The sequence below is a fragment of the Cyprinus carpio genome, chromosome A6 (assembly GCF_018340385.1).
Source record: "Cyprinus carpio isolate SPL01 chromosome A6, ASM1834038v1, whole genome shotgun sequence".
NCBI classification, from domain to species: domain Eukaryota; kingdom Metazoa; phylum Chordata; class Actinopteri; order Cypriniformes; family Cyprinidae; genus Cyprinus; species Cyprinus carpio.
The window spans coordinates 25,594,242-25,666,330 of NC_056577.1; the positions used below are offsets into that span (position 1 = coordinate 25,594,242).

The window sequence follows — 72,089 nt, forward strand, 5'->3', positions numbered from 1 at the left end:
CATTGCAGTGAGATTTGTTTGATAGAATATACATGCATCTATTATTCTGTCAGTTTGTCAACAGGCTTCCAGAATGCATTTTGGATTAAAAGAATACACTAACAGTGCTATTTTTAGTGAATCTAGTCATTGGTTTGTGTGTGTGACAGAGGGAGAGAAAAATAGCAGGTGGTGATATATGATCTTTTCCAGTGTTGTGCAAAGATGAAGGCAAAGGTCAAACTTAAGCATCAAATTACAATTATGCAAAAATGTTTTTAGCTGCCATCTTACAAAAGGTCAGTCTGCCCCCAAATATTTCAATAAGAGGATAGTATTACTTTAAATAACAGTATGCTTTACTTTTAAATGTAAAGAAATTGTGCTTGAACAATTTCACAAACATTGTGCTTACTGAAGCAGTACCATTTTTTCTCTCTCTCTCTTTTGGCTATAATGTTGTCAACAATCTGCTGCATTTAAATGTAATGTCATAAACTGCATGCTGACACAAGCAAACAAATGAGATGCAGCAAAACAAATAACAGACAGTAAGACTCATCATGTTTGAAATTAATCCATTTGTATTTCTTGCTATTGTGTATATCCAGCATAATAGATAGTTGGCTAAGTACATGTGCAGATGATAGTGGGATATGTTTTTGCAATATGTGTTTTAGGTGTGGGGAGTGTAGAAAAAAAATTTTGTAGCCAATCATCAGTAAGGGGCGTGTCTACTCACGATGTGATTGTGGATGAGTCAGAGAGCGTTCAGTGCACAGGAATGGCCTTACCCGAGCTGAGCGACAGAAAGATAGAGATTGCAGATAAAAAAAAACAAAAGAGGAAAACGTCTGCAGAACAAAAGAAGGCTTAAAGGGATAGTTCACCCAAAAATGAAAATGTAATGTTTATCTGCTTACCCCCAGGGCATCCAAGATGTAGGTGAATTTGTTTCTTCAGTAGAACACAAATTATGATTTTTAACTCCAGCCGTTGCAGTCTCTCAGCCATATAATGCATGGCAATGGTAACAAAATCTATGAGAGTAAAAAAAAACATGCACAGACAAATCCAAATTAAACCCTTTGGCTCGTGACGATACACTGATGTGTTTAGACAAATGAATATTGGTGTGTGTGAGATGAACTGCCATATTTATATTGTTTTTTTTTTTTTTTACCTCTAATTCGCGCAATGTCCAAACTGTTAGAACTCTTGTGAACGCGCATTAACAGCAGCAGGTGCCTGAGGCATTTTCTTCTTGCTTTATGGCGGATCGCAGACTTATACAGTAAGTGCATTACTGCCACCTATCACTATCTATAGGTGGCGGTAATGCACCTTTAAGTCTGCAATCTGCATGCAATATGCATGTATGAAACATGCATGCATATATATATATATATATATATATATATATATATATATATATATATATATATATATATATATATATATATATATATACATGTAGCTCACTGGTGTCTGTCTTTGTTGTTCATTGGCCTTGACTCCTTTAAACCTATAGCTGAGATTTCCATTGAGCACAAACACATCAACGACTTTAACAGTGTTCACATCATCCATGCTGATTTAGTATGTTTCTATTAAAGGGTTAGTTCACCCTCAAATTAAATTAAGTGATTAATTTATCACCCTCATGTCGTTCCAAACCTGTAAGACCTCCGTTCATCTTCGGAACACAGTTTAAGATATTTTAGATTTAGTCCGAGAGCTTTCTGACCCTCCATTGAAAATGTATGAACAGTATACTGTCCATGTCCAGAAAGGTAATAAAAACATCATCAAAGTAGTCCATCTGACATCAGAGTGTCAGTTAGAATTTATTGAAGCATCAAAAATACATTTTGGTCCAAAAATAACGACTTTATTCAGCATTGTCTTCTCTTCCGGGTCTGTTGTGAGTGCGTTCACAACACTGCAGTGACGCCGCTGATGTACGACGCTGCTGGTGTGTTTTCTGGTGCGCCCAATAACAAAGATAACACATTTTTTTATTATTATTGTTGAAAATATCAAGATTTACAAACAAACATGGCTGCATAAAATCCGTTTCTTCAGAATAGGATACAGAAAAGATATAGTCTGAGGGAGCAGCTCTTAATACAAACAGGAAATATATATATATATATAGTCTCAGTAACATAAATAAAGATGATTTATAAAAGCAAAAAAAAAAAAAAAAAAAAAAGAGATTATAAGATGTATGGGGTGAGAAGCTATGTACGTATAACATTTTCCAATACAAGAGTATTTGTTTGTGAAACTCTGACAATGATATAGGTAATTTATTAACACTAAAGTCCGCTCTAAGAAGGAATTCTAATCCTCCAATTTTCTTGAATAAGGTCTTTGGAATACAATACCAAAAGGAGTTGCTGTGTTTCATCCAAGATTTTAACCAGTTTATTTTTAAGGTTCCATTAAGGCAGTCAAAATCAATAACTTTTAGTCCTCCATCCTTTGTGTCTTTAACCATATTGCTTTTTTTCATATAATGTACAAAGATAACACGTCAGCAGCGTCGTACGTCAGTGGCGTCACTGCAGTGTTGTGTTACTTCTTAACACATTTAATTCACTGTTGCACAACATTATAAAACCAATTTTTTTTTTTTCATATAGAGGACTGTTATTTCTTATACTCATCAAATCAGTCACAGATAATAGGATTATGTGATTTATTGAGCAAGGAGAACATTAAAATAAAGTTTACAAAATAATGGCACTTAACTATTTGCACCTTGAACAATATTTAGAATTTTTTCATAGATGTTTTCTACTGTAAGTAGATTCTACTGTATATGTGAAGTTTACAGCCTGAGTCACAATTTAATCTAGAAGACCTACAGTACCGATTGATGGTCCAGGCAGAGCAAATGGTTAATTCTATTACTTGCACTCCATATCTGCGCTTCCACAGATGTACACACACACACACACACACACACACACACACACACACACACACACACACACAGACACACAGACACACACACCACACACACACACACACACACACACACACACACACACACACACACACACACACACACACACACACACACACACACACACATACACACACACACACACACACACACACACACATACACACACATACACACACACACAAAACACTCATCTTCCAAGGACCCTGATTTGGTTTCTGTGCTTATCACCATGGCAACCTAGCTTTGACGCTGAATATGTTGGATGGCCAACAGAATTCTTTAGAAAATCATGTTGCTGTATCAATTGATTTCAAATTTGTGCAGAAAACATATATTTGCTCTATTGTGAGTTAGGGAAACCAGTAAACCATCACCGCTGGGAATCAAAATGCCAGCTAACTCTCAACACCAGCTGGAAGTGACAAATCACAAGACGAACCAAAATATGTGATAATATATTCAAACACATTTTAAGGAAAATATGTCATGCTGACATTAAATAGAAAAGAAATAGTGGATTTGAGGGTCTGGTGTGAGTGGTGTGCTAAGGTAGTGCTGTAGGAAACAACATAATTAAACATTTAGAGTCTGCAGAGAGACCAGCTACATTTCACAGACGGGACAGAAGCGCTTGAACCGAAAATTCAATGAACACACCATCTCTCAATATCCCTCATATGTTGCTTTCACTCATTCAATAAGCAAGTCCCCCATTCATTCCTTCCTATGATGCAGCTGATTGGCTCTCTCCACAGTCAAAGAGCCATGCCTGAAAATGCATCAATAAAGTTATATTATCAGAAAAACATATCTGATTTAATTTCTGAACTCATAAAATGTTTTATCAGCATACATCTGAAGCTGTTCACATATGATAACTTCACACCACCATGAGTCTGATATGTTTACGCAACATTAACGTTAATATTCAGGTTATGAAATATGTGTCTTCTGCTGTGATGGAGAATGTGCCACTCTTCATGGCACTGGACGTAACTGGGACATCTGTGTTGTGGTAACCATGACAACATGTGAGTTTGTCATCTACAGTGGCAAAGCTCTGAGGGGATTGAGCTCATGATGCGGAGTCTGTACCAAACACCCACCCACATAAACACACACACACATGGCACATGCAACATACTACGGTTCTGGTTTAAGCCACAGTAAAAGCATCTGATTCTTATAGGGTGTTATTTAGAAAGGTTGCAGGTTCAAATCTCACCACATTGTGCACTTAAGTGCCCTTTTTGAAAGAAACTGTGTCACATTGAATAAATGTCTGCTAAATAACTACTTATTTAGCTGACTGTATTTTAAGGTAAACAGTAAACTTTGTTTTCTGATATTATACTCAAATATGCAAAACATTGCAGGGTGGCAGTATGTAATATCAGTTTATTCTTTGCCAAGACCTTCATTTATCAAACAGGCTACTATTTTGCTACTGTAAGGCCACTAATTCTCTCCCACTTTGTTGCAGATGCTTCCCCCTCCCGAAAGAGTTTTATTCACAAAACTGTGAAAGAGACAGTTTGTTCCCAGCAAGCCGAGGCTTGTTAGCTGATACATTTTGCTCTCTCCTCTGCTCTCCGTCATGATGCTTGTAGAAAACGAGACGAGACAATTGTTGTCAAGGTAACCAATCATCTTTAAAGAACTCATAATGCAAATAGCATTTGAAATCTAGGGTCAATAATGTCAGAGTTAGCTGAGACCTGTTTCTAAAAATATTTCTGATTCTGACTGTGCTATTTATAGATGTCATAAAAATATTGGATTGAAATGAATTCAGATACCTGAAAACTAATCGAAAATAAAAACCTAATGGAAAACAAAAAAATGGTAACACTTAATATTAAGGAACACTATTAACTATAGCTGCTTATTAGCATGCATATTACTAGTGTACTGGCTATTTATTAGTACTTATAAAGCACACATTAATGCCTTATTGGTGGTCTTAGCTGGTTTAAACTGGAAGTAGCTGTTTTTAGCTTGTTGGTAAGCTGGTCTCCCAACTGGACCAGCTAAAAAAGTGGTCAAGACCTCTCTAAAACTAGTCTGCAAACCAGTTATGACCAAGCTGGAAGACAAGTTAAAACCAGCTAACCAGCCTCCAGAGAGAGAGCGAGTGAGAAAGAATGACAGAACATCCGGTCAAAAAAAAAAAAGCCAATTAAAAGTAATTAATTTTTATTAGCCAGGGATAAGCTTTTTAAAAGAGTGGGTGGTAATGTTTAAATATTAAACAAAGATATTTAATATTTAAATATAACATATTTTAGATATAAGACCATCGACTCTACCGTGCGACTCCACCATGCAGGGACACTGGCAAGGGATATAAGTATCGCCTCTTTTCTACACCTTCCTTCATTTCTGATTCAGTTTTTATGACCAACTCTTACTATGTGTTTCCATATCCCTACTATTACTACCACTCGCAAACCACCCATCACACACTATAGGCAGCGCAATCCTAACAAACTGCGCACTTTGCCTATGTCTGCTAATACACTACTTTCTTTTTCTATTGGTCTCTGGAATTGTCAGTCTGCAGTATACAAAGCAGATTTCATTACATCTATTACTAGTCATTCAAGACTAAACCTCATGGCCCTGACAGAGACATGGATCAAACCAGAGGACACTGCTACTCCTGCAGCACTCTCCAATAATTTCTCATTTTCCCACACTCCCTGTATGACTGGAAGAGGTGGAGGTACAGGTCTGCTTATCTCTAATGATTGGAAATTTATTAATTTGCCTTCTCTGGGTATTAACTGCTCCTTTGAATCACATTCAGTCACTATGACCCACCCTTTTAAAATCCATTTCATAGCTGTTTATTGATCCCCAGGACCACAAGGTAACTTCTTAGATGAATTAGATGTGCTGCTCTCAACCTTTCCTGAGGATGGTACTCCCCTAGTTATGCTTGGAGACTTCAACATCCACCTAGATAAACCTCAGGCTGCAGACTTCTACACTCTGCTTGCCTCTTTTGATCTTAAGAGAGTGTTAACTACGGCTACTCACAAATCAGGCAACCAACTGGACCTTATTTACACATGACACTGCTCCACTGATAATGAACTGGTTACTCCACTGCACACCTTGGATCACTACTTCCTCATTCTTAACTTCAACATGGTTCCTGATACAACACATACTCTTCCACATGTCATCTTTTGACATGACCTATGCTCACTTTCACCCTCCTGGCTATCTGCTATGGTTTCATCTTCACTTCCTCCCCCTAAACTGTTATCATCTCTTGATGCTAACAGTGCTACTGATACTTTCTGCTCCACTCTTACATCTTGTTTACTGTCTGCCCCTTGTCTTCCAGGTCAGCCCGTACCACCCCTTCTGCCCCTTGGCTGTCTGATGTTCTCCGTGAACATTGTTCTAAGCTCAGGGCTGCTGAAAAGGGATAGCGCCAATCAAAAAATCCTACTGACCTTAATATGTATCAGTCACTACTCTCTTCCTTCTCCGCTAATGTCTCCAATGCTAAAAGGACATACTATCATAACAAAACTGACAATTCTTCTAACTCTCGCATGCTCTTTAAAACATTTTCCTCCCTCATTTGTCCTCCTTCTCCCCCTCCTTATCAACTCTAACAGCTGACGATTTTGCCACATTCTTCATTAATACAATTAAAACCATCAGTGCACAATTTTCCACAGCACAATGTCAAGCACATCTTACCAACAAACATACACTTGTTCACATCCTTCTCTTCACTCTCTGAGGCAGAAGTCTCCAAACTCATCCATTCTAATCATCCTACTACTTGTCCACTTGATCCTATTCTATCTCATCTCCTTCAAGTCATTTCTCCTGCAGTTGTACCTGCACTCCCTCACATCATTAACACATCCCTTCACACTGGTGTTTTTCAATCAACATTTGAACAGACTCGTATACACTACTACTTAAGAAACCCACCCTTAACCCATCTCTTTTTTGAGAACTACAGACCGGTTTCCCTTCTTCCTTTCATTGCAAAAACACTTGAATGAGCTGTGTTCAACCAAGTCTCTGCCTTTCTCATACAGAACAACCTCCTCGATAGCAACCATTCTGGTTTCAGAAGTGGACATTCAACCAAGACTACCTTGCTCTCAGTTGTTGAAGCCCTAAGACTGGCAAGAGCAGATTCCAAATCTTCAATTCTTACCTTGCTGGATCTGTCCGCTGCTTTTGACACTGTTAACCACCAGATCCTCCTGTAAACCCTACTGGCAAAGGGCATCTCAGGAACCGCACTCCAGTGGTTTGAGTCTTACCTCTCAGATAGGTCCTTCAATGTATCTTGGAGAGGTGAGGTGTCCAAATCGCAACATCTAACTACAGGCATGCCTCAGGGCTCAGTTCTTGGACCACTTCTCTTCTCTGTTTACATGGCATCACTAGGTTCTGTCATTCAGAAACATGTCTTTTTATATCACTGCTATGCTCCTTGTTTAAGCTCTTGTTCTGTCCAGGCTGGACTATTGCAATGCTCTCTTGGCAGGTCTTCCAGCTAGTTCTATCAAACCTTTACAAATGAATCCAGAACACGGCAGCAAGATTAATTTTTAATTAGCCGAAAAGAATGCACGTCGTACTGGCTACCAATAGTTGCTCGCATTAAATTCAAGTCATTACTGTTTGAATAAAAAAAAAAAAACACAAGTTGCTGTGATGACCTTTACCTAAATTCATTACTTCAGACTTATGTGCCCTCTAGAAGCTTGCGTTCTGCAAGTGAACATCACTTTTTTGTGCCATCACAAAGAGGCACAAAATCATTTTCACAGACTTTTAAATTAAATGTTCCTTCCTGGTGGACCTGCCCAACACAATCCGAGCAGCTGAGTCCTTATCCATCTTCAAGAATCGGCTAAAAACACATCTCTTCCATCTTTATTTAACCATCTAACTGTAGCACTCTCTATTCTAATTCTATTCTTTAAACAAAAGACTTGCACTCTATTCATTTACTAACAGCTTGTTTTCTTTAAAAAAAAAACTAGCATGCTCTATTCTTTTTCTGTTCTATCTGTTTTCTTTATATTAAAAAACCTTGCTGTGTGTACTGTGTTAAGCTAACTGAGACTTGTTATAGCACTTGCATATCTTTGTTCTTTTGTTGATTTTAATTGCTTCCATTGTCCTCATTTGTAATTCACTTTGGATAAAAGCATCTGCTAAATGACTAAATGTAAATGTAAATATTTAGTTTCATTGTGAGTTTAATGACTGAGTGTGTCTCTCTGTCTCACTTATTCACACACATACAGACACATGGGCGTCTGTGAGGATGACGTCACTAATGGAACCACTTTGGTGTGCCACATCAGAGTCCACCCACGTTGTTGGTATATGGCACAGGTGGCCAGCCCCAACATGCTTTACCAACCAGCTGACTCACAAACACTCTCTCATCGGCTCTCTATCAGTCTCTGGCATAATCAGTTATACCCCGAGGTAAAGATTTATGAATATTTATCAATCCATGATCTTTGACGTTACCAAACCTGAGCATTCACCTATTACAGACTTCCAGCAATTGTCATGAGGTAAAAAATAAATAAATAATAATAAAAAAAAATTAATAATTTAATGCATCCTTGCTGAATAAAATGATTACATTTAGTTATTTAAAATAAATTAATGTTTTTATTTAGCAAGGAAGCACTGAACACAGAAGTAAAAGATGTATCAGTTTCCACAAAAATATAAAGCACCTCAACTGTTGTCAGCACTGACAATAAGAAATATTCCAAGTCAACATATCACAATGATGTCTAATTATGTGTATGGTGTATGTTGTACAAGCTCTGTTAAATATAAAATTTACAAAATGTAATTCTAAAAATGTCAGTGTTGTTATAGATTTACATGACAAAATGTGGGCTAACATTCTTGGATTTAATGGGATGAGATAATTCTCCAAAATAACAGTCTTTAAGACTCATTTATCCAGACCTTTGTCCTTCTCTGTTCTCTCTTTTCTAATGTAAGGATGAATAAAAAAAAAATAACATTAACAATTTCCTTTGTGGATCATTTCAAGATTACATAATGCTCCTTTGAACAGAGGCTGTGTTTTGTTTGGGAGTATATTACAGATTTCAATATAAAAGCATTTGAATATAATCATCAGGCAGATAATGTATAAACCAAACATAAAATGATAACAATTACATATTAGACTTTAAAGATAATGACACAAAATTTACAATTTATATCACAAATATATTAAAAATGACTAAACATATTAATCACAAAGTTGGTATTAAACACTATTAACACATCATCGCAAGTAGTGGTACCACCAAATTTATGAAATAAAGATAAAATAATTCTATAGTGATTATTTTGAAGGCTCCCGTCCTTCAGAGGGTCCCATTACCTTAATATTGAACTGTTATTTACTGTATTAATTACTGTATGTATTAAAGCCATGAGTTTCCACTGCCATTTTGCAAAGTATTGCCAGTTCCACTGCCGTACTAAACGTTCTTCCATGCCATTGCTGATGTATATTGTTATGACCATTGCTTTTGTTCTTCGGACTCATGTCTCTGGATTACTGTTTTGGATTTGTCTGCCATTCGATTGTTTCCCCTGTGTTTTGACTCAGCTGACTTAAGATCTGTGAATATTGTTTGGACTTGAAGCACGGATCCTTGAATAAAGACCCACATATGGAATCCACTCGGCCTACCTCTTCCTTACAGTAACACACGGCTGAAGGTATGACTGGGGGTTTACTGTTTTTCATGGTACACCCACTAAGAACACTGACCAAGATTAGCACACTAATAAGGTATGTGTGAGAAGAGCTACAGTCATACTAAACCAAAAGAGCAGAAACAGAAACAGATGCCACACGCGCCACAATTACACCCATGCAGTACAGTTACAAAGCTTATTTTTAGTTAGTACATGCCTTTATGCAAAAATAACTGTAATTGCAGGAGGCATTGGTGAAATCAAAAAGTGTAGTGCAGCTGCCTCTTTTTGCACATTCCTGTCATGCAGTAGGAGCTCTGTGACTTTATGATTATTCTTGAGTTAAATTAACGGAAGCTTTTCTATAAAAGCATACTTATGACTTTCAGAAATTAAATATCTGGTAAAATTCAAGCCCTTTAACTTCATTAAATATCATAATTCACCTACATAATGGCAAGAAAGTGAAGAGGATGGAAAGTTAGTAGAAAGATCTTTTTTTAGGCTTTTGCCTTTATTTTACATGACAGTATGGTGAGAGACAGGGACTAATTTTGGGACATGTCCGAAGTAGGTCCCAAACTTGCATCCCTAACTATATTTTGTAAGTTTTGTAGTATCATAGCAGTTTCATATACAACAGAGGCTATAATGTCTGTTTCCATATTTAATATTTCCATATTAAAACGGTCACTTCCTGGAAGAAGATGCCATTAAGAAACTGGTTTGTTTTTTATTTATTACTACTAGTCCAATCCAACCAAGTAGTAAACTAATTTCAAATGTATGCCTTTTTTATATGATTTTTTTTAAAATTCTAATTTATTTTTTTAATATGTCATCCAATATTCTTGCTGTTGTCCTCATTTGTAAGTCGCTTTGGATAAAAGCGTCTGCTAAATGTCTAAATATAAATATAACAGGGACAAGAAAATGTACTTTATAACACAGGTGACCCATTAAATGGGAGCTTTTTACTCTAAACATTAACCCCCCAACTGTTTTTGACCATTTTGCTGTTTTGAGGGCGTGTGTGTTCTCATAACTGGCCATAACGCACATCTAAATGTCAATGAGAACGTTAAAACGTTACATTAATTTGATAAACAAAGATTAGAGACACATATTCCCAGACACTGTTCAATAACCAGACGGACGTTTATAGTTGTGTAAAACCTGGCTGAGCAGCATAGAGCAGTTTGAGCTGCAGAAATAGAGCTATACTGCACGTCTACCTGAGAGAAAGAGAGAGAGCGCGCGCTCCAAGTGCAGGTTTCTGGGTTGGCAACAGAACGCGCGAATCGAGCGTGGCACGCGGAATATTGGCCAAAATTACCGCGAACTCAAACATCAGGAGGAGACGCTCAGAGGGAAGCGAGCGAGAACGGTCGACGACGCCTATTTTTCTGACACGCTCAAATTATCCGGTAAGTCTTCGTGTTTACATTAATTACACGCAACTGTTGTCTCTGAATGCGTAGATGTGTTCCCCTGACGACTTTACCGAACGCTTTCATATAGAACGTGTTAGTTTTGTTTAAGAGACTCCGCTGCTATTTTTGCTTTCTTTAGCAAATTCACCTGTGATTTAACCGTAACCAAAACTAGCGGGTGGCACAAACTCTTTCCACAACTTTAAGAGGTTCCGCGCCACAGTCCAAATGCTTGTATTTACATTTGTTTTTGCATGCTTGGACTTCCGTCAGGTGAATTCGGTCAGTTAGTTAAGTGTAAATAGTAACGTTATGTCAAATATGTTTACATCAAACCCAAATCACTGAGTGTGCTGCGCGCAAGTGGACACTGCAGTTTCTGTCGTTCGTTATCTCTTGACAGCAAAACCTGTCCTTTTCAGGCAAGTTGTGTTCAGTTGATTTCCTGAACGTTAATTATAAGTGCAGTGGTCTGTCCTTTTTGTTTGATAACAAAAGCGCAGTGTTGAATTATGTGTTTGGTAGTGGTCAGCAGTACGCATGTCATTTGTTAAAACCGGTAAATCCTTGCTGCATTGACATTGCATGGATGCTCACAGACCTGGTTATTAGATTAGAAATGTACTTTGTGTTGTATTTTTGCAGTCTATGACATCATGTACCACTAGCCCAGTGCTGTCACATAATGACATTTTAAGGGTTTTGTTTCAGCATCTGCAACTGAGTGGTGTTTTGTTTTGTATAACTAAAAACATTGATATGATATTCTAATATTTATGTTTATCAGATTTAAGTGGTTTATAAATCTAATAATTATACCTAAATTGTGTAAGTTAGTGTCTAATACAAAGAATGCTGCTGTAACAACCTAACACATGGTGGGTTCTAACACTAATAAAAAAAGATAAATGATAAATGTATAAGGTCGCCAGGAAATTTAGATAAACAAACAGGAAACATTTTAATAATATAGACCAAATACTAGCAACTCTAAAAACCTAACAGACAGTGCATGTCTGTATATGTAGCTATATGTGGTGTGTGCACCCAATATGCTTTTTCATGCAATCTGAAATGGAACACACAGTGGAAGGTTCTACAACCCTCTCCATCTTGTGAGGCATGATAATTTTTTTTAAACATGTAGATGAAAAGCTTGTGTAGATGTCATCTATTAAATTAAACCAGATATTTTGCTTATTCAAATTATACTACTTTAACATTAACATGACCACAAATCAAATTGAAGACTTCAGATGCAAATTATCTTTTTTTTTTTTGTTTCAGGCTCCTATATTTATGTTCAGTTATTTCACTTTAATGGCATAGAAAAGGACCTATACATTTCCTTTAAAAGTAAAATTACTGAACCTAAACATAGGAGCCTGATAAAAAAGATAATTTTAGATGAAAATTTCAGACGGCATTTACAGGCTTTTGCATTTGAAGTCTTCTATTATAAACTATTATTTTCTATTATAAATTTGTCATGTAGCTCATTTTTGCATATCATATGCACACCAAAGTTATTTTCTGTGTATAAATAGTAGGCCTGGGATGATAAATCGATGCAGAATCGATTTGTGGATCGATTCTTAGATTTTTAGAATGCATCGCAATTCCTCTGGAATCGATTCTGAGCTTAGATTTTAACAGCAGATGGCACTCTAATCTAGTTTTTATCTGCAAACTCAAATGCTCATGAGTCAAGTAATTTCACCTCAGCTTAGAATGCTTTTATGATGCGAGATTAATGTAAACACAGCCCACTGTGAACACTTTTGTAATTCGCTTCAACCTTTTCGAATTTTATGAATTATTATTTTAGGTTCAAGTGTGTATAAGGATTTGGAAACAAGCAGAGTACGGCTGTTTCTAAAGGATGCAGTGCCATCTCCTGTTCAAAACTAAGCTCAGAATTGATTCAAGAAAGAATGGCGATGCATTCGGAAAATCTCAGAATCGATCCTGAATCATTTCTCGATTCGTGATGCATCGATTTATTTTCCCAGCCCTAATATTTATTGTTCGATTTATTTTTAGAGACTTGTTGTATTTGTATGTGATTTTTTTAGGTTGGATTAAAAAATTTACATTTTATGACTTGCATGTAATGCCTTTTTTCCTGATTGTTTTGAGTTCACATCTTTTGTTATTTTGATGTAATAAACAGACGATGCACATCAAAGTTTTTGTGAAAAGTCAGTCCTCATCTCTGCCGAACAGCAGCATTGACGGTGCTGTGCCCAATTCTGACCCCCACCAGATTATTACCCCCCAGTATTGGTAGGTTTAGGAGTAGGTGTTGGGGAGTGATTAGGCAATCAGGTAGCGATTTGAATGAGGGGGGTAATAATTTGGCAGGGGGTCAGCTCCAGTTGTAGCAAAGATCGAAAATGACGATGTGCAGAGTAAAAATGCAGAAAAGCAGCATCTATTTCGTACGCAACTTAAACAAACTATAACAGGTAAAGCTGTCAGCTGTGTGGACATTTACAATATCGTTAACAATTCGTGTTTAAAATTGATACTAAGATGGCTTGTTATTAGGATCTTTAGTGTTGTCAATGTGCAAACTTCAAGTTCATATTATTTGTAGCGCACTTGCCATCCAATAAAAACAAGAAGCTTTGTGCTCTGTTACCTTTTAATATAAAAAGTATCAGCTTTAAAAATCTGCCAAATTCATAACGAAATTTAAACAATAAATGCTTTAATGCTTTAAATTCATTCAACTTGAAGCTACGCATTGATCATTGTAAGTGAAAAAAGTGACGAAACCAAAGTATGAAACCAAAGTACCGCGAGAGCGATTTGAAAGCATAAAGAGCCGCCTGCTCTGCTCTCTATAGCTCTTGTGAAATAATGTCATACAACGATCGATCGTCACAGTGCTAACAGGCAAAACCTGGATATTTTTTAGGCAATATAGAAATCCTGGCAAGGGTGTGTCCCATAAAAATGGCCTGTATGGTCAATTAACCTGTTGTCTACATAAGAAATGATGAGAGAATGCAAGGAGGTTAAGGTTAAATTTAAAAACTTCTTTTGTAAATGTATTTTAATGTTGATGATGAAGAGAATGTGTTTGTGGAATGCATATGACAACATTTATAGGATGCATTGTAGAGAAGCCCAAACTACACTCAAAGGCCAAGTGATGCTGGCATAATTATGGTTCGCCATATTGGCACAGAATATGTGTGTTAAAAAATTCTTTGTGACTGTATAGTTCTCAAGTTGGAAAAGACGTTTTGTTCACACATTAAGTGAACCTTAGTTCCCAGGACATCTACAGGATGGATTAAAATGTTGATGCTGTAAAAGGAGGGGAGACATAAATACATAACTGACTGAAATGTTAAGGTGTTTCAAAAAAAAAAAAAAAAAAAGAAAGAAATAAAACACGTTTATTCTGTGGCACTTAAAAAATTATTTGGCACTAATTTTTGTTTTTTATAGGAGTCAATGGCTCCTTAAGTGATTTAAAAAAAATTTTTTTTTGTCTGGAGCCCTACACACACACACACACACACACACACACACACACACACACACACACACACACACACGCACACGCACACGTGTTTTGCACTTGTCCTATAGACTTCTATTGTGAGTACATAATTGTCAACATTTTTATGTTTTCAAGGGTTTTTCTGTGGTAGTGGAGCTTAACTTGTATTTAACCTATGAATTTCCTTTAAATGCTCTCAACCTTTAATTTAGTGGTCACAGTATTGTTTGAGAGGCCATTATTTCTTATGTAACAGTCAATGATTGTTGCGCTAGTTTATAACAACACATTTTGTTGTTTAGTTGTTGCATTCTATGTTATTTTTTACTCATGAAAGAGAAGAAGTCTTTGTTGTCAGATTTGGCCAGTTTGTATTGCGTGTCCACTTCATAATTTAGTTTTAATTAACATCCCATTGTGTTTAAAGGAGTCCATCTACTTTTTTAAAGTTGTTGATGATGTTATGGCATCAAGACAGAATATAACAGAACTGACCTTGCTCTCTAGGGCTCCCATAGAAGACGAGCACAAAGAAGCCCGGACACTGTGTTTGTGTCAGTGTCTCTACAGTATGTGTGTGTGTGAATTCAACCCACAGGCTAAAACACCACCCACCACCTCTGTTGAAAACAGCATCCTGTTCTCCAGAGCTCTTAGCAGGGCCCGTCATCCCTTTATATAACATAACACCTGGCCCACCTCCACCCCCAGCCAACACCGGCACTGCACCAGAGGTGATAAACAAGAGCACCCCCCCCCACTGCAGATTTCCTAAAACTAAATCAAAACAATGCACTTCTGTAATGGCGGACCACTGGCTGCAGTAGTTGGAGGTGTCAGATCTAGCCAGATCTTTCTATTATTACTCAACAACCTGTTGATCAGGTGTGGTTCAAATGGAGGCTGCTTATAAAAATGTAACCAAACCAATTATAATCCAGTGATTAGCTGTTAAGAGTTCATTTCACTATGCTCCTTTCCACTTTTTTTCACATACCATTTAAAAGATTTTAGTTCAGAAGAAATTTATAAGTTTATTAACATATTAAGGATGCATTAAGTTAATCAAAAGTAGGGGTTGCAAAGACTAATCGACTAGTCGACTTCAATGCTCTGCCATGACGCTTTAAGCTTGAAGTCGACTTCGACTCAACTTTCATCACATAAAAGTCAACTTTAAAAAATAAGAAGTCGTTCAACCCCTAATCAAAAGGGACAAGTAAGACATTCATACCCTGAAAACCCTGAAAAAAAATGTTTATGGAGTTTTCACAAAAATATTAAACAGCACAACTATTTTTTAACATTCATAATATTAAGAAATGTTTCTTGAGCACAAAATCAGAATATTAGAATGATTTCTGAAGCATCATGTGAAACTGAAGCCTGGAGAAATTGCTGCTGAAAACAGAAAATAGTCATATCACGTTACTAATTTAGTCCATCTTTGATCAACTAAAATACAGCCTTGATGAGCATAAACATAAAAACTCACATATGTTCAGTAGGCATGTGTTTGGTTATGTGCAATTTTGTGGAAAACAAAAAATAATTGTTTGTGTTTTATAGTTTTTTTAAGGTGTCCATGTGAATGTGGAACAAGGAGGTATTATATGATTTTTTTTAATTTTAATTTCAGTTTCAAAGCAATTTATTATACATTATATACATTATATATTATATATACAGTACAGGTCAAAAGTTTGGAAACATTACTATTTTTAATGTTTTTGAAAGAAGTCTCTTCTGCTCATCAAGCCTGCATTTATTTGATCAAAAATACAGAAAAAACAGTAATATTGTGAAATATTATTACAACTTAAAATAATAGTTTTCTATTTGAATATACTTTTAAAAAATTTAAAAAAAAAAAATTCTAATAATATATATTCTAATATATTTTCTTTACTATCACTTTTTATCAATTTTAACACATCCTTGCTGAATAAAAGTATTGATTTTATTTAAAAAAAAGAAAGAAAAAAAATTACTGACCCCAAATTACTGACCAGTAGTGTATATTGTTATTTCAAAATATTTATATTTTAAAAAGTTAGCTAATTTTTTTTTTTTTTTTTTTTTTTTTTTTTACTTTTTATTCATTAAAGTATCCTAAAAAAGTATCACATGTTCTGAAAAAATATTAAGCAGCAGAACTGTTTCCAACTTTGATAATGAATCATTATATTAGAATGATTTCTAAAGGATCATGTGATAATGATCCTAAAAATTCAGCTTTGCATCACAGAAATAAATGATCATTTAAAGTAATAATAAATGTAAAAACAATTATTTTAAATTGTAATAATATATCACAATATTACTTTTTTTTCTGTATTTTTGATCAAATAAATGCAGGCTTGATGAGCAGAAGAAACTTCTTTCAAAAACATTAAAAATAGTAATGTTTCCAAACATTTGACCTGTGCTGTATATATATATATATATATATATATTAGTGCTGTCAAACGATTGATCACATCCAAAATAAAAGTGTTTGCATAATATATGTGTACTGTGTTTATTTATTATGTATATATAAATATACACACATTCAGTATATATTTTGAAAATATTTACTTTTATATTATTATATTTTATATTATACATAGATATATTTAATATATAAACATAACATTTTTCTTAAATATATTAATGCATGTGTTTGTATTTTTATATACATAATAAATATATATATGAGGGGCCGTACAAGCCATAATTCATTCTGGCACTTTTATTTTTTTATATTTAATTTTTATATTTTTTATGTATATATATATATATAGAATGTATGTATGTCTGAAGAAAATATGTGTATGTAAGAGAAGAATTTATGTGTGAGAGAGAGTATAGTGGAAACGGAAGGCAGGTTAGGCACGAGGAGGGTCACCGGGACAGGTCTTGATCAGCATGGCTGAAGTAGATGAGGCGGCCGCAGAAGTATTTCAGCCCCTTGAGCGAGTTGTGATTGAGGACGAGGGTTCAGCCTCAGTCGTGTTGCCAGATACACGTATTATAAGCATCTGTTTTTTTTTATTTTTTATTTTTTTTACTTAATTTAGGAAGTGAATAAAATGTGAGGTTGCAAGTTAGGGACAGCGATATCTTTATATTATTTCCATAACTCAAGATTTGGACTCATTGCGGTTTGTTTATTTTTAGATTATTCCTGGCAGGATGCAATTTGGTAACACAAACGTAGATCCTCATCTTTAAGACAGGAATGTTAATTAGCGCAGCGCTGCGTACAGCAATAACTCAGGAAACGCTAGTGTTCTATAAGCGCCACCTGCTGTCAGAGAGTGAATTTGCATTTTCATCAGAATCAGAAAGAGCTTTATTGCCAAGTGTGTTTACACCGAGCGGCAACCTCGCGCTCTCTCTCGTGAAGCCAATAAGGAAGTGACTAAAACTGTAATTCATCGACTGGCCGCTTGAGGCTGGCTGCAAAAGGGAGTCAGTCCCATAGACTCCCCATGTTAAAATGCCCAACTTTACAGCATAAAAAAACATGTTTACAGCCTGGTTCAAAAAATTATTTTTGTCTATATTGCTAATTTTGCCCTTCATGACAACTGTGAAGGGGGGGTGAAATTTTTTTATAACTCATCCGTTTAAATTATATTTAGCCTTAAAGTTCTGCATAATTAAGGGCGTGGCTACTTGAGTGACAGGTGGATTGCCGCTGCTGACAATGCCGTCGCGCTAGGTGGGCGTGGCTTCAGCAACCAGCTCCCGCCTTTTTGCCCATTTTCGATTTTCCGGGAGAGTCGCGCGGTGACGCGCTGCCAAGATGGCGACGGCCCGCTCTGCACACTTTGAGCTTCAAAACCGCTCTTGAGGAGTCTATGGGTGACGTCACGGACACTACGTCCATATTTTTTTACAGTCTATGGTTTACACACAGGAATTCGTCTTGGTGTTCTTCCACTGGAGCTTCCAGTACAGAAAGTACAAACATAGTGCAGACATGCATATAATTAAGGTAATAAAACTAATAATATTAAAGAGTAATAAAAAAAATATTCATTCAGCCCATCTGGTGTTTTTGTTTTGTGCAGTTGCTTCATGTTGCATATATTTATGGTTGTTTGTTTGTTTGTTCAAGGTTAGTTTGGCCAGTAACAGAGCAAAATAAAAATTTAATAAATGAAAAAAAAGTAATAAGAACTAAATAAATTGGCAACGAGTATGGGAATCGGCTCATTTGATTGTAAAATAAATAAATAAAATTGGAAATTGGAATCAGCCACGAAAAATCCTTATCAGTGCATCCATAACTGGAATAGAGTTAGACCTACCTGAAAGACCTGAAAAAGCATGGTTCATTTCAGTTTTATCTTTGAACTATTGTATCTATTTGTGCAAAATGGTTATCATTTATTACAATACAATGTTACAGTCAACAATGAAAACAATAAGTCTTATTTATTGATTGATTAATTGTGGCAAGGAATTGTCTGTGAAAATTTTGCCAGGGCAAGTAAAAAATTTAAACCACTGGCCGGACCGGACCGGACCAGTAGATCAAATACGATCAAAAACAGTGTTATAACACTTGTATACAGATCAGTAGAACACATAGGTAATATAATGATATGTTAAAGTTAAAAATTTAAAATATGTACTTGCAAAGAAAACAGGACGACTTTGAATAGCATCACTGTAAAATTGTGAGGAAGAGCTGAGCAAGTCTTACACATGTATTTCCTGGTCTGAGAATGACTTCCTGCTTAAACAGGAAGTAATGGATACCAAAAAAAGGTAGAAATATATGTATGTAAAAGGGGAATGCATGTTTGTGAAAGCAAAAAATGTATGTATGTGTAAGGAGAATGTATGTGTGTGTGAGAGAGTAGAAATGCATGTCTGTGAATGGAGAATGTACACTAAGTGTGTGACAGTAGAAATGCATGCAAGTGAAAGGAGAATGTATGTGTGTGCGAGTACTAATGTATGTATGTGAAAGGAGAATGTAAGTGTGTGAGAGAGAGTAGAAATGTATGTATGTGAATGGAGAACGTAATTGTTTGAAAGCAAGAATATATGTATGTGAAAGGAGAATGTAAGTGTGTGTGAGTGCCAGAATGAATTATGGCTTGTACGGCCCCTAATACTATTGCCGTAGCTGGGAGAGACAGCTTTCATCATGGGAAAAACATCACTGAGATGCCGCATGCATATGGTTTAGATTATGAGATCTTGTCTTTTTTATTTCTGTCTAAATAGAAACCTCCAGTTAACACCAAATTCCCTGGAGCTGCTTCTAAGCATATAAAATAAGAGGATGAATATCACTACGGCAGTGCGTGTGTGTGAATGAGAGAAGCAGAGAGGCAAATAGAGAGAGACTAGAGTAAAAATTACAGAAGACAAATAATAGGACTGGATCTACAGTATCTGAGTTTATGGAGGGCCTTGTTTAAAAAGAGCATCACACACGACACGTGCCCTCATGACCTAGATTCATGCCCCTGGAGTGTCTCAATCTGGCCTGTCTCCTGACAGAAAAGACACTTATTTAGAAACTGATAACTTTATTTAACATGAATATGAGATGCAATCAACTGATGCAAATGCGTTTAAACTTAAACATTAACTGCTGGACTGTCAGTTTTACATTTACATAATATTTTGTATGAAAAAAAAAACCTACTATAAACTACTGTGAGTTATTTCGCAGTATAACTGTGCTTCAGAGAGATACTGTCTGACCCATGTCAGCTGAAGGGGAATGTAAAATGGAGATGTTAATTAATATTTCACCCACCCACTCATTTCACATAGTCAACATTTCCATCATCATCTGGGGATGCATTAGTCCATGCAGGTATAATGGAGCCGGACTCTGGTTTGTGGATTTGAGTCATTAGCTTCACAAGTTCAAGGGACATGAAAGCACAACAGCTGCGTAATACTTCCAGTAACAGTAGATAAGAGTTCTCTTTGAAAGTCCATTTATTTTTAGTATTAACATTAGCTTGAGTGCAATTTAATTAGATGTTCAGTAGGATTTAATTCATCATAATATCTTTCTTTTTTTATCTAGTGTTGGTCTTCATCCAGTCAAAATTTGAGTCTCTACACTCTTAAAAATAAAGGTGCTTCAAAAGGTTCTTCACAGTGATGCTATAGAACCATTTTTAGTTCCACAAAGAACCATTCAGTCAAAGGTTCTTTAGAGAACCATGTCTTTCTTAACTTTTTATAATCTGAAGAACCTTTTTTTGCCACAAAAAAACCTTTTGTGAAAACGAAAAGGTTCTTCAGATGTTAGAGGTTTTTTAGGGAACTATTTAGACAAAAAAGGTTCTTCTATGACATCATTAAGCACCTTTATTTTTAAGATTGTATCTGTGTAAACCAGGTCTGCTATAGGTTTTTAATTAGGGTTTTGGCTTCAATTATGTCTCTTTGTAGGTACAGATTTATAGCTGCTTGAAAACAAGGGTTTGGTTTAGCTGTGAGAATACGGAAACCAGTGTTGTAATGTGGAAAGCTCGGAGGGAATATGTTTCATCATATTACCAGCAGGAGTTATTGCTTGCTGCTAACATACCCATCAACGATTCCCAAAACTAGCTCTAACTCAGCAAGAGAACAGTCTGATGTAAGACTTCCAAGTTAGAGCTGGAAAATTTGAGACTTCTCTTGAGAAGTGTTGTTGTGGTTCTCTCACAGCAAGCTAATACTTGAAAAGTAAAATAAATAAAATAGAGCAACATCTTTGCTTTTATAGTCTGTTGGAATCCAGAAGCTATTGCTTTTCCCTCCTTTTTTTGTTGCCTGGGAAACGGTGTTATCATGAGGCGGGTGCTTGTTGTTAAGTGATCCACCCTCAATGTTTTTCAGTGGAAGCATGCCCAGAACAGCCAGGAAATGAAGTTAACTGAGCAGTTCTCTTTGTTCAGTGCCATGGCATATCTCATTTCTCTCATGTCTGTGAAAAACATTTTCTGAAAATTATGGGATGCACAGAACTCTAAAAAACCAAATAACTTTCTTTTACTACTGATGAGGCAATTCCTGTTAAATAAGCATTCATTCATTCAATCTTTGCATTGACACAGATTTATTTAGAGGGAATATTGCATTGCTTTATGTGTCTTTTTTTAATTTCTTCAACTAATATTTGCATTATCTTAATTTACTGTATATTTGACACCAAGTTTGCCCTAGGGGTGTACAAAAATATAGGCCGATAATTAATGCGCATCTCGTCAGTACAGCCGGTTCTCTGATCAGCTGTAATTATTGGCCGATATTTATCGTGCACCCCTAGTTTGCCCTTAAGTTTTTTGTCTCCTGCAGTTAAAAAAATGCAATATACAAAAACTATGCCAACACTAAAACTGAGAAAAATGGTTTCAGTTTTTTTGATTGATTTGATATGAGTTTTCACACTGTGTGAGTGTTTTCTCTGAATCTGAGCACAGTTGAGCCAAACCCATCTGTCACAGTACAAATCATAATCAAAGAAACTTGATTTTGGTCATAACTCAGTTTTGACAAAACCTAGAAACTGCAATTTGTCTTTGCACAGCAGATTAATACAGTGGGATTTCTCATACATTGTCAAAAGTCCGGAATCTGGATACTGGAAGTTTTGGTCATATTCCAAGAACACCTTAGAGAGTCTTTAAATGTTGAAGTGTTTACTTGCGTTGTGCAGTGCTGCGCAATGATCAGCTCCCCTCCTCTTGAATCCACCAGCCCAACTACTGCTGGCTGTACTCTAAAGCAACCGCACTGTACTGTACCACTGCATTTATGTATGACTGTAACCAAGGCAACAAACAACATAAGGAACAGAATGGACAGATTAACCGACTGGGTGTGAAGCGAATCTAGGGTTCTTAATACGCACATAATTTCTCCAATTAGCCATTCCTCAGAGACACAACGCAGGTCTTTTTGGGAAGGTTCTGACTGCAGCAGCTTGTGGTGTTGTGGAGGTATTAAACAGGTAAGATAAAATGCACTTCCCTCTTTGAAGCATGTATTGTGCTCTTTGATGTTGTCCATTGCGTCTCAGGAATGTTTTCATGCACACTCCATATTTACACTACAAAAGTACATTTTTGCATTTTAATGTGGATAAAATGTCTTTATATATTGTGTAGTGAGTTCCAGCATTATCATTTGTGTCAGAATTCTCCTTGGTGTAATATCAGAGGGAGTTTTTTATGTGTGCGTCTTGGTGCTGTACTAAGCCATCTGGCACTTACTGTTTCACCACAGCTTGATAAGATTCACCCTTTGAAGAGATCTTTAAATCCTGCTGTCTGTTAGGCCTGTGATGGCCTTCTATAGACCTCTCTCTCCAAAAATGTGGTGTGTTGCATTTTTCGAATTTAGGATATGATATGTTTTTGACAGATTATGAGAAATTCTGTTCAGAGGAGCTTGTGTCCTTTTGATTTTAAAAGTGTCTTCCATGAAGAATGTTATTTTGTTTGATAATTAATTTAGGTTATGTTTAGAGATGCACCGATCGACTGGCCAGGGACTGGTGTTGTGCCTAATTCTTACTCCTTGCCAGATTATTACCCCCTAGTATTGGTAGGTTTAGGATTAGGTGTGGGGTTAGGATTAGGCAATCAGGTAGCGGTTTCAGTGAGGGGGCAATAATTTGACAGGGGGTCGAAATTGGGCACAACACCTGAATTAGATGATTTTCCTCATGATCAGCCGGTCAGCCTGCCAATTCCGAGCCGGTCCGTTTTGACATCACACTTACACTCATATCCGTAATATGTAAACATGTCATTTTGCGCGAGAATGATTCTGATTTTAATTGCATTCATTGTAAACGGTGACTGATAATGTATTTATGTCATGCCAAATAAGGCTCATGCAGCTTGAGTGAAAGTGAGAGAGAGAGACTTAATCAAAACAAATAAGCACAACAGCACACACAAAGTAACTCAAAGAAAGTTACAGATGCATACTGCAGTAGAAAAAAAGATATTTATAAAATATGATTTAGGTAAGCAACACTACATGACCAAGATGTTTCCCGGAATATCAGCATCAACACAGTTGCAATGTGACACTGATTTTATACAATAGTAGTTTAATAAACAAGAAGTTAAAATTAAATGACTTATATTTTACACAATATTGACTGTATTTGCTCTATTTCGCTGACAAAAATCGTTCCAATCGAAGCCACAGCAGTGTGTCTACGAGCAACACAGCAGTGTTTTGTTACTGAATGAATACATGTTTTTGAACAAATCGAGTGAGTCAGTTATTCAGTGGCCCATTCATAAAGACAGCTACATGCCTTCTTTCTGAATGAATCAGCCTTTTGAACAAAACAGTTAAATTAATGACTAAATGACTCACTCATTAAAACAGTAATTTGCCGCCACCTACTGGTGGTTTAGTAATTTAAAAGTATCACTGCATTTTCACATTTATGTGTATGTTTAAAAAATATGTAAAACATTAATCTTATACAATTATTCATGCATTTGAAATGCATTTGTGGTGTAGATGCATTTATGGCACTTAATCAAGTGCTTAATCAAACAGTTTGTGTAAATACATCTAATGCCACTTAAGATGACGCTTCTGTGTTTCCTGCAGTTAAAAAAGTTTGAGTTTGTTGAGACTGATTTCATTTGAATGGTAACAACTCTATAGTTTCTTATTATTCTAACTGAATAAATTGAAACAATGTAAGCATTTGCTGTAAAAAATGACATTTAATGAAGTTGGGGGAAAAAAGACCATTTATAAGCATAGTGTGAAATGACAACTGTATTGTTATAAATAGCAGCTCATTTCTACCTCTTTCTAGTCACAGAGCACTTTATTTTGAGAGTTGTTTAAGTGAGAGAACATCTTTAACTTAGTCCAGATCGGGGGAATTGTAATGTTTAATAATTTATTTTATTATGCAAAATATTTTTTGTATTGAAATTTGTATGCATTTTTGTTTGTATATGCTGTCAATTATAAAAAAATCGGAATCGGCAAAAATCGGTATCGTCAGGTCACACAAAAATCGGAAATCGGAATCGGCCAAGAAGATTGCAATCGGTGCATCTCTAGTTATGTTATCAATATACTTGGCAGAAAATGGATTCATGTTTCTACATTTGGTCAGTTCAGTTGAGTCACATCTTTCTCAGAATATTTGCTTTAAGCTTCATTTACTCACCTTCAGGTTGCTTGATACTTTTTCTTCCTTGAAACACGGGAGGAGATTTATTTTTTTTATTATTAAAATCTCAAAGCTGCTGTCCGTTAAATGAAACTGCATGGTCACCAGCTGTCAATTTCTGCTGTTTCTGGTTTTATGGTTTAAAAGTTAATAATAATATAATTATTATATTTGAAAAAAGTAACTGTGAGTGTGTTATTTTATTTATTTCCTGATTTTCCTGCAGTAAATTAGCAAGCATATTATCATGCATACTTTGTTTACATTGTGATCATAAATGTTTGCTTTGGATCACAAATAAAAACTTTGCTCAGATACACAGATGGGTCAAGGCAGAGATAAAGCTGCATTTTAGCAGGTTCACTTTGAGAATTAAAAGTCCTCATAGAAAAAGTAATAAATGAAAATGATTTTTTTTTTATTTTCTTGGAAGTAAATTTTCCATTTCACTGGACTGATGGTTAATTGTGGAGGAGTGACAGCTCAAAGACATTAACTAAAACCTTGCTTTGTGTTTTTAAAGAGAGGATATTTTTCCTCTTTTTTTCAAACAGTTAAAATTTTTAATGTATTACTTTTTTTTTTTAATTGACATTCTCTCAGAAATGGACAAAAAAGAAAAGACTGACATTCTTATTTTAAAAAATCTGAAAATAATATTTAATATTCAATGCAAAAGCAAGGTGTATTTTTCCTCATTTAAGTCATATTATGAATAGCTTGCATTACTTGGACTGCACATTATGAATCTATATGACTGCATTTCATGTCACAGTATCATTGTGAAGAATATTGTGGATAATGTGGTAAATAACACTAGATTCAAGTGTTTTTGCTGTGTTGGAAATGATAAACAAGTAAATTCGTTGTGAGCTCACTGTAAATGAGTTCTGTGCACTTAATGTAGATTAGCCGGGGGTCATTTAGGATTTATGCAAATTTCATTCCTCCTCCTGATTTATGTAAATCAGTGGGGTATTTATCTAATGTATGATCTGAGTGTTATATCTCATAAATTTTGTAAGCTTAAAGTCTCAGGTCTTCTTCTTCTTCTAAGCCCTGAAGATGGGTTAGTTTAACAATTGGACTCTGGAAAGCACAACAATAGCATTAGTAAGCCTACATCTGACTCTGTTAAGTTTTAACATTAAATGGCTTTTAATATTAAATGCTTCATCCACCATTTGAAAAACTGAACTTAACACATTTCTAAAACTTCTTAAAACCAAGGGGAAAAAATAAAAATAAAGAAGTCACAGACTGTAGATTTCCGTGTTTAGGAACTAGTTTTCTAGGCCATTTAAATGGGTGTTATCAGTCATTTTCTTTTAGACTCAGAAGCTGCATTTAGGTTGCAGTTTTATCTTTTTTTAAAGCATCTGGATGTCTCAGGCTATGAACATGACAAATTTACCCTTGATTAAAAGTTTAATACATATTTAGTCACCTAGCAGTTTTGTGTTATATGGCAAGAGTGTGGAAAGGTCTGTGGCGCATGTAGGGCTGACTGTATGTCATCCCACTTATTACTCGCTAAATAAATAAATATCTGGACATGTGATACTGACTTGAGGTTTTTTTTTTATATATACAATTTAACTGTATATTATATTGAAACTTACACTAAGACAAAAAGGCAAATACAGTGTAAAATACAATTAGTATAGCAACAAGAAAAAAAACTCCTCAGAAGCTCCGTGGTCATTTTCACTACAATCGATAAATGAGATGCGAGATGGTGCCAATAAATATCTGAGTGCTGAATGCCATGATTGTCCAATCAGAATCAGGTATTTCAGAGACCTATGTAAAAAAAAAAAATAAGTGTTTATAATGTCCATGATTATGCATAATCATCTTTTGTCGTATGTTTGGGGACAATTCCCTTGTTTTTAATCAAGCCTCAGCATTCATGGCGAGAGTACATTTACAGCACACAGCCTGATGCTATGATTGTGCCAAATGAGAGACATAACAACATGATGCACCATCAATTAGATTACTAAGTACCCATTTCTAAAAATAAATTCATCCATATGAATGTTTTCATAAATAATGTCTGTCTCTATTTGTTGACTCACAGCTAATTGATGCTATGTTTCTTCATTTGTTTGATTGCTGCAACAGAGCATACTTATTAGCTAAGAGGAGAATAAAACACACTTGTAATGGCTGATGGAGGCTTAATGGTCAATTTAGTGTAGTAAATGCTCAAATGGAACTTTGCTAATTGAACATAGACAGACACATAATGGAATTTCTGGACAAACTGTAACAAGGTTGTTGTAAGACATTGACGTCTATTAATAACATCTTTCCACAGGCAAATCTGTCAGTTTTTAAATTTCTATTGCTTTTCTTTGTCATTTTGTGTACGTTTACTAAGGTTGTTTTTTTCTTTCTTTTTTTTTCTTATTTAAACTGGTCAGAGGACATTTTTATTGTTGAAATGTTGCATTTTTATAGTTTAAGAGACTTAATTGAGTTCTTAGTTATATTTGTTTTGATAATGCTAGATAGGTAATTGTATGTACTTCTAGAAATTCTAACTTTGATGTCTTGGCAAATCTGAGCAGTTTGAAACAATGTTGGTCTCTTCTCAAGAGAAATAGTCGCTGAGACAAATGTCTCCATTTGATCTCTATTTAATATCATTGCTGTCCAGAGCAGATGTAATCTGTGTTTTATCTTTCTGATGAGTGCTTCCAACATACTGGTAGAACAAAATACAGTTAAACAGCCCAGGTAAACTGATGACCTCACACGATTGAATCAAAAAATCAATATTTGTTTGAACAATGCTGGTCCTGTAGCACTTCCAAAATCTTATTTGATGTTAAGCTCAGTAGGCTGCTTTAGGTACACTAATGGCTTTGCAGAATACCTTATAGAAAAAGCTGAGTGACAGCAAATGTAGACACGGCTGGCAGCTCTGCAGAGAGAGAGAGCCAAACAATGCCCAAGGCTTCAAACTGAATGTTCAGCGTTGTAGAGCACAGACAGTTTCCACAGCAAAGAGACACATGCATGCACACAAATGCTGAAGCTGGATTGCATAATTTATCAGAATCAAGGTAAAGGGGTTATATTTTGTCTGTTGCTTTCTAAAGCCCAAATATAAGAGGCAGAGATGACCCCCTAATCCTCAGAAGATTTAGATGAGCGTCTAAATGCTAAAAACAGCTAATAAAAGTTTTTCATTTACAAATTTGCTCAACAGAAATGTGCTTAAAAAGGTGGAAAAGATTTCCTAGGTGTCCTTGCATCTGGCCTTTTCCTGACTTCTGCTGCCACTGAGAAAGTATGGTCCAAATTATTATTTCATATGTTTATTGTGTTACCTAATGGACTCCATTCTGTTTTATTACTTGTAATGTTTATTACTTTTGCAATGTGTAATGATTGCATTTTTGCATGTACCTCAGATGTGGTAAAACCCTTTCATTACAACATTACAACTGAAATCTCTTAATATCTCAGTTGTTTTCCCTACACAACAGTGAGTTTAAAAATGGAGAGTAAATTGAGACTTGAACTTGAAAAAGCCAGAGATTTCAGTGAACTCAAAGGTTTTTTAATAAATTGTTCCAAGATTATCTTAGTTAAGCTTTTTAAATTCATTCTATAGCTCTTACAGTTCTTTAGCAGTTGTCTCATTTGTATCTTTTTTTTTTTTTTTTAAGACAGTTTAGATAAAGTTAATATTTAAATGAATTTAGGAGTTATGAAAGAACATCCTTTGGTAAAAGAAATACTCCTCTCTGTGCTTTTTTGCAATGTGTTGAGTTGACAAACCAACAAATATGTCTTGCATGAATGTCAGATTAGATGTCATATTGAATTTTAGAGATGCACTAGCCATCAATCGGAACCAACTGGTTTTTGTTCAAAAACTTGCGATTGGCGAACAGCTTTTTGTTTTATTTTGGGCGATCTCTGTTCTTAACCTGCACACAAAATGCATTGCAATCATTTCACAAAATGTTATTTGTGTGGAAATATTACAAAGTCTGTAAACAGGACATTAGCAGAGGCCAGAGACAGAACATGCTGAAGATGAGAAAATACTGTACCAGACAGCGCAAAGCTCACTATTCACTGTATGTGAAATATTGGAAGAAGTTTTGAAATATTGATTTAGGGATGCAGGGTTTATATGTATCTCTGAAAGGAACTGTCTTGAAAAAAGTTTCGATGGTATTTTCTTTCTTCTTAAAGGTGCACAAAGCGAATACCCCAACAGGACCTCACTCCTATTTTAACAACTCCGCCCCACACTTATGTAGACAATCCTGGCAGTGATGATGGCGGAGTCTGCAATGCCTGCATGCTGCAACATATTCAAGCAAAAGCCAACACACATTAGTTGTGTGAAACAAAGAAAAATCAACGTAACTCACCTATCAAGAAGAAACAAATCAAACTCGGCATCTGATTCCAGGCCTTCCCACTCCTTGAGTTTTCTCTACCGCTGGAAAGCTGCTCCAGTATTTATGCAGGTCCTACCTCTTGCCTGATCGTAACCCTTCTTTTTAATGTTTTGTTCCTCCGTAATATCTGAACTCTCTTCTCCCTATCATTTCTAGACACAGTCCTTACTGCTTATTGGCAGCAAGTTTGTTTTGGGACTTGGCCCGACACTGTGGTCAAAAGCGTTTTTCAAATATTGTTTAGTGCCCCAACTCTGTATAATATGAAGTAGTGTTTATAAGCACAGTGATAAAAAACGAGGCTGTGAGGGACAAATTTACAGTCTTTACAATGGCACAAACTGTATAAAGGTCCTAGATAACGTAATCTTCACCAACTCACAACTTTCAAAACTGTTTTATAGAGTTTATGCCACTGAATTTTTTTTTCCAGAAAGATATTTTGTCAGCTGAATAATCGGTATGTTGTTAAAACAACAGTATAATCCATTAAAGGCATTGTAAATCCATCCCTTACAGACCCGTTTATATTCATGCCAAAAATTTAATGTCACTACCCTAAGGTCTATAGTTATTTTTAGATGAAACATGGATATAAAATCAGAATCAGAATGGTATATACCTGGTTACAGAAAATGCATACTAACAAAGTGAAATAAATAGAAATTAAAAGCATGCCACAGGCAAATAGAGCTAGTCAACACCGTTAATCAAAACCGCTTATGCAAAATGTTAGCATGCACACTAAATGCATCATTCCCAATTTAGTTTTTTAAACATCTCTTCTCCTGTTCACCCAACTGTCTTTAAAGTGCTTCTCTCCCCTCATTAGCATGCATTTATTGGCCTTGCAAAGCCAATGTCTCCTGCAATCATAGAGGCCAAGGGGAGATTAATTAGAGACCTTGGTGCTCCTGTGACGGGCAAAGCAAACAGCCTCTCGCTCAGCCTGTAATTTATGTAATGCCTCCTTTACTGTGGATATCAGAAATGGCCTTTTTTTGGTCGATACTCTGGCGCTGGGTGGTAATGATGCTTCAATCTGCCCTCCTGCCTTTTCTGGACTATTATGGGAGAGTGGAGGATAGAAAATTGGATGTTTTTTGTACTGTAACATCAAACAAAGGGTTTCAGAGTAAGTTCAAGCCCGGAAGAGTTCAGAGGCGTGCAGTGCATGTGAACTTTTGTTCTGGTTTTTGTCTTGGTTCTTTGTTAATGTTGAAAGCCCGAAGCGTTTAGAGACAAAATTCCTGTCACATTATCTGGTGGAGCTTCAGTGTTATTGAGGACTGTCATGGTGTTTGGCAAATTATTGGGTCAGACCTGATTAGCGGTGCAATTGTACTGCCAGCCTGATGTGTAATTGCTTGTTTGTGTGAGGCCTTTTTGTTGTTTGTTTCAGTGTGTTATACTGAAATAGATAATGGCTGTCCTCCCAGCTCTCAAAACAGTAAAGTTACATTTTTAGAAGAATTGGCAACAGTTTTGAGAAGTTTATAGGCTCTTCTGAGAAAATTAAACTAATGGAGTATTACATGACGTGCTACATAAGGGGAATTTAGAGGTCTGTGGGCTTTTGGGCTCTGCGTGTACACTTTTTTGGTTGTTTCATTAGTTTTCTAGTCAATTTTAATGTTAAACCCTTTAGGGTTTATTACCAAAGGAATGACACCCTAGGACACCTCCAAAATAAGTGCACATTAAAGCAAGTACTAACACAAAGAGAAAATGCTAATCTATCAAGCTTTCTAGTGCTTATATAAAAAACTGAAGAAATGTGATGGCCAAATGTAGGGCTGTGCGATACTGAAAAAAAATGCAATACGCGATACCTTGTTAAAAAATTCGATATTCAATATGCGATACGATATTGCTTAAAGTGTGAAAAATCAATTTAAATTATATTTTAAAATATTTAAAAATGAAAATTATATTTATACATATGTTCACTGTATGAATTAAATTTAGATTAATCTTTGTTATAGCTGTTTTGTTGTTTGATTAATATAAGTGACATATTCAGTAGTAAGTATTTATAGGCTGCTGTCCCTTTAAATCCAAATACACCGATCCAGCATAATGATACACATCCGATTTCTTTCTCAGCTGTTTACATTCATTTAAAACTTAACTGACTGCATTTACGAGAATAATCATCGATACGGGTACTATTGACAATTCTGTGTGTATGTGTCTGTTCAAACATAAGGAGGAGATGCAAAAGACCAATCAACTCAGTGTTCACGTGCTGTCTGAAATGCTTCTCTCTTTGTGTGTGTGTGTGCGCTTTATTTTGATTTAAGTAGCCTATTATTAAAATGATTCAGATATCTCACGCTGTTGCGATATGCATATTGCAATATTTACATTTGCGATATTTCAATAATTTCAATATATCGTGCAGCCCTAGCCAAATGTTGTTGTTGTTGTTTTTTTGTCTAAAATCAACTGCAACTGAAAGAAAAATCAACTGCAACTGCAACTGTGTCTTGGTACCAGATCAAAAAGAAAAAAGTTATCTGTGCAAATTGTCCTTAAAAATATAACTTAGTTGAAAGTTTCACTCAGACATATATCATATTGCAGAAGTAAAATGGGTCACAGCAACACTTTGTCTTAAAGGCATTATTTACCCAAACATGAAAATTGTCATCATTTACTCACCCTCGTGTCAATTCAAAGTTGTCTGACTTTTTTAGATATTTTAACCATTTGTGTGTGTATATATATATATATATATATATATATATAATATATATATATATATATATATATATATATATATATATCTATATATATATATATATATATATATATATATATATATATATATATATATATATATATATATATATATGCACACACACACACACACACACACACTGTATAATCCAAGTAATCCTAACCCCCATTTTTTGTTCCAGTCATATTTGTGTGTGTGTGTGTGTGTATAGTGTGTGTGTTCCGCAGGTTTGGAAACATATGAGGTCAAGTATGATGACAGAATTTAAATTTTTGGGCAAACTATCCCTTGAAATGTTTTATTTTGATAGGATCCAACATCACTCTTATTATTTGATACCCTAATGCAATTAATTTAAGAAGAATGTCATTGATCTATCTGATATCCCTGTGGTCTTTTCCTTTTGCTTGCTCTCATATCTGTCAGAAATAAGCATGATTACTGCATTTTCAACGAATCTGAATTTTTCAGAGCTACTTCCTGCCACAAGTGAAAATGGTCACTTTTGGAATAAATTGTAGGAATTACTCATGTGTGGTTATGAGTGCGCTGTCTGCCAAATCTCTCTCTTCCCCTCTTTTTCGTTCACTTTTTTTTCGCTCTCAGATAAATGAGAATTTATTCCTCCTCTTTGAGTTTTGACTTAGACAGAGAGAAAAGCGCAGGGTCGCAGAGCTCACTCGCAGCTCAATAGAAGAAAGAAAGAAACAACTGTGTGCATTTTTTAATTGCCAATGAATATATATATATATATATATATATAGAGAGAGAGAGAGAGAGAGAGTGACATCTCAAGGCTTCACAGCAAAAATTCTCTTCATAATTTATTAAATCCACACCATCATAAACACACACATCACTGGCTTTTCAAAATGTACACAATTAAAATGTGCACTTAAAGAGTGGATAGAAGACAAAAATTCTCTTGTCATCAATGATATTGGACGTTGAACACATGTTCAACTTAATGTTGAACATGTGGGGTACAGGATGATTAGACTCATGTAGTGTTGATTTGTATCTCTATGTTATAATTGCTGTGACAGTAGCCTATTTCAGGTTTTTGTTTGTATTGTTGTGTATTTTTATATACTGTTATAAAGTTTGTGGTCAGAAATCTCTTATGGTCACCAAGGCATTTATTTTATTTTATTTCCGTAACATGACTTTTGAAGGACCATTGAATAACTTTTTGTGTTTGTTTTCCAGGGCAGGAGCAGCCATGCCATTTGGCTGTTTGACTTTGGGAGAGAAGAAGGACTACAACAGTCCTTCAGAGGTCACTGATAAGTATGACCTGGGACAGGTAGTGAAATCGTGAGTACAAATCTATGGTTTCGTCTACCTCTTGTTTATTGTTTTTTTTTTTTGTGCAAAATATACGTTTGTGAAAAATGATCCTGTTTAACACTTTTCTAATGTTAATATCGGTTTTATTTCTTTTTTCTTTTTTTTTCTTTTTTTACGAATTTCTCATTTCGGGAAAAAAAAAGTTTATGTTTAAATTAGATTCTGAATCCCAGATTTTCAGTGTTAACTCAATAGCACTGTATATGTTTGTATTGTCTTCATAAACAGGGAGGAGTTTTGTGAAATCTTCAGGGCAAAGGATAAGAACACACTGAAAATGTACACCTGTAAAAAGTTCCTGAAGAAAGATGGAAGAAAAGTACGGAAAGCAGCAAAAAACGAGATCCTCATCCTGAAAATGTATGTTTTTTTGCATGCATGCTATTTATATGATCCACATTTTAGTGAAGAAAGGTGCTTGCAGATGGTGCTCAGTGTTGAAATTGGTTTAGCACGAGTAGCAGAATGCAGTCGACTCTTTACCATGCAAATGATTTTATTTTTGCAGATAATCATGATTTCATTTCACTTTCTGCTCTGCTTCCTTTCACAGTGTCACAGTTTCTCTCTTGCTTTCTCTATGTCTCTCTCCGCAGGGTGAAGCATCATAACATCCTCCAGCTGGTAGATGTCTTTGAGACGAGAAAAGAGTACTTCCTCTTTCTGGAGCTGTAAGTTCTTTGAGATTTTTGTGTGTGAGAGTGAATAAGAAAGTACAAGGGTTTGATTGGATACATTTTGTTTTCGTTGTGTTCATATTTTAAAAGCATAACTGAACCAAAATGAAAATTCTGTTATTATTTACTCACCCTCAGGTTGTTTCTTTTTTTCTCAAGATGGATAGGGATGTGGAATATTGAATATACCATTTTCCCTATATTAAAGTGGATTTATTTATTTATTTGAGATTGGGGTGTAGTTGGGACAAATTTCTTTCATTCTCTTGTCTTTATCCTGTTAATATTGTAAAAGTTCAAAAATTAATTCAGTGGGGACTGGGGTTTTCAAGCTGCAGATTGTTTAAATGTTGATGAAATTTATGATATCTTTACATAAATATGCATTTGCTTCAATTTGTATCTTGATCACTTTTTCTATAAACTAAAAAGACATCTTACTATGATCATCATTATGTTACAAGGACAAATTTTACTCTCACATGAATGTTTGGTTTGACCGTTTTTTATTTTTTGTTTGTTTGTTTAACTTCAGAGCCACAGGAAGAGAGGTGTTCGACTGGATCTTAGACCAGGGCTACTACTCAGAACGTGACACCAGCAATGTGATCCGGCAGGTGCTGGAGGCTGTGGCTTACCTGCATTCTCTCCACATTGTTCACAGAAACCTAAAGGTGACTTGGGCCTTTACTACCATCTAATGGTCATCACGTGGTATTGCACCAGAAGGGAGTCTCAATGTTCATACTATCCATCCTAAATAGTATGTGAGATTAGAGTACAGTAAGTGTGTCCCAAAGCATAGTATGTTGAAAAGAGCATGACAAAAGTCCCCGGATGGTCTCCTATTTCAAGTCAGTTTTTTTTGTGTTGTTGATTGATGAATATTATGGTTGATATTGTTGACAATAATTTGTTGTGCTTTGGTGAAGGTTTCGGTCCAGAACTACAAACATGAATAAAACATGTTAGAAAAACTACAAATGTGGCGGATGCGCGTGATTAGTGGTTAGGTAGAGAGGTTTAAGTTTACAGAGGTTTGAGTTACTAATAATCAATATTTAACCTGGTAAAAAATATTTATTTATTGTTATCCATATTATATTTCATCTTCAACAGCAATGTGAACTTTTATAAACATCAATTTAGTCGTTAACTTTTAAATGCATCATTATATTTAAATATTTTTTACCAGGTTTAGCTTATGTGTAGGTAAACTTTTATATATATTGTGTATTTATAGTCAAAATCTGTCAGTAGGTTAGTTGTGTATAGGTTTATACTGTTTTACCTCATTGTTGTATGTCTGTATTTATGTAGCACCATGGATAGTTTCGTTCCACTGTATGTCCACAAATGTAGCGGAATGACAATAAAGTTCAACTTGACTTGACTTGACTTGCAAAAAATATGAGCAGAGTTCTCAGCATGAAAGACCCACGACTGGCAGATCAACTAGCTACTTCTTTTTTCTCCAGTATGGTAGGAAGTTAAATGAAATGAAATGTGAAGGATGTTAACTGTTACAAGATGATTGACAGGCCAGTTTACAGTGACAGGGTGCATGTAACAGGTGCGACAGATCGGTCCTTTAAAGACGCAATTGTGTGACGTGATAGTATGTCCCAAAGCTTGCCTACTCTTCTACTACACACTCAAAAGTGTGTACTTTTTGCTCACCAAAAGAGTACATACTTTATGGGCGTAGTATGAGTAGGCAGATTGAGACGCAGCGTCACACTCAACAAAGTTTCAGGAGACAGAGGTTAATTAGACACCTTAAAGGGTTATTTCATGCCATAAGGAAAATTGTTCTATTATAATTGTCATGTCTTGCATCTCTTGTTTTTTAATACAATCCTGATAATTTCTGATTCTTATAAAGACAAGATGCAAGGTGAAGTTATTTGAGGTTTTCTAAAATTGATTGCACTATTATATCTTCTCACCCATCAGCTGGAAAATCTGGTCTACTACAACCGTCTGAAGAACTCCAAAATTGTAATCAGCGATTTTCACCTGGCCAAACTGGAAAATGGTCTTATCAAAGAGCCATGTGGCACACCAGAGTACCTTGGTAAGAAAAAGTGTCAAAGCTTTCAGAAGTAACTGCACCCTATGTTGTGAATTATGATTATTCATATAAATAAACTGATATGATTATAATATATTTATTAAGTTAGTGATATAAAACTAATCTATTTAAGTTACTTAAAAATAACAATGTAGAAATAATAATATAGCCAATGAATTCAGTACACATCAAATGTGATTTTTACTATCAAAAATGTATAAAATATTTTTCAAATAATGATAAATATTTTGTACGCTAAAGTGCATTCATGGTTTGAGAAAAATATTTTATTAACTTTTTAATTGATGGTTACACCACTTGAGATGTTTTGCAAAAATGTATTAAACCAACATGAATACAAAAATGTCATGTCCAAGAACACTATAATATAATATATAGTGTTTTGCACTATATTATATTATATATTTGTCATTTTCTCTTTTTCTCTTGTAGCTCCAGAGGTGGTTGGCAGACAGAGATATGGCAGACCGGTGGACTGCTGGGCCATTGGGGTGATCATGTACATCTTGTGAGTTCATGTGTCAGGTTTTTTTTTTATATATATTTCATTCATTGTGTAAGATGGTCCAACATATACATTTCATTGTTCTCCTGAACCAGATCTTTGTTTATTAGTAGACCCCATAGATGTCTGTTTTGGAGTCACTTGCCGACGCATCCATGAGGTCATCCATAAGTTCATCAGCATTTACATTCCATTTCCTGTAGTAATATTGCTTGGTAGCTCATCATTGCCGCTCTGTAAGTGCACAGTATCTCCTGTACCTGTTTCTCTCCTTAATCTCTCCACAACAATCAAATGTTCTTCATATGATATTCTTGTCCTAATTAACCCCTTGCCCTAGGAAATTTAAAGGCTCTGGTCATACTGTATGTGTTCACAGTGTGTTTGTGTGCTCTACTCACTGCTGTGTGTGTGCACTTGGATAGGTGAAATGCAGAGCACAAATTCTGAGTATGGGTTACCATACTTGGCCACATACTTTCACTTTATAATTTTCAACAGACTGTCAGGAAACCCACCTTTTTATGACGAGACAGAAGATGACGATTATGACAATCATGATAAGAACCTGTTCCGGAAAATTCTGTCTGGAGACTACGAGTTTGACTCACCCTATTGGGATGACATCTCAGACTCAGGTACACAAATCACTGCACTGTAGGTGTGGGCTGGATCTGTGGGATTCTGATCTGATCAAAACACAGATTTAACCTTAATTATCTGCTTTGCAGCAAAAAGCCTAGTTGCATGTTTAATGGAGGTAGAGCAGGACCAAAGAGTGACCGCACAGGAAGCCATCAATCATGAGTGGTAAGGAGCCTTTGTCAGTGCAGAATCTGCACTTTATAATTTATCTGCAGTTTAATTAAAAAATAACTGCTGTACATTTTTTTAGGATATCTGGAAATGCCGCCTCAGACAAGAACATCAAAGATGGTGTTTGTGCTCAGATCGAGAAAAACTTTGCTAAAGCTAAGTGGAAGGTAAGGTTTCAAATAAATGATAAATAATGTATCATGGTTTCCACAAAAATATTCAATATTGATAATAATGAGTAATATTACTTGAGCACCAAACAACATATTAGAATAATTTCTAAAGGATTAACTGACACTGAAGCCTGGGGTAATGGCTAATGGAAATTCAGCTTTGACATCATATGAATAAATTACATTTTAAAATATATTTTAATAGAAAACAGTTATTTTGAATTGTAATAAAATTTCATAACTTTACTGTTATTTCAATAAGTTTATGTACTAAAATGTATTCATTTATTAATCATTTAAATTATTATTTTTGTTAAATTTATTATATCAAAACATTATTATTATTATTATTTTTTTTTTTTTACTGTGCAGAAAGCCGTTCGTGTTACCACCATGATGAAAAGACTCAGGGCTCCAGATCAGAGTGACTCTGGAGCCTCTAGTCCTGCAATGGGAGCCTCAGGAGGAGCTGTTACCCCCAGCAGCACCCCTGTTCCCCCGGCTGCCATACCAGTGCCTGCCTGCACCACCCTGGTTGGCCAGGATCACCCCTAGGCCCAGACACAGGAGTCCTTGGCTCCAATGCGGTGTAATGGAGAGATCTTAACACCCCAGCAGCGTAGTGGGGTTGACTAGGGAGGAATAGAATGGCTGATTACATTCAGACAAATATAGTGGCAAATAGAGCAGCACCTACACACTACATATAAATTCAGTTCAATTTTCTAATTAAAGTTCAATTGTGCTTAAAAGCTTGATCTCCATTTACATTTTCATTTGTGCAAAATGCTGTAATCTAGGAAGACTTTAAAATTTAAATCCTAGTCCCATAGTAGTCTATCTGTATTTTCTTAAATAGCTTTATCAATGAAATATAGTTTGTTACTTCTGAAATAATAATATGTGATTCAATTTCCATTGTTAATTCAAACCAATTTAAAAATTCTTCTTCAAACCTTTGCTGCCATCTTTTTAAGGGTATTATACAAAATAAGATCCAGTACCTACATGAAGTTTATTTATTTAGTTCTTAGATGTACTTAAAAATGTAATTAAAAGTTTATGCGGTTCAATTATTTTTGGTTGTAATTATTACATACCTGAAATTTGCAAGTGGAAAACTGATATTTTCTAGACATTTGTATTTCCCACATTGCAAAGAGCAAATGACCATTTAAAAAAATACAGCCTGAAAAGATTAATTTTAGAGCCATTAAAGAAGATAATTCACTTAAACACAAACAAAATTAAAGCAGCAGAATATTATGTGTCTGCAATAAAAGAATGGTTGGACTTTGATTTAAAATTTCATATAGACCTTTATCCAAATGTCTGTTTTATCCAGAAGAGCCCAGCTGCTGAATTACAATTCATATCGATATTTTATGTCATAATATTTGCTAACCAGCAACTAAAACCGCTGCTGTATTTCATTCATGTTCATGTCATTATGTTTTTGTCAATACTATCAATATATTACTTGGTGTTTCTATACTGCTGACTCATTTTTCTTTTGCTGTAAATTCTTTACAGAAATTATGTAGCTCTTTTTATTCAATCTGCCCTTATATCCGTATTCTATAGAGTACTGCATTTTATATAGAATAGAACTGGTTTCATTGAGTCTGATACATTGAGGCCTACAGGTTGCCAGAACTTTCTATAAATGTGCAGTACAAACAAAGCAATATGAATATTGCTGTAATACTGTGAAACTGCTATACAGATGATAAGATGTTCCTGCCATGTTTCATACAGGTAGCCAAGCAATTTGCTCTAGATGGTCGTTTGTGTACTCAGTCTTTTAGCTGTGTATTATGTTCAGTTATTGTATTCTGCCAAAAATCCAGACCTTATTTTTACTGTCCATGTGGAGAGAGATGAATCAAAATGTCTTTAAACTGCAAATCCTGCTGTAGCTCATGTCCATTATGGCATATTTATTTGTTTATTGTTGTTTTATTTGGTTGTCTTTAGCATGATCTCATGTTCATTTTTAAGCATTAGCTAAATATACTCCCCATTGTATATAGCTTCACTGAGTTTTATCTGTCAGTACTATCTCAGTAATGTAAAAGGTACAGACATTTTGTTTGACCGTTGTGTGCATTAGTTTCACCTCAATTGAAAACCAGAATTTTCTCCTGTTTATATTTTCCTCTTTATGATGCACTGCCTGTAGGCTCTGTAAACACTGAAATATATTTTCTGAGAAAAGTTTTCATAGAAGACAGAGCAGAAAAATAGGAGATCGTGCCAGTTCAGAGTAAAGTGTGATTCATCATTTTCATGTATCAGCTCAGCCTAATGTGTTTGTCACTGTTTGTGGCTTCTGTATTTTGTTACTCGATATGCAGAATAAATGTTTTTGGACAGTGTAAGTTTCCATTGTGGTTCTTATTTCTGGTCTAGTACTAAATTTAAATAGTACATTTTGCATAAAGTCCTCACCTATGTCCCCTGAATGCTGCAATTGCTAATTGAGTATACATATACATAGTGAATGTGTAATGGCTTAAATAATTATGGCTGCAGTAAAAATCCAACTACATGTATAATACTTTTATTTATAATGCAGTTATAATATATATATATATATATATATATATATATATATATATATATATATATATATATATATATATATATATTAGGGCTGTCAAATGATTAATCACGATTAATCACATCCTGAATAAAAGTTTTGTTTACATAATATATGTATGTGTACAAGGTATATTTATTATGTATATATAATAATATATAAATACACACACATAAATTATATATTTAGAAAATATTTACATTTATATACATTTATATATTTATATTCTTATATTTTATATTATATATAAATATATTTAATATATAAACATAACATATTCTTCTTAAATATATGCATGCATGTGTGTGTATTTATATATACATAATAAATATACACAGTATACACACATATATTATGTCAACAAAACTTTTATTTTGGATGTGATTAATCGTGATTAATCATTTGACAGCCCTAATATATATATATATATATATATGCATATGTGTATATGTATGTATATGTATGTATGTGTATATATGTATATGTATGTATATGTATGTATATATATGTGTATATATATATATATATATATATATATATATATATACATATATATATATATATATATATATACATATATATAGGCCCTATATATATGTATATATATATATATATATATATATATATATATATATATATATATATATATATATATATATATATATATATTTGGCATGTAATCCTTTCATATGGTAACATATTTTTGTTTACTGAATCTTAAAACTTCAACTCCCATAAGCCATCATTCGCCGGAAACTGAGTATGCACTTTTCCGCCTCTTTTTGTCGGGAAACCAGTCCCAGAAAAGAACCTGCGAAAAGATCTCTACAAGCTAGGTGAGACGTCTTAAAAAGGCTTTACAGACATTAAGGTGAAGAAATAAGCCACTGTTATTTGTAGCTTTTTGTAAAATAAAGATTAACGAGAAAACGTTTGCTTCGTCCATTAATATTAGGAAATGTCTTGATTGAAAGCTAGTAACTATTAGCGCGTTAGCCTTCTTTTAAAAGGGCAGGTTTATGAGATGAATAAAGCAATACTTGCCTTCTTATTAATATATATTTGAGTACTCAGAAAAGTAGTTTGAAATGATGCTCATGTTTATGACTCTCACACAGCGATGTATTTGACATCTGATGTTATTTAATCGCGTTTAGTTACATTAGCTAGACGTATTGTGTTAGCATGGGGCTTTAACAACGTAAGTTACTTGCTTTTCAATCTGAAACTGTCAGTTCCAATCTTGTGATATTATATTAAACGATTTTATAAGTCCTCGTGTTGTTATGCAGATATGAAATAACATTTAATATAATTGCATTTCACCTCTAGAGCGTGTAACGGTTAATGATATGTGTAATGGTTTCGATGAAAAAAGAAAAGACCGTTATTTTGGAGCATTGTTATTTGTTCGAATGAGGCTTTAAAGGCAGGACGTTTAGCGAAGTTACAATAGAATAAATAAATTAATTTGGTGTTTAATGATAAGGTACTTATTTATTGATTTCCCAAGTGAAACGACATACCGCACTCGAAACTCGTGCTTAAGGAGAGTTTCGAGGAGAGGAGGAACACGATGTGGAACGGTTCAAGACCTGGACCACGAGGAGGAATGCCCTTTCGGTAAGAGATCTTAAATAAAGTACAGTTCTAAGACTATATACTTTATAAAGACTATATACTTTATAAAACACACAGAATATGTAACCAAGGTTTTCTTACTGTGGGACATGTAACCTAAAACTTAAGTCAAAATAAAATGGCAGATCTAAAATGGCTCAAATTTATGGCACCTGCAATTAATTGCCTGTCAGTGTGCATTTCACATGTCATTTTGCCACATGGCATAAGAAATCTTCAATGCAATTAATTAGTAAAATCATGGCCACAGTGTTAATGTGTGTTCCGGGATGTAATAAAAAAGAATCTACAAAGAAGTGTGAATTTTATACACTATTATATTTTATGTAGATTGGTTTTATTTTAAAACTTGCAATGAATCTTGGAGTAGTCTGGGCCACAAAGGATGTATTTGTTTTATCTCTCATGGCCCAGAAAACAAAGGACACATTTCTAGGCCGAATTTGATGGAGCAGGCACCTTCATCGCACTGCTGTGACGCATTCTTGGAATGCAGTCTTTGAAGGATGCAGCCTCTGAATTTGGACACAGCTTGTATGTTTTTTGAAAAAGAAAATAGATTGCTCGTTTGCAGAAATGCTTTTGATTTTATTGCAGTGGCGAACCTCGTGGAGGCATGTTTGAAGGCAGAGATGGCCCAAGACCTGACTTCAGAGGTCGGGATGGCATGAACATGGACAGGTCACCCATGGACATGAGGCGGTTCGACTGCCCACCTGATATGAGAGGAAGAGACATAGGTCTTCATGACCCAGGAAGAGAGCCTTCCCGAGACTTTTTCAGACCTGGAGATGAAATGGAAGTGAATTTTCGAAGGCGCTTTGAAATGGATCAGAGAAACAACCTTCAGAATCCTCCAGGTTTTATGGGTCAATCCAGACCACCGATGGATATGGGTGGCAGAGACATGCAAGGTGGTAATATGAGGGGTCCAGAGGACAGATTCTTGAATATGAGGGAGAGGGAGAGATTCCAGATGGATATGCCTGGGCTTCCCCCCATGGACATCAGGAGGAGACTTGCTATGGTGGCTATGGGTGGAAGTGGAGATCATGGGGACATGAGAGACAGAGAGAGGCCACGGATGGGTGGCATTGATGGGTTCAACATGGACATGCCTCCCAGAGACAGACCGATGATGGATTTTGACAGGCGAGGTGTCACCCCTCCACTTAATCCAAGAGGAAGGTTTGAATCTGATATGGATCTGAGAAACCGCATGGGATCCTCCATTGATTTCAGAGAGCAGCCTCCTCAGATGTTTCGAGACAATGATGGCGTTCCCATGGATATCAGAGGAAGACCTGATATTCCTTTGGGTCGTGGTGGCCCAGAAGCCATGATCAGAGGCGATGAGATGACCCTCAGAGACAGAGAATTCCCAGAGCCGATGGACAATCCCATGGGCTTCAGAGGGAGAGAAAGTGAATCGCTCTCAGACGAGTGGCGCAATCATGGCATGAGAGACCGTGACCCTCTTCCGCCGATGATGGGCAGGACGCCACCGCTTTTCCCGAGAGAGATGCGAGAAAAGTTCTTCTCTAACCCTGGAAAAGATGTAGATTTTGGAGAAAATTCCCAGTTCAAAGACAGAGACCGAGACAGGCAGTCTGGGTTTCTGGGAAAAGACGGCACAGGCTTTAATCGATCAGAAAGAGACAAAAATATTCCTAGTGATTTCCCAGTCAGAGATCCAACTCAGAAGCCCTCCCTTCTTCCACCGGATCCCCCTCTAAATGCCAAAAGTAGAGATGGAGATAAACCCTGGCCAGGTGACCGAGATGAAAAGCCTGACAGAACTGCACTAGCAGGAAGTAGACCTCCATATTTCCAAGACAAGAATAAGCCAAATCAAGAGCATCATTTCGCCAGCGATCGAGTGCCCTTTAAGGGTTCTAGTGACATGGCTTTAGATCAGGGACCACAGAGAGAGAGCTTGTCCGGGCCAAAGGAACCCCAGAATAATAGAAGTGAGCGACAGGATCAGGATTATCGAGACATTGATTACCGCACCAGCTCAGGCCGCAAATACGACTACAGTCTTGAGGATCTTCAAGGACCTGAGAAAGACATGAAGGAATCCAAACTTGGTCCATCTCAACGACCAGACGACTCTGGTTCTCAGGTTAGAATTTGTCTTTTGTTTTTCTTTAGTGGGAAGCAAGACAAGTTTCTATTCAACTTCAAAATTATTCCAATTAGCAGTATGTATATAAACTTATGTAAATAGAATAAATATATATTTTTTTTCATCAGCTTAATATTTTTTTATTCTTAGTGGGAAAATAAAACAACAAAAACTTTTTTTTTTCAGATTGGATGGTAATTCATGTTAGTTAATATAACATTTCTTTTCACAGCTCATATAATATCTTATGGACTAGTACAGAAAACGTAATGTGAATTCGAACGCGCTAGTACAGATTGACTTATTAAATTATCTGAATGTTTAAACTCTACTGTGAATTTTGAAATAAAGGACCAGGATTACAGGAGTGCAAGTGTCCAGGATCAAGTCTCAAAAACAATTGCCATCTCTGGAATTCCTAAAACTGCCACAATGCAACAGGTAAGCAAGATGTAATTATTCAGACTTTGATTGTTTACATACTTGGTTACACTTTCTTTTAAGGTGTTTGTGTATCACGTTACATGTACTTGCTGTTATGATAACAATTAATTATGCATAATTACATGCAAGTAACCCTGAACCAAATCCTAACCCTAACTATATAATATATATAAGTACATTTAGTTAATTAATATTAATCAGTACCTTTATGCATAATTACACTGTAACAAGGACACCTTAAAATAAAGTGTAACCACAAACTTAAAAAAAAAAAATGGTTCTTTCTTAGCGTTCTAAAAACAACACCATCAGTTACCTCAATGACTTTCAAAGTAAGTTTGACATCAGTTCTTTTTTTCTTTCATAGATTCTGGATGCTTTTGCAGTCCGTGATGGTGTGCCAATGCAGGGCATGAAAATAAGGGATGTTGTGCCAGGTGAGATTTTGTTCGCTGTAAACATTGATGATCGATTCGCAACCACATCGCTATTCGCTCTCTGAATCTTACGCTCACTGTCTCTTTTACATCGATTGTACTTTCTGCATCTAAGTCGCTTTTGTTTTCTAAAGAAAATGTTCATCAGTATTTCGAACATGCTACAGGATCTCTTGTTGTCCCTTTTCCCAATGTTCTTGTGCGGGAGGTTGAATTTTTTCTGAGCAGCTTCCATCTTCAAGGTGGCATGCGCTTAGAGGGAATTTTGGAATTTCTTAAACGTGGTTCCATTTATAAACAAGCCATTAACTGTCGAAACACAAATACCAACTGCCATTACTTTGTGATGATGTGAAGTGTTGCTGCAAAATATTCCTCTCTGGGTTCAGCTGATAAAGGTTTCAGTGTTTTTTTTTTTTTTTTTTCTTTTTTTATATGCCAGAATAGTTTCCTTTCTTCACAAAAGACTATCATTTAAGCTAATATTCTGTTTGTTGTTCCCTGGAAAACCTGAAAATATCAGGAAATGTAAAAGGTTTTTATAAATGTTAAATATTATAATAAAATCATTCTTTGCCAATGACTCCACAAGTTATGGAAATTAGGCATTTTTAATATACTGTATTTAATTACAGAATTATCTTTCATTCTTTAAAGCATCTATAAATTTGCAGTTAATAGAGCAACCTTTTCAGTTTTAGTTGTTTGTTCCAATTAATAACATTTTTGCTTTATTATTTAACTAAATTTTTTTATTGTTGTAGGTTTGTTGGTAAATAAATGTGGGTCTTCTATAATGTGTTTTAGATGTTAGATGTTATTAGACTTATAATTTACTAGCTACTCAGTTACTGTAGTGTTATTTTACGCTCTTTATTACACTCTAGTTCTCTTTCTACTAGAATTATTTTTATTTATTAATTTTTATAAATGTATGTCTTGGCCTCAGAATTGTCTCTGAGTTGATGCTCCTCTTATTCTTCGCAATTGACTTCAAACAATTAAAAGCTGTTAATGAAATAAAATGTGCCAGCAAAAGACATCAAGTGTGAATTCGCTTTGTGTTATATCTCGTGAAACGAACCACTGCTTTTTTCTCTTGAAAATTCTCCTGTTTACCTGCAATAACTAACACAAACCCATCTGTATTTCAAATGCTGTTCCCAGGTTACAGCTACGATATGGCCTATGTGGAGTTTTTAAACCTCGAGGATGCTGTCCACTTCATGGAGTCCAACCAGGTGGCCCATCCTCGTCCTTCTACAACGGCTCTGTCTGCTAACAGGAAGAAGGCTTGGTGGCTGGGCTTTGGGTGGGAATGGGGTAGATGGGACATGAGACCTTCAAGGGAACATTTTTCCCACTTATTAATCATGACAAATTAAACCACGCCACTTAGCCTGCAGCATTAGCTTTCAGACGTAGCAAGTGAGCGTAGTAATAAGGAATCCGCTATTCTTTGATGATTGCCATAGGTGTGTTAGCTGATTGTGCACATCCTTTACAATTCACCTGTTTTTGACTTCTTATACAGAAGAATGGATAGTTTTATGAATAGATACATGGCATACTGAGTTTGGAATTGGATTTGCATCTGTGCAACAAGTTGTGCAACCTTTTCCTTCAACTCTCAACACCAGACCATTGATATTTCATTCATTGTTTTCAACAGTATAATATTTTATTTCCCTTATCTCGAGGTTATGATCTTACGGTCACTTTTTACTTGCTCCCACTGGCATATTCTGAAGTGGTGCCGAAGCAAAACTAAACATTCTTCTTTGGCTTCCTTTATTTTCTTACATTATAGGGATTCAGCATTGGATTTGCAAGATTGCAAATGCTCCGTGTAGCTTCCTTTTGTAGACTGTCGTGTTTTGCTGACCTAAAAGGAAAGTGGTAGCTGAATTTCTGATGAACAGGTTGTTCTATGGTTGTAGGGAAAGCTTTATGCTGTTATGCATACATCACCAGCAACAATCAGTATTATACTTGTGCTGTGTCAACACTTATCCCTCATCCTTCATCCTTACGGAATTACAGAGTTCCTGAACTCTGCTCTTTGGTTCTGCTTCCAGCCTGAAGTTTTTCATCCTTTTTTCCATGGATTGAGATTTAATCATCTTGAGTTGGGGTGTGTTATCTCTTCCAGCACAGCAAGCTCGTTCTTTCATTCCTGCTTACTCCATCTTGACCATCTTCATGGTTGTTGAATATCTGGATGTATAGAGAGATCCATGCTGATGTTTATTAGGAAAATCGGCACTTGTTTGTACTAGTAGTATTTTGACATTTCTAATGAAACTTGCGCTATAACTGTAAGGCGATTACAGCAACTAGAGGTTTCCTTGGGCTGTGTTGAGCCATTGGCTGTTGTGCTGAAATTTGAATTTCCCCGTGGGTTGCACTGGTTGTATCAGCATATATTTCCCCCCGTTTTTATTAAATGTCTGGCAAAGTACCTTTCAGAAAAGAATCTTGCTCAGGGTTCTCGTTTCATCCGAAACTAGTTTCTCTGCTGGCCGAATAGCAGGATAACTTATCTTGGTTTTTTGTACTTGGTGAGATACTTAAAAACAAATTCTACAACAAGTAACTGTGACAGTGATGGTGGGTAAGATGTCATAAAATGCTGATCACATTACACTGTTAGGTCATTTACTTAGAATGTCCTTTCAACGTAAATGCTGAAGATCCCTTACCACAGTTGTCCAAAAACAGTATTTTTCTTTGATTGAGCATGAACCAGGATTTTTCAAAGTGGGCCAGTCAACTTATGGACTGTCTTTTGAAACCATTTTTATGTATAGTAAAAAGAGAAAAGCTTGATCTCCTAGCATAGATTGAATGTCTCTGCTGTTTTGACTGTCCACCCCATCGTTAAAGTGAACTGTGATCTAGCGGTTAACTTTTTCCAAGCTGCTCTTCTTTTATCTGTCTGCTTAGTCTTCTCACTTGAAAGAAGCCAGACTTTATTATCTTTATTCATCCTGTTACAGATGAATGTGCATTTATTTGTGTGGTGAATATCCTTCTACTATGTACTTTGAAATTAGTAGTTATGTTTTTCAGCTACATTTTGAGGTTAGCATTCAAATTAAAGTGTTAGTACATAAACAGCAGCCATATAGCCACTATAAGATTTTACTTTTATTTTCACACAGTAGTATTAAAAAGGCAGATGGAAAAAAAAAAACCCTGCAAACTTAATCCAAACCTGGGCATAAGTAAAGCCCAGGGGTCCGTTCTTCGTACCTCGCTTAATACAGCTGAGATAATTTGACAGATGCTAGATCTTTTAATCGTGATAACTGATCTCTGGCTAGTTTGGTTCTTCAAACAAGTTAGCAGATTAGATTAAAATATCTGGATTAAGTTATCTGAGATTACTCCTTGTTGTTATGTTCATTGGTAAGGGCAGATATAAAATACTCAAACATGATCAACAATGCAGTGATTGGCCGGCAGCAAAACAGCAATGTAATGATTAAGATATAATTAAGATCAAGGAAACAGCCAAGTGAGCAAAATGACAAAAGTTCTAATACATAAATTAAATGTGTAACCATTTTCTAAACCAATTACTGTTCATAATTTCTAGTACTTGAGCAGGTTTTGCATTTTTTCAATGTCATGATATTGTAATTAGCAGTTTATTTAATTTTAAAGCCACCTGCAAAAAAAGCTCAATATTTTTCAAATTAATGCACGGCTCAGACAAACTGTAGGTGTGTGCATAACTGTAATAAAATTAATTTTTGCTACATGAGTAAAACCATCATGTTTATTTTTATAGATTTACACAACATTTAAATTATTTTCAAAATAAATTTTAAATTACTGTTATTTTTTTTTGTTTTTGTTTTTCCTGGTTTAAGAAGTACTCTTGTAAGAAATAGCAGTGGTTGGGACAGAGTTTCAGTATTACCTTCACTAAGAGCAGAGCAGGTTTGAGCTAACACACTTGTTGCTATAACGGCAACTCCAGGATGAGCTTCGAAGAACCTAACAAACCTGGATCACGTCAGATCATCAACAATAAAATCCAGCTAACTGAGTAATCCACGTACGAAGAACAGACCCCAGATCAGGTCTGCCTGTGTTAATGCCCTCAGATGGGCAGATGGGAAATACCTTTTCTTTTTTGTTGTTAGGTTGGGTTGGTTTTTTGGGGGAAGTTATCAGTTACTTAGCATTGAGAGACTTTCTTCCTGTTTTCTAGGGATCTGTTAAGGTTGGTGACAAGACTGCTCTGCTCAAATATATCCAGCCTGACAAAAATGTGAAAGAACTGGTGAGTTTCCTCTTTGGTAGAGCTTGATATGTATTGAACTTAATCATGATGCAATTCATCTATTAGTGTGACTGACATCCTTAAATGTATTTTGGATTGTAGCATCATGATCCACCAGCTAACGCAGCTCCAGCCAGCGATGATGGTTTGTTACCAAATCCAGTCCAACCACTGAATTTAAAGGAGGAAACCGATACCAAGCCTGTGCAGGATCCTGCCTCTCAAGGTGTGTGGCAGAGAAGCTCCAACTTGACTCCTGAAGCATGGCAACAGCAAGTGGACCAACAGCTACAGCAGCAGGACGTGGAGCAACAGGCAGAGGAATGGACCAATCACAAAGCATCTCGCCAAAAACTGCAGCACTCCGATCCAGTCTTCAAGGAGAGCAAGAGTAAGTGATGTCAACTGTGAATTACATTTTTTAAAGGGAAACAAGTTAACAAAAGAAGGTGGCAGATTGTTCTTAAATTTCATCTTTATTTTCAGCAATGATTATCAAGAACATTTTGCCTACCACCACCGTGGAGACCATTTTGCAAGCACTTGATACGTTTGCATACCTGGATGAGCGAAATGTTCGTCTGGTCAAAGGGAAGTCACCTGGATCCAAATGCTTCTGCTTTGTCGATATGGATTCACATGAGGTATTGTACAGATACTTAATTCTAACTACAATATAATGTCTCAAAATAGTCCATGTGTTTCTTGATGTATTCTTAATGATACTGTACACGTCTATATATACAGCATGTGACACGATTGGTGGAGCTGCTCACCAAACCCCGCCCTATCATGATTGATGGAGTGAGAGTTTATGCAGAGGTTGCCAAGCCTTTGAAAAACCAAAAGTAAGTCTCATCTTTGTCGGGATATGTGGAAGTAATAAAGGATTATTTTATAAATATTCTAGTTTCAGTTCTTAAAGGAAACATTTCATAAATCCTAAGAGAAGAAATTTCAGTATGTACTGTGGTTGTTATTTGAGCTTTGAATGTAATTCTTCTTTTCCCTGCAGCTATAGGAGGGAAAATGATAAGTCAAACACTTCTCTCCTGGGTTTCCCTCCAGATGTTATGATGGTAGGTAATTACAATGCATAACATAAGTTGTTACCAAAACATCTTTTAAAGGTACTTTTTATAAGGTTGAGGTTCTCTTTATCTTTAAACAGCATTATAAAAATATAGAGCCCATTGCATGAATTGCTGAAAAATGACAAAATATGTCAATATGGTTTACTCCGTCTAGCATATTTTTACATATTAAAAATTTCCCCAGGTGAACGTAAGAATATGTTTTATGTGAACTGTCCTACTTGTCATCAGGTATCTTATATTAAAATTTTTATATCTATTTTTTCTTTCTCAAGCAACATCAATATCAGCAGCCACAGCAACAGTTTTATCCTCAGCCTTCTCATACAGCTATGGGTGTTGCACCTACCATGCAAGGTATATGGTTTTTAATTATATGATTATTGTATTGAAATTGATTGTAGCATAATATATTCATGTATATGTGTTCTGTGGGACTTCCTGCAGGTGATCCAATGGGAGCAGATGCCACCTTGTCATCAGCTGCAGTGCCGACTTCAAGCTTAACACAGGTGGTTGTCTTTTTTAGTACTAGCACAAAGGCACGTTTTTTTTTAAACAATTTTAGCCAGGAGAGATTGGTTTTGGACTGTAATAGACTATCTGGCTGTGTGCAGGGTGTGATGTATTCTGAGACGACGGCAATGGCGCAGTCAGTCCAGACAGCTGAGCACCAGACTGCAGCTTTATCTGACACTGCTCTTCCTGGAGCTGAGGAGTCCATTGACGGGTACAGCTATGGTATGCCACTGTTCAGTTAAAGATTACGTTTTTTTTTAATTGTATATTTTAGGGATGATACGATTCACTCAACTCATGATTCGATTCGATTAACGATACTGATTTCACGATTCAATTTTCTCACAATTTTTTTCTAAACAAAATTAGATTTAAGACAAATTCTAAATGAAAAGGTGTCCTTTTATTATTGCTTGGACAAAATGCTGCACATTTCTTGTGAAACATTATAACAAACATTATAACAAACTTGTGCTACTTGGGCTCTTTCAAAGGCTACTTGTGCTCTTTCCATTCAAAATTAGAGGCAACCACTGCATTTGAATCACAATCCAAACAAAAATGCTAAATACATGCAGCATGATCAGTTTTTAAAAAATTTAAATTAGATTGCATAATTTGACATTTTAAAACAAAAACAGAATGCTCTGACTTTAGTTTTGTGAACCTATACTACATAAAACATCTGCATGAAACAAAGAGCAGAAGCTCTGAATGAGATGGAGATTCACTCTGACAGCAGGTGGCGCTTATGGAACAGCAGCGGTTCCTTGGTTACCGCTGTAAATAAAGCAGCGCTTTAATATGAATTATACAGAGATGAGATGAAAAGAAAATACCATCTAAACTTGTCTAAAGATAGCCAGTTCCCCTCAGAGATACATTCATATAAACTCCCACCACCAAATGTATTGTGTTTCGTTTAACATCTCAACCGATTTGAATCGTCACATCAGTATCAGTTTTCAACCAGCTCACTGTGAATCGTTACATCCCTAGTATATTTATTTATATTCACAGTATTCAACAGCCCTAGTTGAGGATAGTAACTGGTCTGATAATCGTACTCTTGTTACAGTAGGATCTGAGGCTCCAGATTTGTCAGCCTTCCTTTACGATGCTACATCAGGCTTCTACTATGACCCTCAGACTACCCTGTACTATGATCCCAACTCAAGGGTATGTATAGAAATAGCCCTTTGATTCTCCTGAATTTGTAATAAGAATTAAATACAGTATACAATGAATTAATGTTTATTTTTGCTTGTGTAGTATTTCTACGATGCTCAGAATCAACAGTACCTGTACTGGGACAGTGCCTCAAAAACCTACATCCCAGTCCAGAGCTCTTCTACTGAAGGTCAGGAGCTGGCCCCCGAAGCTGCTGTTCCCATGGCAACTGGTACTGAGGTTATAGCTACGGCAATCACAGAGGAGGAAGTGAAGGCAGTTACAGAGACCGTGCCGGAGGTGCAGGTGGAAGAGGAGCCTGCCCCACGTGCAGAAAAAAAAGAGAAGGAAAAAGAGGAAAAACCCAGAAGTTTAGCAGCTTTTAAGGTTTTAACATCATCAACATCATAACATAATTTGCATCACGTTCAGTTTTTTTATTAACAACAGCAAGCACTGTGTTAGATCTGTGTGGTAATTTTGGATCTGATCATCAGATAATGAAAGACATGGAGCGATGGGCAAAAATCCAGAACAGGCAGAAAGAAATTGTCCGATCTCCTTCACCTCTTCTCAAGTCTGGAGGAGATGACCAAAGACCCTCCAAAGCTGCTGATGCAGCCTTTGCAGTCTTTGAAAGGAAGGTCAGATCACTTTTTTTTTCTTTCTTATTTTTACCCCTTCAAAAAAATTTAGCAACATACTTATTACTATTGCTTATAACTAGAATTAGGAATTTAAACAAACCTCAAACCTTACATATTAAGTAACTTTAGAGCACACTCTTTTGACATGAACACTGCAAAGCAGGCAGCTCATTGAAAAGAGGTGTGTTGATATTTAAACCAAACAGATTTTTACTCTGTAGATGCTAAAACAGAAAAAATATTCTGTAAGAATCCAGAATATCCTAGCAGCCACATAGCAACATGTTACAAACCACTCGGAACACCTTAGTAACCCCCTGGCAACCTCTCACAATACCCTAAGATTGTGGCAACAAGTTTTGTTTGTATGGTTTCTTCAGAAAATATAAAAATCTAGTGTTTATTACTATACTTCCCAATAATAATTATCATTACCTCTCATTTAGACAGATTGGGTTGCATGTGTCATGCTCTATTTTTAATCCATCAGCAAAATATTGTAATGCTTGGTATTTTTAGTCATATGGAGTGTTGTGGGTTGCAATGTTCCATAAATTATTCAGTTGGACTACATTTGAAATCTCAAATTTCTCTTTCCAATCCGTACTCACGTCTCTCCTCTCATATATTTTCGCTGGCACACATTAAACTTGATATCTAGTTTTTGTTTTATTTATTTTTTTTCACTTGTAACCTCTTATTAGCATCCTTGACTTTGGAATTGTTTGTAAAGTAAGGGAAATGCAACAGGGCGGATACGTTAAAATTCAGTATGTTTAAGATCCTACCCATCAGTCATCTATAACACCTTGCTAAACCTTAGCTATGATTTTTCTTTTAAACATTTTAATGTCTGTTCCTATTCCATATGGTTCCCTTATTCATATAGGTCACCGGTGCAGATGAATTATTCAAGAAGCCCCTTGCTCCTCCAAAGCAAAAAGATGAAAAATCATCAAAGGTGAGAGTTTTCAGTCTCACTATCAACAGCACACACACGTTAACATGCACACCAACACACTTCAGGGATTCAGTCTCAGTTTTCCCAGACAGCGGAAAGGGCACACACATCACCTAGACCCTGATTGATGTAAGTTATTTGATAACCCACACTAAAGCAGATTTACAGTGAGTGTCATTGTAGATCAAAGCAAATCTCCCCTCTCTCCCTCTTTTGTGTTGGCAGCGACCCATGGGCTCTCTTGGAATGTTGGCGGCCGACTATGGGGCAGGCAGTGACGAGGAGGAGGAAGAGAAACATGAGAAGCAGGAAGCTGCACAACCTGCAAAGAGCCAGCCACAAGGGGACGAGAAGGAAGACAGGTTGACAGATTGGAAGAAGATGGCATGTCTTCTGTGCAGGAGGCAGTTCCCTAATAAGGACGCTCTGATTCGCCACCAGCAGCTCTCAGACCTGCATAAGGTACCAAATCTCTAAATGAAGCTCAGTGGGTGAAATGGGCAATGGGCAAAAAAAACAATGGGCGATCGGATTTTTACCGCTCATTTGCACAGCACATCAATATCATGTCATCATTTGACACTTAAGCAGAGGGTGAACCAACTCCAGAAGGCTGAAAGTAGCCTAATATTAAGACTAATGGCTATATGCACACTAAAAACCTTTTTAGGCAAGTACCAGTTATGGTTACTAGGTCATAAAATATTTTTAATACTACCAAATTTGTTTTTAACATGATCACAATTTAATAAAGCTGTAAGTTAAGCTTTAATTTCCACTGTTATTTACACAGTGAATAAATTACATAAAGCAAACAAAGAACATTTACATCATCAAAGACCATTATGAATGGAAACTTCAAAAAATAAGCTGTCGACATTGTGAAATGTATCTCTTACTTACATTGTACGTATATCGGCACTTTGTTGTTTATGATGATAGAATTTGCGGGTGCAGAATTCTTGGTTTCGTCTGAATGCCTCTGATTGGCCATTGCATTCATAAACTCAGCGGAAGTGTGTGTGATTGTTTATAATGCGGACCACAAAAAAATAAAAAAAAACTGCAAACAGAAATGATACAGCATGAGCTGATAATCAACAGTTTTTATTTCAGTTTCACATTATTCACATTATTATGCTTACAGGGATAATTCATCCAAAAATGAAAATTGTCATTAATTACTTCACCCTCATCAATGGAAATCTTATACAGTATTATAAGATTATCGATCTAAAATGGTGATTGTGCTTTAACAGCTGTCAACCATGTCGGTACGCAAATGAGCGGTCTAAACCTATTCAGCCTTTTTTTTTTTTTTTTTTTGGTTATACATGCACACCTGTGCACCACTGTGCATCCCTGTTTGTGATATATATACACACATACACACACACTGTATGTACTGTATGTATGCTCGTGCATTTGTGTGTAATTGTAGCATTGTATAAATACATTTTAATCAGTTTTTAGTATAAGTATATGAATTGTATATATGACTGAACTGGATTGTTTAAAAATTTGTGGGTCAAGTTTTGACCTTCTCTGTATTGTTTTTGTCTTTTTATTTTAGCAAAATATGGAGATTCATCTAAAAATCAAAAGGTCAAAAAGAGAACTTGAAGCTCTAGAAAGCCAGGAAAAAGAGGTATAATGTTTTTCTTTCATCAATTATGTACAGTCCTCCACATAAATAAAAAAAAAAAAAAGGATTTTATTTCTTAATGATTCCTAATACAGTTTGTGAAAAGATTACATATTTAAAAGATTAAATATATTAAACATATAGATAGAAAATGTCATTTATATTTCTGTAAAATAAGTAAATTAGACAATTTTGTTTAAATGAAGGGTTGCAGAAATGAGTACATTCTACTAATAAATATAGGACCCTATGATTCTGTGATGCGGAAAAAGTGGACGGAATCGCGGAATCCAGTAATAAAAACGGAATTCACAGATTTGTCAAATTTTTAATGAATTAATCAAAAGTAGGACATTTACACTTTAATCAAATCGTGATATGGATTGGTATCTGTAAATATATGAATCCTGCATGTTCTGCGTGTCTCTAATGAATGGCGCAGACTCGGGGTTTCATTTACTACACAAACACTGAAGCACGCGTGACGCTCTCTGTGATTTCAGCGTCTGCCGTCTCACTAAATGAGGACATAAACACATGAAGAACATCTCCATAACTGCTCTGAGAGTCACTTCATGAGCATTTGACCGTTTGATTTGAGTAAAACTAGCGTCATATCACATACATAGAACTGTAAAGGTATTCACGGCAACCCGTCAAAATAAAAGGCCAGTTTGATTTGAAGACATTGGGCCTATTACTATTTTACTATTTTATAATTACAGTAGAATTATAGCTTACTACTACTAAAATGAAACAAACATTATTTTTTAAGGAATAATCACACAACATTTCTTTCATGTTTTAATTTTAATATTAAATCCCCTTTGTTTGCCAAAAAATTAAGTTTGCTTAATAATTAAAAGATAAATTAAATTGTTTTATGCCTTAATTTGATGACCAGAAAAAAATGAAATGCATAACACAGAATTTCTGAGGGGAAAAAAAATTAATAAGGATACTTTAAGAATTTTTTTTATAAATTAAGTTGTTTTATGCATTTAAAAAAATTAGACATGCTAAAACACAGAATTTGGTAAAAAAAAAAAAAAAAACATTTCATAGGGCCCTGAACGTAATGATTTTAATTAATTAGACATGCTTTTTGATTAATAAAATTTAACTATTAAAAAGGAGTCGAGGAAAAAAAAAAAAAAAAAACAGAATCCAGAAAAATTAAAACCAGAAAAAAACAGAATTTGGAAAAAAATGAGTTTCATAGGGCCCTACAATAAATATTCTTCTTCTTTTCAAACATATTCTCCATTGTTTTGATGATTCACTCTCCTTTTGAACCCCTGTCCTTAGATGAAAATAAAACAGCCGAATGGTTCACCTGAAGCAAAAAGAAGAAAGTCTCAAAACACATGGGCCGGCAGCTCAAGGTTTGTGATTTTTCTGAATCCTAATACATTTCATTTAAATTTGGCATTGATATAGAACCCCCATATCTCAAATAGGGCATGTTGTGTTGTTGTTGCAGGGACAGTCATAAAGGCAGCGAAAGACCAGGTTTGGGTTTAGAGACTGCTGAGGTGAGTGTCTGTTGAGCCACAGGATGTTTTTGAACTGCAGCAGTTGAGGGTCACAGGGTTTCCATGGAGCACTGACTTTTAAAGCATTAAGAGTCATTCAATTTTACTCCTACAGAATTTAAACATTTTTGAGATGGTTTTGAAGAAAAATAATATTACCATTTATTTGAAATATAGCCTTCCTAATTCACAACTTTTCAATTTACGGTCGCAAAATATGTACATTGGTGTGATATACAAACTGAACCTGTATATCTGGCCCTGAGAGCCTATGGAATCACCAATAATCTAAAATATATACGGTTTGGTAATTTCAGCCAGCTGGTGTAAAAATGCCATATCACCGGATGTTTGGACCGCAAACATTTCCGTAAAGTTGGAAGGAAATGGGGAAGTGGTATTAAGCAATTTCCACGAGAATGATTCAGATTTTTTTTGTACATTCAGTGTAAATGACAATTGACAATGAATAACATATTGACATTAACAATGTCGCACCAGTTGAGTAATGTGCAGCTTGTGTGTGTGAGAATCTCGTGAAGAAATCAAAACAATTGAGCACAGACAAAGAAAGTCATAGAACAAACATACTGTGGTAAAAATGTAGTTTTTACATATATAGCATATATGTAAGCCTAGTATATATAGCCTAGTTAAACATCATGAGACGTCCAAAAGAGTGCTGTTTCCCGAATATCAGCACGATTGCAGATTTGACTTTGATTTTATTCATTCAATAAACAAGTGGTTAGCAAGAAGTGACTTACATTTTTCAATAGAATCCATTTTAAAATAGTAAAATATACAAAATATATAAAAATGATAATGGTTTATTAAATTATGTAGATTTTCTCATATGCAAGATTATTATCATTGCATCCTCAAACTGGTTAATATGATTAATATAAAACATAAATGGTCAAAATTATGGGATTGTTTCTTATGCTTCTCTTATGCTTACCAAGGCTGAATTTATTTGATCAAAAATACAATAAAAACATTAATATTGTGAAATATTATTTCAATGTATAATTGAATCGTTTTTTATGTGAATATATTTTAAATTATAATTTATTCCTGTGATTGAAAGCTGAATTTTCAGCATCATTACACCAGTTATCATATTTTTTGTGGAAACCATAATAAATTACCATTCAAAAGTACCATTAAAAAAAGTTGTTTTTTAACAAATACTTTTATTCAACAAGGACAAATTTAATTTATCAAATTGTGGCAGTAAAGACATTTCTAATGTTACAACAGATTTTATTTCAAATAAATGCTGTTATTTTGACCTTTCGATTCATCAAAGAACTCTAACAATGTGAAGCAGAAAAATAAAAATTCAATATTGATAATAAAAAGAATCATTATTAATAATTGAGTACCAATAATAATTGGTTATTACAGAGCAGCAAATAAGCATATTAAAATGATTTCTGAAGGATCATGTGACACAGAAGACTTAAGTAATGATGCTGAAAATTCAGCTTTGATTACATTTTATCATGTATTCACATAGAAAACAGTTATTTTAAATTGAAATAATATTTCTCAATATTACTATCACAGCAGCCTTTGTGAGCATTGATGTATATGTATATGTATGGGTCGTGTTTTTAAAAAAATGGCATTTAAAAGGCATTAAAAAAAGCATTAAATTAAATTTGATGATACCTGCACAAACCCTGGGGTCAGTGGTTTCATTCTTATCTCTCTCTTGTTTCTTACCAAAGCGGAAGAAGAAGGAACCCGTCGTATGGAATCATGCCACGTACAAACAGGCGGTTCGGAAGGCCATGTTTGCACGTTTCAATGAGTTGGACTGAAAATGAAATGAATGAACAAAAAGGAAATTTGTGAATATACATGCACATACACACACGCGCGCGATGTTGTGTGGTCTGTTGGCAGCTCATTCCAAGGTTTAAATCTTTGAACTGATACAAAATTCCTGGAGAAGCTTATTATGCCTAACCCCTGATTTTGTGGATATGGTGGTGTGCACCTGTATAAAAATAATTCATTCTTTCCTAAAAGCCAAATGTACTCTTATGTTTAATCATCCTTTTTGTAGCTCTATTCTTCAGGGCTTTTTAAATATTTCCTCATTTGATAATGTTCTATCATGCTTTTTCTCTTTTTTTTATGTAGTAAAATTTATGTAATATTTCATTTGTAAAATGAAATATTTGAGTTAAGACGATTATACATTGTAGTTTGTCCTTGGGTCAATAAACTGCCTCAACGTGACTGTAAACATACAGTTTGTTTGTTGTATTTATAGAATTTCCTTTTTTTTTTTTTTTTTACATTAGTTTAAAAAAAAGACATGATAAACTGATTTATCTTATTTTTACTGCTTGTGGCTGTCTTAAAAGTGTCATTAAAAGAGGATAGAGCCTGTTTTCTACTGCTCACAGTATATCAACTATACAATTGTGTGGGGGAAACCTTAATTGAACCATTCACAACATATACTACACACTAAAAATGAGTGTTTGAGTTTGTTTACAGAATGCTGTTGTCACTGCTGCAAACTCCCATGTATACAAATAATAATAAAAATATATAATTTACCTGCAGACAGTAGACCCCTCCCAAGTGTAAGCCCCTGGGCTTCAGTCTGTTGAAGCCCGTGTGTTAATGTGCCCCTACCTCCTCCAGGTGGCAGAATATAGCTTGCTATTTCAATTTCACATTAAGCCACACCTCAGAAGATGTCTAATGCTGAAAGAATGAATCTACTCATGCAGTCATGAATTTCGTCGATACTTCATTAAGCTTTCTCCCTTGGCTTTATTTTCAATTCTCTTGTGGTTCTTTTATAGCAGAGTGCCTCGAGTTAAACTTGAAAGTGATGCATTGACAGTACATAGTTCTTTACTTCACTGCATGCACAGGCAGAGATTATATTTCACTCTATCTATAAGTTCTGCAGCCTTCACTAAACCTTTTAGCGCTTTGTCATAAAATGTTGAAATCATTTTTTTGTTACAGACCGTAAACTTCGTGCAACATGATTCCTCCTGTTTTAAGCACCTAACTCATTGCCTTATATATTTACAACATTTAATACATACATTTATGTGCACAACTTTAACTTTTGTAACTTTTTAAGTGTTTGTTTGGACCAAGTTCAGATGTTAGCAGCAGGTAATACATCAGCAGAACCTGCAATAAAGATCCCTCAGCCTGACATTCAATGAGTGTTTGATCCTTTTCTTGGTGGACAAAAAGTCTCTGTCCATTGAGTTTTAGCCTGTTGAAAGAGAGGAATGTGGGCTCTCACACTGTTTGTTTTGGTCAATCATGCTTGAATGATTGATCAGGCATAGAACCATAAAGACAAAAAAAAGAAGAATGCACCCCAAAAATGGTTTCTCCAACACTCCCTAAATAGCAGATAAAAGCTGATAATACTTGTGTTAGGATAATATTTGGACACAGCAGAGCTCTGAGACTAGCTCTCCACAGAGCAAATTTTAGGACTCTGTTTTTCATCAGACTCTTCTTTGATGTGTAAATGGCTGTTGCCTGTAGTCATGGTATTACATAGAGCATGTCAAAGGTCGGCTTGCTTTCCTTCCTCCTCATGGTTTTGTCATCTTTAATTGCTTTTTAATTAGTCATTCTTTAAAAGAAAGCTTGCAAATGTCCGTTTCAGCAAGCTTCTTTTGAAGCGGAAGACTTTTGTCATATTGGATCATCTCAGAGTTTGTTCCCATACATACCTCTTGGCCTGTTTCTGTGTCTGTGGTTTGAAGAAGTCCAGGAACCTTGTCCCAGAGTGAGATTTTAAGATTATCCTTTAGTTGGCAGTGTGAAATTATAGTTGAAAAAAAAAAAAAAAACAAAGCATTAAAATCTGTAATCAACGTGCCCAAACATTTAGCAGTTCACAGGTAGGCTAGTTGTCCTGAGTTTAAACTCAGAATTTCTCAATTTCTTCTTAATTTTAATATCAGTTATAAGTTTAATAGTACTTCAATCATTGATAGACGTGCTAATAAGCAATATGAGTCTGTAAAATCCTTTGTAATGCACAGCTTTGATTGGTGTGATGCTTTTCAAAACTGGTGGTAACAGCAAAATGTAAAAAAAAGATCAATAAATAGTTAAATGTATTAAGTATAAATTTTTATTCTGACAAGTTGTTAATTTAACTTGCATTGATTTAGTGTTAGTTTGATGTAAATATTAAGATCTGTAATATTTTAATTTTGCTTTACATTTAATATTACTCTTAATAGGTGATGGGTGATTTTACAAAATATAAAATTGTCTGTATAGATAAAAATATATACAGTAGCTGCCTTCAGGACTATCTGGTTTATAATAAACATTTTAAATTACAAAAAGTAATTTCCTAGTGCTTGTTTCTAATTTTCCACCTTGAATGCTTTATTTTTTCCATGTCTGACACGTGGACCCTGCTGACTGTCAAACAAATGTGTTCCAAATGTTTGGATGACCATCTGTCAGCAAAGTCGAACAACAATGCATAGTGTTGACTTCATGGTTTGACCTTCTTTCCTCTTTATTTGCAGAAGGTCTTCTATGGCTTAAGGGAATTCCAGTCCTACCAGACTTTCTGCTCGTACAAGAAAAGATGCTCCCCTTTATCTGAGGCTTTGCAGTCCTCAGTATTTTTGTAATCCATCATTGTATTCTCGCTTGTGTTCTTGCACGTTAGTGGGCCAGATGTCAGCAACACCATGCTCATTACTGCAGAGCACATCAAATTACCTTTGACCTTCGGATGAGTCCAGACCATTAGTGAAGATACAGAGGGGCCAGTGAGAATGAATGTGGGGGTCTGAGGTTTTGTACCCACTGCATGTGCAGTGTCCTCAGAGGCAGCAAGACTGAGTGTGGCAACAGTGCGGGGGAGGGGGGGGGCCTCATTATCTCCAGCCAAAGCTGCTTCTTGCACATAGAGCAGGAGCTGCATGGGGTCTCTGACCAGCCTTGAGATGACCTTCAGAAAATACACTACACAGTCAGTGTGCAGGAACGAACCAATGATAAAAAAAGAGGAAGCAATTATTTTAGCTGTAATTCATTGTTTAGGATTTCATTTCTACATAATAGCCTATGGTTGTTTTGGTATGTAGCCTATGTGCTTTGTGTATGTTTGTGTTTTTTCACTACGGCACATTTTTATTTTACAATCTCAGAGACTGTCTGGATTTTTTAATTATTCTGTTTATTAATTATAATTTTTTATATATAATTATAAAAGTATGTCATGGGCTTGGCGCCAGATTCATTTGATGATTTCCTTCGTTCCCCAACCATCATCTCAAACATGGAATGCAACTCTAAGAAAACCCACAAAAAAAATCCATTTAATAAGTAGCCTACTGTGCAAATGTTTACATTCGCTTGTGATTTCCAGGAGACCGCAAGTTTATTTTGCTGAAAATGATCCCACCACAATGTGTAATTAAAATTATATCAGCACAATCTAACTAGGCTACATTAACCACCAGCACTCTTAATGTTGAAACTGCTTCTTGCAATAATTTCCATTGGAAGTAAGTGTACAATTACCAAAAACAAACCCTAGTATGTTTTATATATATATATATAGGCACGTTTCAAATACACAGGAAAAATATCAGAACCGCATCTGAATGTCTGTATTTTTTGGTATGTACTAGATTTGAATTTGAACTTTTTTATGTTAGGTGTGTGAATGTTTAGTATACATTCTCAGCATACTACATCCGCAATGTTAGCATTGACGTGAGTCTCATTTAACCTAGATTATACTAATAACAATTGCAAAAATCATTTACTATGTACTTACTATGTATTTACTATGTTGGTCGTTGTGTGTGGGGGGATGTGAAATGCTATAAACTGCGAAAATGAAGTCTCAAAATCCAAATGAACCGAACAAGATCGACTCGAACTAGATGTCAATTCATGCACGCGTTACCTGATCCACATATACATGGATTCCTTTTTGCATGAGCAATTTATGATACATAAATGCAGAACAGAACATTTTTATTCGCAAACGTCTGTATTTGTACAAATCGCTGCACAATCATTTAATCACGAATTCTACAGACTCAAATTGAAAGGCATTTGTTTGTGGTTAGTAAGATACATGTATAAAAGTTATGCAGTACATGGATAATTTTGCGTGACTCTATTAATCATTTTGAGTCTAATTTCATCCCATAATTTACTCTTAAATGATTTACAAGTATAACATTTAGCCACCATGATGAACAACTTTACAAACATAGCGTCTCCAACTCCAGCGTAGCGAAGTGCTCACTTCAGTATGTAAGCGGATGCAGTTCATCCAGGTATCGTTCACCTTTTTGTAAACATTCGCATTTCACTTTGCACGTGGAAATTTGGATGATCTTTGTGGCGTTAGCAGGCAGCAAACCGATTCTTAGTTTTAGGGTTTAATGTTTTTTATGTTATAGATTTATGTAGCAGTTAAGACTTGTTAAAATAACCAAATATAGATTTGTTCAATGTACTTAAATTAACCGTTTTTCAACAGCTGAAAAATATGTTGAGGTATATTTGAGCTGATGGGCCTAAAGGCTTAATAATTGATCCAATAATAATTGTACTTTTCTAATGATTGGCATAATATTTATATAAATGGTCAATATTATTTATTATGATATTTGTATATGTATTTGTGCTCTCCATTTAACCTATACAAGTGCACTCACACACACACAGTCTGGTTCACTATCCTTGTGGGGACTCCCCATAGGTGTAATGGTTTTTATAGTGTACAAACTGCATTTTCTATCGCCCTACACCAACCCTACACCTAAACCTACCCCTCACAGAAAACTTTGTGCATTTTTACTTTTGTACCCGTGGGGAACTCTATTTAGGTCCCCACAGTGACACAAGTCCCCATGAGTTGGTGTGTATTCAGGTCTAAGTCCCCACCAGTATAGAAAAATGTTCACACCTACACACATACACACCTGAAGCATTGGGCAGCCTTTTTTTCTGCGGCACCCGGGAAACAGTTGGGGGTTCGGTGCCTTGCTCAAGGGTCTCGCATCAGTCGTGGTATTGAGGGTGGAAAAGAGTGTTGGTCATTCACTCTACCCACCTACAATCCCGAGTCCAACCTGCGACTTTTGGGTTACAAGTCCAGCGTTCTAACCATTAGGCCTTGACTATCATATTGTATCGTATTACAACTTTAGCTGAAGTATTTGTATTAATACTTGTGGCCTTTTGCCCCATACTGGTGAGCCTTTACACCTGCGTGTGGGTAAAAGTCCCCCCTCGCCACCTCATGCCATTACATGATTTTTAAACAAACAATGTTCAATCAAAATTTTTTTTTTTTTTTTTTTTTTTACACTACACCATGGAAGTAGTGAAAAGCTGATTTTCCTTTAACCCCAGGTACATATAGCACATTGTACTCTCTGCATATTTGGATGTAAGGTGGGTTTCTGATTCACCTAATTTATCTATGTATGAGAATCAGTGAATAAAATATTGTATAAAATAGGATCAGTTAAACATTACACCATGGCTTATTGTTTGGTTGTATTTCAGTGCTCGTATCTGTAAAATTTCACTTTTTTTTCTGACATTTAATTTAAAGATGGCCTGTAATTCAAATCCTTTCCCAAAATCCATTTGCTTGTACAGTTGGAAAGGCTTCAAAAACTGTGATTAAGAAATGAATCAAGTCTTTGGCCAATTGGTAAGCAGTGTTCTGCTCTGCTACATAACTTATAGCTTATTTCTTTCGAAAACATATTTATTGTCTTTTCCCAGTTGTTATCAACTGGTTTTATTGCAGCCCTCATGAGGACTTGTAATAGTTTCTGACTCCCTCATAAATCAGAATATTTGCAGTTATTGCCCCAGCTTTGTTCTCGCGGTCCATTTTCCACAACTGTCAGCTTCATTTAGGCATAAATATAGCAGTTTGCATTTGCTATGCAATGTAGGACTGCTTATTTGGAATATGCTGATACATTTTTGCCTCAGATTTATGTACGTCTCATTTCTGAGTTTATTAATGAAACGCTTTGACTCCGTACGTCACTGTCAGACAAGTTGCAAACAATAGGCAATGATGGTTCAGTAATTTGTTAAACGATTCTGTGACGAGCAAATCATTTTTACTTTTGACACGTCTGTCCTTTTCCTCACCGCATGCTTCCTTCATTTCCACATTCATTCTCAGGTTCTTTGTCATAAAGACAGCCAGTGTCAGAATTCACATTTGTCTCATCATGTTAGTATAGTGTCATCCCACAGTTCAAGACAGATAAATGCTAACAAACCTAAGTAACTTTCTTTGTGCATCCTGGCTGTTAACACCGGCCTTTCAGCAAGTGAAGCATGTCTTTAACCTTGTTTAGCCTTTTGGAATCAAGTGTAATCTTCTCTGACAGGAGATTAATGGCACCATCTCTCTAGTTTTTACTAGCACCGTCAGGGAGGAGCGACAGACAAAAATGAAGGGGAGGAAAGGAGAGAATGAAGGTCTGCAGTCTGTCATCATGCCATACTGGAATGAGTTTGGGTGAAAGGGCTCCGCAAAAACATTATGAGATGTATGGATTTTGCACTCTTTTGTTCTCCCCCCTCTATCTGTTTGCTCTCAGTAATCTGTCATTCTGTCATTTACTAGGGGTAGAGATGTCTGTCTCGCTGGCCTACAGAGATATAACGGGGAAATTAAAGGTTGTTCACTCTGTTGGACATTCAAACTTTTTTATCCAGTTGCCCCATTTGTCTCAGTTTCTTCCCACTTAACTCTCTCAATTCAGTTGTTTATTTGTTTTATTTGATTTAATTTATTCATTCCCAAAACCATCAGCATAGAAAAAACTCTCTTTAATAGACAAATGTTTATGAGCAGCCACAAGTTTATTTTATTGAAAATGAACCTATACCAACTCATAAAACATTTATTCCAAGTTTAAGCTGGTTTGCTGGTCTCCCAATCTAGTCTTTTGGCTGGATTTATGAGGTGTTTTGCGGGGTTTTAGAGAGGTGAGACCATATTAAGCCAACTAAGACCAGCAAACCATTTATGGCTGGTTTAAGTTTTCTTTTAGCAGGGAATGCATGCAGTCTTAATTATATCAGCAATATCTTACTATATCTGCTTAGTGGTGTTTTATTTTTTAACAGGCCAAGGTTAAACAGTAGTGATGCAAGAGAAGAAAATGTCAAAAAGTAACAAAAATATGCAGAATAGAACTTGACATAGGCTGGAATATTGATTTTTCATTTTATATGGTCTGTCTTTATAGTTTTAGTGGTTTCTAAAGGTGCTGTCACATTTACCGTTGTTTGTCAAATTTTTGTGGGTGAAATCAAGTCATTTCAGCAGGAATCCTTGCGATTAGGAGTTTCATGTGAGGGTGAAAGATTTCCCGATGCAGATTCGCAACAGGTTCAAGTTGGTCGTGTATATTCACTGCATTGATCAACAAAAAGCTGCTTGTTTTGAAAGTGACTTCTGTGTGAGCTGTACATATATTTCTACGCTATAAGTGACAATAGACAATGGACCTTTTTTTGCCCACAAAATGTCACTGAAATTAAATGTTTCTGGAATTTCGATGTTTTTTTTCATTGCATAATACACCGCACAAACAACAATTTTTCCTTGTTGCAAATGAGACTGCTTTTAATGTTTTCTGTGTTCATACCTTCTTTTAATGTTGCATGGTTCTTGGTTTTTGAGGACATGTCCATGTTGGCATTGATCTAAGTCAACTAGCAATTGCGCAGCACAACCCTTGCATCACAATAGCGAGTTGTGCAAGCACCACTCATACTTGTTCAGGAAGTGTAAAAACATCTAGAAAGCTGTTACATGGAAGCCACCCCATGCATGTTAGCTTATATGTATTGGTTTGTATATATTCTGGATTCTGTAGGAGGAAAGAGGTGGTAATGCCCTGGAGGTTAAGCCCAGATGGTAGCATTTCTTCCACAGACCCAAACAGCTGCTCAATCGTTTTGCAATTCTGCGGTGTGATGACTGAATAATGGCAAAGTCCCATCAGTGTGTGCACACATTTGAGGGTGTGTATGTGAGACTGATGATGGCTGGGACCTGAGGGGGCCCCACTGTTTCATTTAAAGTAATACCTAACCACACCGGGCCCCTAAATGTGCAGCGAATCAAGGTAGTGTTGAAAAGGGCTTACAACACTCTCCCGCTAAACTAAAGCAACGTCCCCCTAATTAGCTTCAGACCATTGCCAACTTTACATATCAGAAATCAGACCGCAGCATGCTTGAACATAGACTGGTTAAACATTCAGTCCTTTGTGGTCAGCTTTAAAGGAAATGTGCTGCATTGCCTTGACCTTCCCAGTGGAGATGTATCAGGGATATCTGTACTGTTAGGATCAGGGAGGTTGAGGGGATTTTGTAGGCAATGTAGGCTCAATCAACAGCGTTTGTTGCATGAAGTTGATTACCATAAAAATACATTTCAATTTGTCCCTCCATTTTTTTATAAGAAAGCAGTACTTACATTTATTGGGGCCAATTTTTGTGTGTATTATTTGAGGTGTCAATTTTTAATCATTTTTACAGTAATATTAGGGGATTAGCAATTATATTATATACAGGAAAGGAAAGACAATATTTTAATAATAATTTCGCTTTTATTGTAAACATTTTTGTATTGACTTTATATGAACTTTTATATTTAATGCATTATTTAGGTACATTCTAAATGTTTATACTTAAATTGCTTTAAATCCATGCATATTATTAAATAATATATATTGGTTTAATAAGCTTGTGGTATGTGTATGTAAAAAAGTGACAACACAATTACTCCGTTTTCAGTATTTTCAAAATATTATTGTAATAAATATATTTTAAAGTAAAATTTTTTTTTATAAAAGGTCAACTCTAAAGTAGTAACATTTGTTTATTATTTGAACTGTAAATGTTTTATAATTTTTACAGTTATTTTAGGGTTTTAGCCATTAGACACAGGCAAGTTTATATTTTGAAACAATAAGTATTTTAACATTTCATTTTCATTTTAACATATTCAAGGGCTGTTGATTGAACTTGTTGAGGCCCGGAATATTCCTTTCATGTGTTTTGAGAATTTTTTTGTGTATTTTAGGGGGCTGTGTGAGATCAGAAATGGAATCTATTGCACTGGTGAAAGTGGTTTCATCAAGTTTAGTTTTAGTTTCCCTAAGAATTTTTCAACATTAAACAAAAACATGTAGGGTTTGATAATGATATTTTTATCTGTGTGTTCATTTTCTCATTTATCTTGGCAGAGGAGAAAGAACCATTTTATCTTCAATTTTATGATCACACTGTTTTATTACTTCACCGCAATGAATATTTTTTTCTGCTGGTGTGAACATGATATAGTTATTCTAACCTTTTCTAAGCTGGAACATTCTCTTTCTTTCTTTCCATCCTCATACTACTTTGTGTTGAGAAAGCCTTCCTTTTTCTAGCAATTAATAGCATGCAATCAGCATTAATAGGATTGCCTTCAAAACCATTCTTTGGCATGAAGTAAAACATGAGGTCTCTCCTGATTTGAGAGATAACAGTTTTGATTTATTGTACAATATTATTTTATTGACTTTATGTGGAGTTGTATGTTCAATGTGTTGTTTTAGATTTATAGGCAAATTATAAATATATAGACTTAAAGTGTGTTAAACCCATGCACATTATTAAATAATATAGTAGCTTGTGGTATGTGCATATAAAAAAAGCAATAACACAATGACTGATGTTTTCTGTATCTTCCAAATTCCTTGTCATGATTTTTAATTTTAAAAGTTCAGTATTTTAATAAATATCTGAAAAGTAAATTTTTTATTAAAAGTATTTGCAATGTCCCCAAAAAGGTAAAAAATAATATTATAGATTTAAAAGACTTTAGTTTTAGATTAAGTAATGGGCTAAACAAAACAAAATATTAAATTGTGCGCCATATGCACAAAAACTGCTAAAGATTTCATTGACCCCAAAGCTGTATTCTTCCTAGAGGTTAAAAGTTCAGAGGTTTGTTAACATTAGCGAAATATCACTTCAACCGCCCAGACTTTTACATTTTAGTTTCATGTTAGTACAGATACATTAGTGTTTCTTAAATGTCTTTGAAGATGCTATAAATTACAGTCCTGGCTGAAAGGTGGCATTATTTCTTGGGATTAAAGGTTCAAAGTTCAACTTTTTTTTTTATGAGCACTGACATCGAAAAGACTTCAGTACAGCCTCCCGGTCCCTTAAGTTTTGTTTTGTGGAGGGAAAAGTGCATTAGATAGCTGACACGAACGTATTAAATCTCTTGGAAGGTTCGCTGAAATAGTGTAGGGTTCAGGTTTGGCGTATCACAGTGTTTCAAATTCTTTAAGGCAAACAAAATTAGAGGCTGACATGTTATGCAAGGTGTTCATGATGTCATGCATAAATAAATTAATAAACTGTTGTGACATATGCTGTGTGATCTACAATTAAAGCCTGTTTACTTTCTTAAAGTACATGCATGTTCTCATCTCATATTTCTTTTTTTTTAATTGTTGTCATAGTGAGAAGACGTTAAAAGCCTATTATAGCATCTCAGCTTCTCTCCTGGGGTTGAAAGGCCAGCATGCAATTTTAGCATAAGAATGCAGACCCTTACACATGCCATTAGAGTGGTGTACAGTAACCATTACCCTCTATTTTAGATGACAGCAGTGAAAGACCCCTATAGAGAGGATTCAAAGACCACTATGTTTACCGTCATTAGGCTTCATAACCACACTTGTTTATATATTTATAAAACACTAAACAGCCTGAGGGCTAAATATGTGAACTATTCTAGAACGGAGATCCCCATGTAAGTGATCTAGACATACAAGGACACTTTGATTATGAACTTTTCTTGGTAGGAGATAATCTGTTATTTTGGTCATCTTATATCTTAATAGCACTTGGTTCCTTTCCTTTACAGTGCTTGAGTTCTCCCTTATCCCTGCAGGATCTGTTTGTACTTTTTCTTAATGGACTCCACTCTAAAATGCATTAAACATGCAGGCAGTCGATTGTTTATGCAAAGTTTGGTGTCAGGTTGCACTTTGCTTTTCAAAGAGAAAGCATATGCTCTACGTCATCCCTGGTTTAGACAAAAAACGTGGTATAACATTGAGTTGGCTTGCTAATTTTGGGGGAGCATGACTTCGCTGCCATAGAAAGGAATGCAATGGTGGCCACAAATGCATTAGGTCAATGTCCCAGAGTTCAAAGGAGGTCAATGAGTTCTCTGGGCCATGAGAAAAGATGGAAGTGACTGTGAAGTGTACAGGAACAGGTAGCAGGAACAGGTATTTTTCTTTGTATCATTTTTGACACAACCCCTCTTTAATCTCTGACCCGGCATAACAGTATAAACCACTGGTTCTCAGCCAGGGGTCCTCAACAGACTTCCAAGGGGGCCTCAAGAAGACTTAAAATTATGTATAATATGACTTATTTAAAATGATTGTAAGATGACTTATTTAAAATGATTGAAAATTTGACTTTTTTATAATAAATATCTCATGCTAAGCTCAAAATATTTTGGGTGAGTGGAGGGGGCCTTTAAATATTGTTGTGGACAATAGGAGACCTTGTAATTAAACATTTTGAGATCCACTGGTATAAATCAAATTATTTATTATTGTTTTGTTATTTAATTAGTTATTGATTACATCCAGTCACATTAATGATGTTAACAAATAAATTAGACAACACACTGGCAATTTAGTGATATCCCCACAGTTGTGGTCTTTTCCTTTTAGTCCTTTTAGTCTGAGACCAAGACAAGACCAAGTACAAATGTGGTAGAGACAAGACCAAGACCTTCAAAAAATGGTCTTAAGACCAATCTCAAGGCCAAGACCTACAGTACACCACTAATAGACCATCTATTTTAATAAAGAGAAGCCATGTTTTTTGATTATCATCATGTTCCTCTTTCATGTGCTGTATCTTTAAAGTCATCCATCTGTAATTTACTGCTGTCAGCCTTTACTATGCGAAAAAAAACTGGCAGTTGTTTAGAAAATCACACTATTAATCATTGTAAATGGGGCATGATAACAGCAATTAAAGCCACACGAAACACCGCACTTGCTAAGACATTTTTTTTAGCTTGGTAGATATTTTTTGTAATCTGTGCCAACTTTACAAAGCCTTATTGAAAGGACATATTGTAAACCACAAGATAGACATGAGACCATAAGACTTTTTTTTTTTTCTAGGGAATTATTTCACCTGAAAGGAATTGTGCAGGATGACTGTTGGAATAACAGCCCCTGGGCTTTCAGGAAGAAGAGAAAATAGGCCTCTTTACAACTGGAAACTGATGTTGCCATTCTTTTAAGCTCATTTGCAAAGAATGAAAGGGATGGTGAATTGTTTTCTGTATATTTCCCATGTACAGTTGCTATAGTAACATACCAGCAATAATAAGCAAAAAAAGATGGATGCAGTTTTCCATTCACTTTTTGAAAGATTAGATAGATAGATAGATAGATAGATAGATAGATAGATAGATAGATAGATAGATAGATAGATAGATAGATTTTAACATAGAATAGTGTTAGCTTCCTGCAGTAACGTTCATAATTCATTCATGAGTCTCGCTCTAACTGCCATCTCATCTCATTAGGTAAACACAACCAAATGAATGACACTTCTCACATTATGACCTGTTTGAGTTTTGTGTAATGACAGGCAGCCTTGACGAACAGTAAATATCTCATTTCCTCTTTCCTAATTATGTTTGATGAGTGTTTGTACCCGAAAGGTCAAACAGCTAAAATAGAAGCAAGTCTTAATTATTTGTAATTTATTAGAGAGTCATATAATTGATGTTGGAGATTAGTTTGTTCTTAGTTTAAAAGCATAAAAGTGACTCATGGATGTAAACAGAGGCATTCGTTGAGCTCGTGCATAAAATGTCATTTGTCTCTTTTCTTATTTTCTTCTTGAGACAGTGAAACACTAAAAGCAGGTTATTATGAGGGCATGAGATGTTTAAGAGTAACGAAAGTTGCCAAGCTGCAAATATTTCTAAGAATTAGAGAGGCCGATTTTGAACTTTTTTTAGGTTGCTCATCATTTTGATATCATTATTTTTCAGTGAATTTTATGCTATCATTAAATTTAAATTTTTTGAATATCTTGTTGAATGCAGTTGATGACAATAATGAAAAAAGGTTTTTTTTTTTGCCCAGTGTTTCACTAAAAATATCTGAACAGCCATTGTTCCATGCTCCATTTGTACATTTTGTTAATTATAAATAAAATGATTTGTCAGTGTTCACTTAAAAGTCTAATTTCTCTGCAATTTTGTCAGTTTATTT

The 72,089-nt window shown here is 35.4% G+C and overlaps 2 protein-coding genes across 5 annotated transcripts; both read left to right on the plus strand.

Annotated features, from left to right (window-relative positions):
* Positions 1 to 10,815: 10,815 nt before the first annotated feature.
* LOC109083952 (caM kinase-like vesicle-associated protein) lies at positions 10,816 to 39,985 on the plus strand. Of its 2 annotated transcripts, none has more exons than XM_042758711.1 (11): positions 10,816 to 11,118; positions 33,198 to 33,305; positions 33,567 to 33,698; positions 33,935 to 34,009; positions 34,551 to 34,689; positions 35,972 to 36,092; positions 36,543 to 36,618; positions 37,117 to 37,253; positions 37,347 to 37,425; positions 37,511 to 37,598; positions 37,977 to 39,985. In XM_042758711.1, the coding sequence occupies exons 2-11, from the start codon at positions 33,211 to 33,213 to the stop codon at positions 38,157 to 38,159; spliced, it is 1,125 nt and encodes a 374-aa protein (XP_042614645.1). In that variant the 5' UTR covers positions 10,816 to 11,118; positions 33,198 to 33,210; the 3' UTR covers positions 38,160 to 39,985. The 2 variants fall into 2 exon arrangements, with proteins under 2 accessions (XP_042614645.1, XP_042614646.1); XM_042758712.1 differs by lacking the exon at positions 10,816 to 11,118 and adding an exon at positions 22,321 to 22,607.
* A 952-nt stretch (positions 39,986 to 40,937) lies between these two features.
* Positions 40,938 to 58,981, plus strand: LOC109079811 (RNA-binding protein 6-like). 3 transcript variants are annotated; one of them, XM_042758713.1, is made up of 23 exons: positions 40,938 to 41,042; positions 41,720 to 41,829; positions 42,445 to 43,972; positions 44,327 to 44,416; positions 44,787 to 44,856; positions 46,024 to 46,097; positions 49,079 to 49,150; positions 49,253 to 49,541; positions 49,637 to 49,794; positions 49,898 to 49,998; positions 50,166 to 50,229; positions 50,520 to 50,601; positions 50,692 to 50,756; positions 50,862 to 50,985; positions 51,842 to 51,942; positions 52,036 to 52,320; positions 52,431 to 52,577; positions 53,470 to 53,541; positions 53,767 to 54,003; positions 55,115 to 55,189; positions 56,495 to 56,571; positions 56,670 to 56,721; positions 58,458 to 58,981. In XM_042758713.1, the coding sequence occupies exons 2-23, from the start codon at positions 41,783 to 41,785 to the stop codon at positions 58,548 to 58,550; spliced, it is 3,903 nt and encodes a 1,300-aa protein (XP_042614647.1). In that variant the 5' UTR covers positions 40,938 to 41,042; positions 41,720 to 41,782; the 3' UTR covers positions 58,551 to 58,981. The 3 variants fall into 3 exon arrangements, with proteins under 3 accessions (XP_042614647.1, XP_018950470.2, XP_042614649.1); XM_019094925.2 differs by having other exon boundaries at positions 51,845 to 51,942; XM_042758715.1 differs by having other exon boundaries at positions 40,994 to 41,077.
* The last annotated feature ends 13,108 nt before the right edge of the window (positions 58,982 to 72,089 follow it).

Bases quoted from the DNA above. Each gene is read 5' to 3' on its own strand.
- LOC109083952 (XM_042758711.1), top strand. From the start codon at position 33,211: ATGCCATTTGGCTGTTTGACTTTGGGAGAGAAGAAGGACTACAACAGT. The intron at 36,093-36,542 runs GTAAGAAAAAGT...TTTCTCTTGTAG, and splicing joins TGGCACACCAGAGTACCTTG to CTCCAGAGGTGGTTGGCAGA. The intron at 37,254-37,346 runs GTACACAAATCA...TCTGCTTTGCAG, and splicing joins GGATGACATCTCAGACTCAG to CAAAAAGCCTAGTTGCATGT.
- LOC109079811 (XM_042758713.1), top strand. From the start codon at position 41,783: ATGTGGAACGGTTCAAGACCTGGACCACGAGGAGGAATGCCCTTTCG. The intron at 49,151-49,252 runs GTGAGTTTCCTC...TTTGGATTGTAG, and splicing joins ACAAAAATGTGAAAGAACTG to CATCATGATCCACCAGCTAA. The intron at 49,795-49,897 runs GTATTGTACAGA...CTATATATACAG, and splicing joins TCGATATGGATTCACATGAG to CATGTGACACGATTGGTGGA.